At 40.6% G+C, this 72089-nt stretch overlaps 1 long non-coding RNA gene across 1 annotated transcript; it reads right to left on the bottom strand.

Annotated features, from left to right (window-relative positions):
* Positions 1-21091: 21091 nt before the first annotated feature.
* Positions 21092-36114, bottom strand: LOC108718163. The gene is made up of 5 exons (XR_001935975.2): positions 35743-36114; positions 31213-31326; positions 29556-29752; positions 26828-27007; positions 21092-24108 (listed from the first exon to the last, which is right to left on the bottom strand). It is a non-coding gene; the product is annotated as an uncharacterized LOC108718163 (long non-coding RNA).
* Positions 36115-72089: the final 35975 nt, after the last annotated feature.

The following is a 72089-nucleotide window of genomic DNA, read 5'->3' as shown; positions in this document are numbered from 1 at the left end:
AAAGCCGTCCCCAAATGTTGGTAATCACCAATAGGTGAACATGCAGTGCCCCTTCGTTACCAACCACCATTAATGTTTGCAAATGCAAAACCTATAGCATTAAAAACTGCTCCCTCTGAATCGAAGAAATAGCGTATTCGATCAAATTCGATTCAACGTTTTTCCCAAAAAAAACAAAACTTTGATTTCTCAAAGTCCCCCATAGGCTAAAACAGCAATTCGGCAGGTTTTAGATGGCGAATAGTCGATTTTTTAAAGAGACAGTACATGATAAATTTCGATATTCACATTTTTTCAAATTCAAATCAAATTTGGACTATTCCCTAGTCAAGTACACAAAAAATAGCTTGTAATTCAAATTTCTTTCATTCGAAAAATTCACTTCAAACTTTTATAAATCTGCCCCTTAGTAATGGGTTTGTGGATACTAGATGCTTGAACAATAACAGAGACATTCAAGCCTGTTAAGGATAGACTTGGAGCACTATTTTAATTTTTTATAAGATTACTGTCAGCAGAGTAAAACAAAATATTTGTTGGTGGCAATACACATAGCTGAACCCACTCACTGATCATTTTTTTTTGCTCTGCACACACTGAATAAGAGTTAATGCCCTGGTGCTAACAGTAGGAGCATATAGAATTTGAAAAAATGCTGTTGCACTCTAGGGGCTTATGCAATAAAAAAGCTTTATTGAATCGACGTTTCAACCCTCAATGGGGTCTTTATCAAGATCTTGATAAAGACCCCATTGAGGGTCGAAACGTTGATTCAATAAAGCTTTTTTATTGCATAAGCCCCTAGAGTGCAATCGAATTTTTTCAAATTTTATACATGTATATAAATATATAAATATATATATATATATATATATATATACATACATACATACATACACATACACACTGTATATATATTTATGGGGTTATGTAATAAATTACCTACAGCAACCAATCAGTAGGTAGCAGTTACTGGTTTAAAATAATTCTTATTGGTTGCTGTGAGTTAGTGATCCTAGGCACATTTTGTGCCTTTTATTTCATATAGTGATTTCTTCACTTTAGACCCTCTTCGCTTGAGGCCCCGGTTTTTCCAATTGTATGTGCAAAGCAACTGGTCAAGAACCCCCTTCACCCACAAAAATGCACGTTGCACACATGTTACAAAAGTAATTAAACAATTGTACACACAATGTTTAAATTCCTGGTTGAATCTTCCATGTTTCTTACTAGAGCACGTTTTAAAGGAGAAGGAAACCATTTTGCAAAAAAAAAAAAACCCTACCCCCCACCCCAGGTAGTCCCCCCTCCCTCCAGGCTAACTATCACCCTCCCCCGTGGAAATGCCCCATACTCCATACTTACCCCTCATCGCAGATTCTTCCAGCGGAGTTCCACGCATCCATCTTCCGCGTCCTCGGTAAGCTGATTGGGAGATCGGACATTTCCGTGTAATTCTGCGCATGCGCAGTTGTCGCAGACCGGCAAACTGCTCATGCGCAGAAAGGAAGATTTTTGTACTTACCGTTAAATCCTTTTCTCTCATCCTACATTGGGGGACACAGGCACCATGGGGATGAAGATCCTGCAGCTTGGAGAGTGGACACTAAGAGTTAAAGTTGACTCCTCCTCCTCCTCTGGGCTTCATCCCCTGCCTCCTCCTACTTTCTCCAGTTTCTGACCGAAGAAGGAGTACCAAAATATCACCCAAAATACAGAGAAGGAGTCTCCCACCCTTAAAAATTAACCTATTAACCCTTTTGAAAAAACTACTCCCAACGGGGAGAAAAAACTCCAGATGACCTACGGTCCATCTTTATCTAAACCAGGGAGGGAAGGCCTGTGTCCCCCAATGTAGGATGAGAGAAAAGGATTTAACGGTAAGTACAAAAATCTTCCTTTCTCTCACCTATATTGGGGGACACAGGCACCATGGGGATGTCCCAAAGCAACCCCTGAGGGCGGGACCTTACCCCTACAGTGCTCACATAAGAACTGTTTGTAACACCTTCCTCCCAAAGCTGGCTTCAGCTGAAGCTTGGGTGTGCAGCCTGTAGAAGCGCGTGAAGGTGTGTGGAGAAGACCAAGTGGCGGCCCGGCAGACTTGTTCAGCCGATGCTTGGTGTCGAACAGCCCAGGAAGTGCTGACTGAACGTGTAGAGTGTGCCTTGATCTTGAATGGGGTTGGTTTACCCCTTACTGCATAAGCTCTGATGATTGTGGAGCGAATCCATTTCGCTATAGTCGACTTGGCGACCCTCATTCCTCTCTTTCGACCTTCTGTAAGGATGAAGAGAGAGTCTGTCTTTCTAATTTTCTTTGTGGCCTCAATATATGCCTTGAGGGCTCGAACAACATCCAACTTGTTTAGGCGTCTCTCATGAACATTCTTTGGTTCGGGGCAGAGCGAAGGAACAACTATGTCCTGATTCAAATGAAATTCCGAAACGACCTTAGGCAAAAATTCTGGTGTTGGTCTCAGGACCACTTTGTCACAATGGAATATCATGAACGGAGACCTGCACGATAGTGCCGCTAGTTCGGATACTCTTCGAGCCGATGTAATAGCCAAAAGGAAAACTACCTTTTCCGTAAGGGTGAGTAATGGAATTGCATCTAGTGGTTCAAAAGGCTCCTCTTGAAGAACTGATAGTACTAAATTTAGGTCCCAAGGAGGAACAGGGTACTTATAGGGGGGAACTAGTCTAGTAGCCCCTTGTAAAAATGTTCTGATGTGGTCTCCAGATGCTATCTTTCGTTGAAAAAGGATAGAAAGTGCTGAGATTTGAACCTTCAGGGAACTTAAGGCTAATCCTTTGGAGAGACCCTCCTGGAGGAAGGATAGAATGTCCCTGTCCTTCGCCTTCCTTGGATCTGTCTTTCTCAACTCACACCAAGTAATGAAAGTTTTCCACACTCTGTGATATATTCTAGCCGAAACTGGTTTTCGAGCTCGCAACATTGTGGGTATAGCCTCTCTAGGAGCTCCAGAAGCCTCCAGCACTAAGGCTTCAAGAGCCACGCCGTTAAAGCCCATTGATGTGAATTCGGGTGGGCAATCGGCCCTTGTGTAAGTAGATCTTCTCTCAGAGGAAGATGTAGTGGCATGTCTCCTGCCATGACTACTATCTCCGCAAACCACGGCCTTCGGGGCCAATAGGGGGCCACCAGAATCGTATGAACCTTCTCCCTCCTGATTTTCTTCAGTATTCTTGGTATGAGAGCTAAAGGAGGGAATACATAGGCTAGCGAGAAAGTCCACTGGATCACTAGGGCGTCGACCGCCCAAGCCTGTGGGTCTATGCTTCTGGCTACGAATTTTGGTACCTTGTGGTTGTACCGAGACGCCATCAGGTCGACTTCTGGTAGGCCCCACCTGTTCACGATTAGTTGGAAACTTTCTGGGTGCAGACTCCACTCGCCCTGATCTATCGTTTCTCTGCTTAGGTAATCCGCCTTCCAATTGTCTATCCCTGGTAGATAGACTGCCGATATTGCCGGAACATGATGCTCTGCCCATGTCAGAATACTTTTTGCCTCTGCTAAGGCCGCCAGACTTCTTGTGCCTCCCTGATGATTTATGTAGGCCACTGCTGTCACATTGTCTGACTGTACTCTTACTGCTCTTCCTCGCAGAAGGTCTGTCCAGTGTTGGAGGGAATATCGTATTGCTCGGAGCTCCAGTAGATTGATGGGAAGAAGCTTCTCCGATTGGTTCCAGAGTCCTTGCACTGTTTCTTGGCCTAGGACTCCTCCCCATCCCCGTAAGCTGGCATCTGTTGTTAGTATCGTCCAACAGTGGAAGGGGAAGGGTTTTCCCTGTGTCAGCCGGTGAGGTTGCAGCCACCAGTCCAGGGAAAGGTTGACCTGTTCCGGAATCGTAACCTGTCTGTCTAAGTGTTGTCGATTCTTCCTCTGGTGCCGTAGTATGAGCTGCTGTAACAGTCTGGTGTGGAATTGAGCATAAGGTACTACGGGGAACGAAGCCACCATTGTGCCCAACACCTGCATTGCTGTGCGGAGTGGGATTTTGTCGGAAGTTTTGAGGTACCCGATCCTTCTCTGAAGGGTGCTGATCTTTTCCATTGGCAGAAAGGCCCTTTCTACTCTGGAGTCGAGAACTACACCTAGGTATTCCATTCTCTGTGTTGGGAGAAGTGTGGATTTCTTGTAATTGATTATCCAACCCAGCTGAGACAGTACCTGTATGACCTGAGTTGTGTGATTGGTCGCCACTGTCAGGGAGGGGGCCTTCACTAGAAGATCGTCCAAATAGGGGATCACCTTGATTCCCTTGAGTCTGAATCCTGAGAGTGCTGCTGCCATGATCTTCGTGAAGACCCGTGGAGCCGAAGATAGACCAAAGGGGAGCGCCACAAACTGCCAGTGCTTCCCTGCTGCGTAGAATCTCAGAAATCTGTGATGGGCTGGGTGGATGGGGATATGGAGGTATGCGTCCTTTATGTCTATTACAGACATGAATTCGTCCTTTTCCATGGACAAGAGGACGGATTGTATTGATTCCATCTTGAAATGGTATGCCTTGACAAACTTGTTGAGAGTCTTTAGGTCTAGCACCGGTCTGAAAGATCCATCCTTCTTGGGTACGATGAATAGGTTTGAATAAAAACCCTTTCCCCTGTCCGACTGTGGGACCGGTTGAATGACTCCCGAGTCTGCAAGATCGAGTATGACCCTCAGAAAGGCTTCTCTTTTGTGACTTCCTAGAGGAACCCGGGATATGAAAAATCTGGTTGGAGGATGTAGATTTAAGTCTATAAGATATCCTTCTGATACTATTTGGAGGACCCATTGGTCCCTGACTAGACTTCTCCACACCTCCCGGAAGGTCCTTAGGCGTCCGCCTATAAGAAGCCCTCCAGGGGTGGGCACATCTTCAGGCAGAGGTAGACTTGTCCTGGGAAGGCTTGGTAGCTCCCTTGGTAGAGGACCAGGTGGACTCCCGCTTGTTGTGGTATCTCTGGCGAAAATTCGCGTTTGACTTCTCAGGCTGAGGCTTCGCTCTTTGTCCCTGCCGAAAGGGCCGAAAAAAAGGTCGCCTCCTAAAAGTGGGTCTCTTAGGTTTACTCTGTGGAAGGATAGTGCTTTTTCCTCCTGTAGCCTGAGAAATTATCTTGTCAAGCTCAGTACCAAATAGTTGTTTCCCCTGAAAAGGTAGACTCACTAAGGACTTCTTTGAAGTAAAGTCTGCCGACCAGGTCTTGAGCCACAAAAACCGGCGAGCCGCAATGGATTGTGCTGAGGTCTTGGCTACTAGTTTGGCCGCATCTAGTGCTGCGTCACCCAAGTAGGCAGTGGCATCCGCGATCTGTGAAAGCAGAAGATCAGTAGTTGGATCCTCAGAGCCTAATAGCTGTGCTACCTGCTCCACCCAGACCTCCATCGCCTTTGCCACCCATGCTATGGCGAACATAGGCCTGAGGGCTGTTCCGGCCGTAGTGAAGATTGACTTACAAAAACCTTCTAGTCTCTTGTCAATCGGATCCTTAAAGGATGCTGCATCCGCAACAGGGATGGTGGTGGTCTTAGAAAGCCTGGATACTGGAGGATCGACTGAAGGAGGGGAGGACCACAAATCCATACATTCCTGAGGAAAAGGATAAGACTGGGTAAAGCGTTTTGATATTTGAACCCTATGATCTGGAGCTTTCCACTGAGATTTGACTATCTCATCTAACTGCTCATATGCTGGAAAGACATAGGAGGTCTTGCGTTGTCTCTTGAAAATATTCTTACCAGCCTCTACTGTAGTAGAAGCCGTGTCATCGATATTAAGGGTCTTTAGAACAGCTTGTATTAACCCTTCCACCTCCACCTGGGTTCTGGGGGTCTCCGGGTCTGGCTCAACATCTTGTTCAGAGTCATAGTCTGTTAGAACCTGTCCTTCCTCATCGGAGGAGGTAAGTAGGCCACCCTTAGTTCCCGAGGGAGAGTCAGGTGGCCGCTTTGAAGCAGTTGGTCGCCTATCGTGGGCCTGAGGAGGGTTAGATAGGTGTTGCAGGACTTTGTCCAGTGTCTCTGGAATGCGGGCCAAGTTGCTAAGGCCGGCCAAGGACATAGTGAGAGCACGCATCAGGTCTGTTTCGGAGCCCTGAGGTGTTGTATTGTCTGAGTGTGTGAGTGGAGGAGGGTCAGAGAGAGCTGTGAGAGGCAATGGTGGGTCTACATGCTGCGCACACCGCCTCAGTTGAAGCAGATAAAAATTTTTCCTTGCATGCTGCACAAGCTAAATAGGAAACCCTGGGTGTCCTGCGTGCAGGTGCTGATTGTTTAGCTATAACAGCCTCCTCTGTGGTGATAGACATGTCTGTCCTAAGTAAGTGGAGGCAGGGGAAAAAACTGTGGGCCCGCAGTAAGCAGAAGACGTCTGCAACAAAGGATAACATTTAATTATTTATTTACCTTGTCTGCCCACTATTTATATATATATATATATATATATATATATGCCGGGTGCTTCCCCAACTAACCTGCGTCGCGAGCAGCACACCGCTGAGGGGAATCTCTTGCGCAGACAAGATGGCGGCGAAAGGGAGTGGGCGTGAGCCGAGAACGTCGGAAGCGCCGGCGCCTGAGAATAAGGCGCTCCAAGATGGCGCCGACGTGAGTAGGACGTATGCGTCCCAAGATGGCGCTGGATTGTTGAACGCCGCAACTACAAACACACGCGCCTACAGGACGGAGTCCCAAGATGGCGCCGACGTCAAACAGGACGCCGGCGTCCCAAGATGGCGCCGAAGGAGTACCAACATGGCGCCCTGACTGCCGCAACCTAATATGGCGCCGGTAAGCACCGAGATAGCGATACTAACGGCGCCCTATGTTCCCTGCTGACCGATAAGCGTCTACATACTAACTGGGGAACCCGTGAGAGGATATATATATATATATACCCTCTAGCACTACCTGTGGGTGAAAGAGACTTTTTTTTTTTTTTTTTTTTTTTAAAAAACAACAAGGGTGGGAAGCAGGTAGCTCTCCTACCTGTACAGCCAGGAATGTGTGCTCAAACCAACGACCTCCCCTGTCGAAAAGACTGGCGCAGACCTCCGTGGAGCGGTAACCACAGCCTCAGGGGGAAAAATGGAGCTTTGCCTGCAGCCTCCGTAGAGCGGTAAGGCAGTTTGGCACAATTGAAGACGTCTGGCTGAGGGGCACTGGATACAAGTAAGCGCTGTCCCCCTGTGGCATGACCCGCACCGAAGTAAGATCATTTGCTCCAGCCACCGTGATGTCCATGTTCTCCTCTGAGGACACTAAAAGAAACTGGAGAAAGTAGGAGGAGGCAGGGGATGAAGCCCAGAGGAGGAGGAGGAGTCAACTTTAACTCTTAGTGTCCACTCTCCAAGCTGCAGGATCTTCATCCCCATGGTGCCTGTGTCCCCCAATATAGGTGAGAGAAATACTGATCTACCAGTCAGCTTATAGAGGACGCATAAGATGGATGCGTGGAACTCTGCTGGAAGAATCTGCGATGAGGGATAATTATGGAGCATTTCGCCGGGGGGTAGTTAGCCTGGGGGGAGGGGGTCAACGTGGGGTGGAGGTACGGGTTTTTTTGCAAAAGGGTTTCCTTCTCCTTTAAGGTCACCCAGTGGAACAGCAAATTAGTTATTGCTCAAACTAATCTTAGCTAGTTAGTACCCCAACCATAGGCTCAAGCCACACCTTTGTAGAACCTAGCACCTAGTTGTGTTACATCCATCCATTCATCTGGATCTATCTGGCAGTGTATGTGTCCAGTCTAACAATGTAGTCAAAGAAATCATAGACAAAACCTTCCCATTCCCAGATGTAGACAGAGTTATCCTAAACTAACATTACATGCTATGTTATTTCTGCAATCAATTGTTTACAGTATTTGTATTTAAGCATGAACCTTTTAATCTATTTATTATGTTAAATAATTTAGAACAGTTCAGAATAAACTGAATTTGTATAGAATACCTATTACTCCATCTTTACTAGTGACTCTAAAGCAGTAGTAAATCTAATTGTATCTGTCCTCCCATTCTGCTGTGCCTTTTCATGTGCAATAGTAACATTATTAAATTGCCCCTGCTATTGATCTCTGCTGTATTATTGCATGTGGACTTAAAGGATTTGCTGGCGTGTCTTACATTTAATTACATTTCTCATACTTTCTCATTTCCGCCTGGAACATTTGGACCATCCCCTTTGATACATGGCATGGTATGAATATTTAAACAGCAAATGTGACATTTGTAAAAACCTCCAAAATGAACAGCGTGGATGTAGTCGATTATTAAAAAACAAAAAGCTACATTTGCAATTAAGAACTGGAAAGTCACAGTTTTGCATTGCATTGTGGATTGCTAAGGGGTTATTTATGAAAATCTGTTTTAAGTAAAAATAAGTCCAACCAAACTAGAATCCACGATTTGACTTTATTTATCATTGAAAAAACTCAAAATCGAATGCAGGAAAAAAAACTAAAATTAATTTTTTTTGGAAAGATTTTTTCGTGAGATCGGGACCTTTGCCATTGACTTTTACAGGAACCCGACAGCTTGGAGATGGAGTATTTTTGGATTCTGACATTTAGCAGCCTCAAGGTATCAAGAAAAAAGAATTTAAAAAAAAAATACAGGATTTTTTCCCACTAAAAATTTAATTTTATAGTAAAAAAAAACCTCTAATGTTTTGAGTTTTTGGCATTCTGACTTTAATAAATAATCCCCTTAGTGTTAGAGGGACAAGAGGAAGGAGGTCACTGCTCCATAAAGCTTACAATCTAAGTGGGTGGGTAACTTAGAGACGCAAATAGGAGGAAAATATATACTGAATTTTACAGTGGTTGTGACTGCATCATAAATGCCAGGACTGAATAAAATGTTGTTTGCGGGCTCCATGAAGTACTATTTAAGTTTATTGTTGAAGAGACTGAGGGGAAATTCTCTCAGGAGGAATTCAGGGATGGCATTATAAATTTAAGGAGCAGAAAGTGTTAGTGGGTGGTGCGATTAGGTGGTGGGTCTGAGACGAACACTGGAGTCAGCCATGACTGTATGGAGACATAAGAGAAAAGATGTAGTAAGCTGCAGAGGAATGAATATTTTTGAAACCCATGAGGAGTTTATAAGTTATTTCTTGCTTAATGGGAAGTCACAATAAGTGAGTTCAGCAAAGGAGAAACATATTCTCTTAGATGAGGAGAGAAGGGTTCTAATATAATAATCTAATATAATTTAAGACAGAGGGGGAGAGATCGGAGTTTGGAGGCCACTTATTAGCAGGTTGCAGTAAAAGAGGTGGGACAGGATGAAGGTATGGATGGAAGTATCCCAAACGCCTCCAAAATAGTTTGTATTTTGTTTACATATGTAGCCTTATTCTACTACTGTGGGAAGTCCTTTCCCTTTTTGTTACTATAGTAGTCCTTCGTCTCTACTTTATGAGAGCAAGCAAACCAATAGATTGGTGTGCCCTCACCAGGGGTCATGACAGACTATGCTGTAATACCACTCCCTGGGAAATGTCCTGAACTGCAATCACAACTCTTAGAAGTGGCTGAAAGGTTTATTTATAGGGAAGATAGACTTTAGAATAGCTGTAGTGCTGGTAGCCAAGATTGACTTCACACAGGCATAGAGAGTTTTTGATCTCTGACCTGTTGGGGGACCCTTGCTGAGGTGGCAGTTTCTTCAGAGTCCTGATAAGAACTCCCTTTGCATTTCCATGCCCTGAAAAGAGCACGCTTTGGTCTTCAAAGCCCTGATAAGGGCTCCCTTCCCCCCCATCCTTAGAGAGCACGCTTTTCTGGCACTAGGATTCCCTATTTAAGCTGGCTATAGACTCAAAGATCTGCTTGTTTGTTGTCATCGCCAAACGAGCAGATCTTTCCCCGATATGCCACTAAACGGCATGGCTATATCGGGGGTAACTGGAACGCTCGGCCATTTGGGCGAATGATCGAATTACGATACGCCAAGGGGTTCCGACGGGTCGGTCGGGTAAAAATCAAACCTTCCCGATCAATATCGTGGCTAGATATCGATCGGGAAGACCCGTCGGAAGCCCCCATACACGGGCAGATACGCTGTCAAATTGGTCTAAATGACAGATATTGGCAGCTTTATCTGCCCGTATATGGCCACCTTTACTTTTCACTTGTATTGAGCTCAGGCCTCTTACTCACTCCAATCTCTCTGCTTTCACTTAAAGAAAATCTATTATTCCATTTTTTTTAAAACTACAATTAACTAATGGATTATTTGATAATGTCTCCCTCTCTGTCCCTATGGAATCAGGAGAGCTAGTTAAAAATTGTGATAATAAGCTGTGTATAAATGGGCTGCTACCTCCCCCAACTTCAGCCTGTTTCTACAGATTAGGAGGAGTTCATTGTACATGGGGTTGGACTGTGATTGATAATGTAACTGACTGCCCTCTTCTCCCATAACTGCTCTGAAGAAACAAGGAGGTGGGATCAAGTGTGAAAGTTTAAATTATACAAATACAGCTATGGATTTCTTTTTCATTGAATAAATAGGGAGAAAGCATGTCCAACACAAGGTGAACTCATGTTAAACACAGGTGTATATTGGCCCTTTAATATGTTAGGCAGTATAATAATAATAATAATAATAATAATAATAATAATAATAAGCATTGCTCAAACACATGTCAATAAGGTGATCCAAATGAGGAAGTGTAATCTTGTCCAAGCACATAACACATTCGCCCAATCTGTGATGTCTGTTTAGCAGATGAGGTGTCAGGTATTACACGCATATAATCAGAACAGATCATTAGCTTTATCAGTGCACCAGCAGCAGTTATTTTGGTTTCAGTTACTCAAACTTTGTTGTTGGGTGTAAATCCCCTCTGACTGACCACCAAGCTACATCAAATTAGGGTGTACTGTGCTGTAAATCAGCCAGGGTGTACTTTGCTATAAATTCTTAAAACTATAACAATGACATTGCCAGTCTCTATAGAAATATATGACATAAAACAGCTGCCATTTTAAGTACTAAATAACATAACTTTAATATGCTCACACAGAACCCCAACAACACACAGACAAACTAGGTTACATCAGCCAATGTGTCTTCTACTGCCAAATGAAAATTTCTGGCTTAGTAGGTTATACCCATATAATGGTGCTGATGCCATAAGTACAGAGAAATGAAATTAGTTCTGAATTACTTGATTCAGGTATTGAACCGTGGTCACATAAATAGAATAGTTTGTGCTGTGCACAGTGGCATTTTCTTTATTTCCACACTTTATGATAACTAAAGACTATCAATGAATAGTGCTACAAATGCTACGCCATGGGACAGATATATTAAGGGTTGAATTGAAAATTTAAATTTTCTAATTTTTTTTATAGTCAAAACTCTCAAATTCGACTAGTGAATTATCCAAACTCGATTTGAGTTTTTTTAAAAATTCAAATTAGATTTTAGAAATTTATCATACTCTGGCCCTTAAAAAATTTGAATTCGACTATTCGCCAGCTAAAGCCTGGCTATTAGTTGTATAAGTGAATGAGAGAGGTCCAGTGAGCAATTTGGAGATGTTTGCAGCCTTCCTGACATTCCAAGTTTTTTTCAGAGAAAAATCTCGTATTGTGTTTGATCGAATTTGATTAGCTTAGGGACTTATCTCACGAGAGTTTAGGGACTCTGTAAAATTAGTCCGGGTTTAAGATATTCTATTTTTATAATAAGTAATCGAATTTTTGAATTTCGAGTTAAAAAAAAAAACTCACATGAATTCGAAATTTGATTATTTGGCATCTGTGCCAGCTCAAGGCCATCCTAACCCTTCAGCAGGAAAGGTCTGTACCCTTGAAAATGCCCCCAGTAGTTCCCATCTTCTGTTCCACTGATTCAATGTACAGGCTTTGGGCTGCTGTCATATACGAGAGCTTAGGGACTGACACACAATATACTGTATACATACAATATAAAGTTCACTCATTGAGATTCACATTACATGGCAGTATAGAAACCAGTGCAATTAGAATTGAATAGTAATAATCTTTTCCAGATATAACCTCCCTTCTCGTGTTTTGATAATTTCGAACAACTCCAACAATTTGCAGCCTGGATCACACTAAGCATGTGAAGTGCCAGTGACACTCAAAACATTGCCTAACAAGATCATAAGATAGGGAGCGACTGGAACAGTAGAATTAGACACCTACAGGCCCCTGGGCAAAATGTCCAACTGGGCCCCCTACCTCCCCCCCAAACTAAAAACCATTTCATACAGTAATGCTGCCCCCACCACCAGGACTATGAGCTAGAGTCCTGCGTGGAACCAATTTCTAAGACCTGGACCCAACTCTGCGACCCGAACCGCAACCCGCATATTTAGCCACTTTGATCCGCTAACCGTCCCGGACCCGCAACTGCCGACCACCATCAAACAGGAAGTGACGGTGCTGCAAACCAGAAGTGACGTCATCAAAAGTGGGTGGGGACAGAAACAAGTTTCGTAAAACTTTAAAAGGAGTAAAAAATAGACAATATTACATAAGATAAGACATTTAGAAAACACCCGCGGGTATACCTGCACTGGAAAATCCTCCCCTCATTCCGTAGGGTGTCCGATTTTTTTTTTTACAGGTACCCGACCCGCTGCAGGACTCTACCATGAGCTACTTTGCACAAACTTAAGGACATTTATCATTAGGGCTAAACTAGACAGGAGATTTTGATCAGATTTTTTGGTCACCTTTTATCTGAATGTGTCACGCAACAGCTTGAGATTTTGACGGATCCTATAAAATCTGATCCCCAAAGCTATAATGCTAAGTCGGATCAGATAAATAGTCGGATGGTGTGTTTTGTTGATGCATCTACATCCGACACATATTTCAATGAGAAAAGAAGTTGTCAAACACCATTAGATTTTATCTCTTTGGATGAAGACACAGCATTCAGAGTTCGTATCCAACAGGTGTATCACATTGGATGGCAAATCTTCCATGTAGTTTACGCATCAGATTTTGTTGATCAGTCCCACTATATTTTGACCCCTGCAACTACATCCGACTTGTAGCATGCAAACTGTCGATCTGAAGCCATCCTATAAAATCTCCTGTGTAGTTTATCCCATGCTGTTAAAGGAGAAGGAAACCTCCTGGGCGCAAAAACCCTCCCCTGTGCTGCTTCCCCTCCCTCCTCCCCCTGGCCTACCTGTCCCGCTGGGCAAATGCCCCTAACTTGTTACTTACCCTTCTGCGCAGGTCCAGTCAACGGAGTTCACAGACGCCATCTTCTTCCACGCGATCATCTTCCTGCTTTGACCGGCGTTTTGGTGCATGCGCAGTAGGAGCATTTCGCCGGTACGGATCTACTGCGCATGCGCCAAAAGTCAGGAAGTTTTCGTGACTTTTGGCGCATGCGCAGTAGATCCGTACCGGCGAAATGCTCCTACTGCGCATGCACCGGTCAAAGCAGGAAGAAGATCGCTTGGAAGAAGATGCTGTCTGTGAACTCCGTAGACTGGACCTGCGCAGAAGGGTAAGTAACAAGTTAGGGGCATTTGCCCAACGAGACAGGTAGGCCAGGGGGGAGGGGAAGCAACACAGGGGGGGGGGGGGGGGTTTGCGCCCAGGGGGTTTCCTTCTCCTTTAAAGGTTTACTGAACCACTGGGCTGGTAGTGTAGGTTTAGTATTCCCAATACAATATTTCTAGCCATCAGTTATCCTTCATACAAACGCCATAGTTACAAGACAAAGGGCTGCTTGCTTTGCCGACAAACTCATTTCCTACAAATGATCTCTTATATATTATTTCCTCCTAGAAGGACAGAGCGACAATGACATGCTTTGCACTTATAAATAAAAAACATCACAATTAACTGTACAGCTAATACACACTGAATGGGGTGAAACATTGTTCCAGGAATCCAAGCAACATTTCACTTGATGACAAATTGTAAGTGACTGGGGCATGAGCAGTAGTGGAGAAGAGTAGAAATAGCATGAAACCACCAACTTTAAATGTTGTACAATATGTCAGATAGAGCGGGCGATTTATCCCTACCATTCAATGATTTATAATGCCAGTTCTACATAAAAATGCTTTTGAATATTTTATTGGACTATGTGAAGATTTTGTCATAGGTCAGCAGGAAAATGTAACCCGGCGACATATTTTCATTTCTGAAGAACTACCGTTACGGACTCAATTTGATAATTACATTTCGTCCTTTGGTTCCTGGTGTCCGTTATAAAAGTATAATGGATTATAGGCTATGTCTTACATATGAAAACATTTTTTTTTTTTACATATTATTTGATGTAAAAATGCCATGATGTAGTTTAATAATTTACCATATTCATTGAATAATTTATCTTTAGCTAACAGAGCCATCTGCTGTCAACTTCTGCTTATTCGAAATTCCATGAACAGGTATAATCAAAAATTTATTATGCTTTTAGAAAGTCCGAACATACTTTCAGTATTATGGCATTGAAGTGGCATTAACATGGGGATCGCCCAACCTCAAAAACACTGTTTAATTAATAATAACTGTTTGGTCTATTATGTATCCTGAAAAAGTGTCAATGAAAGCAGCATGTCAAATTAAAAACTATCCGCAGGTCTATAAACACAGCCTATTAGTTAGGGGATTTGGGAATTCCAGTCAGCTAATAAAAACACAAAATCCCATGAGGACTAATAGGACAGAGAAACTGTAGAAAATAGGTAATTACCATATAAAAGTAGGTTTATTCTGAAGCCCAAAAGAATTCATACACTTGAATAAGTATATATGAAAAGCCTTCCTATCTATATTATGTCTTGAATAGGTGTATTCATCAATAGGAACCCAACAACTGGAAGTTCCAAGCTGAACTATACAGTGGTAACCACCAAGTGCCATGTTTATTTTCACGCAGATATTTCCAATATCTACATTTCTTCACACCGCTTGTGTTTTTAGCAGGGTCTCATCTGTATCCCAGAGACAACACTCAGGACTTAACTATGTTTTATATCACATTGGAAATAAAAGCCAGAATTACAGGTGTCAGCATTACCACCATAGAAAGTTGGACCAAAGCTATTATAGATTTGAGTTAGTGCGTTATAACAAAAGACTATCGTGTACCCTACTGATGTTTGTATAAAGATTTTTGTCTATTTTACTCTTTGTGTTTGTGACAATATGTAAATGCCTGTCGGAAAATTTTGTTGTTTTTCACCTCAAGCTGCATGGTCTGGGAGTAAAAAAAAAAAAACACCTGGACCCCATGTTAAAAATTGTCTTCTCATTGAAGAATTGAAGCACCATAGCTAGAAACATGTATGGGGAGGCAAATCTCTTAAGTCTCTGCTTTTTTTCAGAAACACTTAGGGTCAGATTTATCAAGGGTCGAATTTCGAGGGGTTAAAACCCTCGAATTCGACCATCGAATGAAAATCCTTCGAATTCGAATATCGAATTTGAAGGATTTAGCGCTAAAATAATCATTCGTCAATCGAATAAAAATCGTTTGATCGAATGATTAAATCGTTCAAATCGAACGGTTCGAATGATTTTCAGCGATCGATCAAAGGATTTTTATTCTATGCCAAAAACTTAGAAAATGCTTGTAGAAGGTCCCCATAGGCTTATAATGCAATTCGGTAGGTTTAACTTGGCGAAGTATTGAATTCTAAGGATTTTTAAAAAGAGACAGTACTTCGACTATCGAATGGTCGAACGTTTTTTAGTTAGAATCGAAGTCGAAGTTCGTAGTATTCAATTCGATGGTCGAAGTACCCAAAAAATTACTTCGAAATTCAAACTTTTTTAACTTCGAAAATTCACTCAAGCTTAGTAAATCTGCCCCTCAATTAGACAAATTAGGAAAGTGGAACACCAGCCAAAAATATTCAGTGTATCTATGAGTTTCACCTATCCATTAGTAATGGATACGTTTTTATATGATTTGCTGAAGCCAAGGGAGACTCTGCAGTGTAAATCTTTTTCATTGCTATATTCTTTGCCTTTGCCCCTTATAGCTTTCCTTTTTAATGCTGTCTGGCTTGATGTAATCCCTTATGAATGGCTGCTCATATCTAAATAATTCATAGAAGGCCATATTTACTAGTGGTACATAGTTAATTTGGGTGAAAACAACAGTTCATCTAGTTGAAAAGTTTAATACAATACTCTCACACACATATATAATAGTATGCTTATTCAAGATAGCACCTTATCCACTTTTAAAGACATTAAAGGAAAACTATAGCCCCTGAACAATGTAGGTCTCAATAACAATATATTACATAAAACTGCTCATATGTAAAACCCTGCTTCATGTAAATAAACAATTTTCATAATAACATACCTGTATAGCTCCTAAAAAATGCTGGGTAAGCAAAGATATAAAAAGCATAGCAGATGTACGGTCAAATAACTCCCCAAAACTATTTTCTGAAATAAAATCACAATTTAATATACCCAATACTCAATGGTTAGCTTACCAGCAAATTAGAAATGCCCTGCTCAGACAAAACAAAGCAAAACCTATTAGAGTAGCTACTTCTAAACTCATAGCAACCCTCCAGAAACCAAACCAAAAAGGTCTCTCTCTCTCCGGATATACAAAAAATACAGGACTCACTGGTCAGGAATAACCCAGTTAAGAGAAGGGAGGCATAGGAAAGGGACCTACACTACTTAACTGAGTCATTGGGTTGAGGCCCTAAGAGCCTCAAAACAACTATAATGACAGATTGCTACAACTGTATATGTTGCATAGAGCTTACTATACCAGAGTAAGGCTAAACAAAATGCACCCCAATGTCTCGCCCATATGCTTAAGATGCGTATCACAACATGCCACCCTCTTACATACAATGTGGCAATGCTCTCAACTGCAGAAATATTGGGAAGAAATCCTAGCACATCTGTCCAAGATAGTAGGTACAAAACTGCCTTTAGACCCTGGTCTATGTCTTTTGGTCATAAGCATCGGGGAATGCCCCCCGAAAGAGCATAGGCAGTTAATATCCAGAGCATTGTTCCAGGCTAGGCGACAAATCACACTTAACTCGAAAAGCAGCTCCCCACCCTCCGTTAAGCTCGGGCACCAGGCAGTTACCTCAGTGGGAAACAAGGAAAAGATCATCCTTAAAGGAGAAGGAAACCCCCTGGGCGCAAAACCCCTCCCCTGTGTTTCCCCCCCCCTCCCGCCTGGCCTACCTGTCCCCCTGGGAAAATGCCCCTAACTTGTTACTCACCCCTCTGCACAGGTCCTGTCCACGGAGTTCACAATCGCCATCTTCTCCCACGCGCGTCTTCTGGCGCATGCGCAGTAGGAACAGTTACCGGTACGGCTCTACTGCGCATGCGCCAAATGTCACAAAGTGAAATCGGAAAACTTTGTGACATTTGGCGCATGCGCAGTAGAGCCGTACCAGTAAATGTTCCTACTGCGCATGCGCCAGAAGACGACGGTCAAAGCAGGAAGAAGACGCGCGTGGGAGAAGATGGCGACTGTGAACTCCGTGGACAGGACCTGCGCAGAGGGGTGAGTAACAAGTTAGGGGCATTTGCCCAGGGGGACAGGTCGGCCAGGGGGGAGGAGGGGGGGGCAACACAGGGGAGGGGTTTTGCGCCCAGAGGGTTTCCTTCTCCTTTAACAGAGAAGGACATTTCCCAGAAAGGTGGGGAAGCTGGCAGTTGTGGTGCTGATAGTGGAATAGACTTTAAGCCCCAAATAATGTAATATTGTGATAGGCAATTGCAAACGATGGCTGATTACTTTGCTTATGTACTTATAAAAATGTATTTTATTTTCTGCAATTCTTTTGTATTTGGAAATGCTGACTGTATGTACATGTGATCCCTGATAAACTTGGATTGAGCAAAAAAATAAATATATACTTTTTTAGTAGTATGTGCCATTGGGTAATCATAAATAGAAAATTGACATTTTAAAAAATAAGGGCCGCCCCCTGGGACCGTACGATTCACTGTGCACACAAACAAAGCAAACAAACCATACATGTTAGGTCACATGAGCCAATAAACAGATAGAGTTGTGCCTTTTGCTTCTACACTTCTTCCTGTTACAGTAAGAGCTGCAGTATTTCTGGTCATGTGATCTCTGAGGCAGCACACAGACCATCACAAAATGGTGGCTCAAGGCATGAGATGTAAAAGGGCAATATTTACTTAAATATATATTCCAGTTTGGTAAGATTCTTTAATATGCCACTTAATATTATATAAATTGGTTGATTAAATGTTAATTTTGGGGGTAAAGTTTTCCTTTAAGGAAATCAGCCATCACAACATCCCTGCATTCCACAACCTTGCTGCCCTCACTGAGAAGAGTCATTTGTGATGTAAAAGTTTGGTTCCTCATGTATAGGGATAGCTTTTCTCCTAAGTGAAAAAATGATCTAAGGCAATCTATCTATAATACAGCCACAAATATCCTGTACATTATATAATTATAAACTTACTTAGTGATGTCATCAGCTATAATTGTTGCTCAGTGATGAGACGAAACTTGTGTATCCTCCTTCGTGTCTTCATGTTGGGTCTTGAAATAATAAAAGAAGAACTATGTGAAAATGTAAAAGAGAAATAAACTTTATCTCTAACTGTAATCAGTTAAAACTGCTGTACTGTTATGGAAATTATCAAGTTAAAGGGGTTGTTCACCTTTAAATTAACTTTCAGTATAATGTAGAGATGCATATTCTAAAACAATTTGCAGTGGGTTTTCATTTTTTATTATTTAAGGTTTTTGAGTTATTGAGCTTTTTATTCAGCAGCTCTCCAGTTTGCAGTTTCAGTAATCTGGTTGCTAGGGTTCAAATTCCCCTAGCAACCATGCACTGATTTGAAGAAGAGACTGAATATGAATGGAGAGGGCCTGGATAGAAAGATGAGTAATTAAAAAGTAGCAATAACAATACATTTGTAACCAGAGTATTTGCTTTTTAGATGGGTCAGCGGCACCCATTTGAAAGCAGCAAAGAGCCATAAGAAAAAGGCAAATAACTATAAAAAATAAATAATGAAGACCAATTGAAAAGTTGCTTCAAATTGGCCATTCTATGTCATACTAAAAAATACCTTAAAGGTGAACAACCCCTTCAATCTTCACAACCCTCCCTCTTACCAATCTACCTCTCTCCATGCATGTTTTGTGTTGGCCAACAGTTATTTCTAAAACAGCATATAGACTACGATAGCGCAAAACCAGTGATGCATTATGGCACTTACACCCCGAATCCACTATTTTGGATTCGGCCGAACCCCCGAATCCTTTGCGAAAGATTCGGCCGAATACCGAACCAAATCCTAATTTGCATATGCAAATTAGGGATGGGAAGGGAAAAACTTGCTTTTCTTGCTTTTTTGTGAAAAAAAGTCACACAATTTCCCTCCCCGTCCCAAATTTGCATATGCAAATTACAGCTCAGATTCGGTTTGGCCAGGCAGAAGGATTCCTGCTGAAAAAGACCGCATCCTGGCCAAATCAAATCCTGGATTTGATGCATCCCTAGTTGTGACAGCATGTTATCTGCATCACTGAGGTCCTGTTGATACACGCCCCATATAAAATAAATAGGGTATGTTAAATTCTACATACCCATGCATAAAATCACATATCAATACCTATGTGTAAGAGCCATTAGCACTAACTGTCTATCAAAATCTGCATGCAGAGAGAGAGACAAATTGCTTAATTACATTATTACACTGTTGCCTGACAAATGTTATTTTTTGACAGCGCCACTTTAAATATTTGCCCATTTTATTCTATGTTTCAGAAGTATTCAGGAGACTACTGGCATTGGCTTGGTCGAAATGCATTAAATTGTTATGATTATTTCCTTAAGAGATATGTTTTAGGCAATTTCATTTTATAAAACATTATTTTATATAATAAACGTCTTTTTTGTGACACTCTAATAAGATGTATTTTTTAAATAAAGCAAGGGAGAATCATGTAATGAAATACACCTAAAAATGTAATGCAACATATGTTGCTGTAATTTCTCCAATAAAATACATATTTTGCAGCAACATGCCCAGTAGTTCTGAATATTTCATTATTTTAAACTTAATCAGCAAACCAGTCCATCTTATTGCTCCAATAAAAAATATATCCTAACCTTATACTCATGGGCCAACAATTTAGCATTTAAGATAATTTAAAACCATATTTCACAATTTCACCAGATAATGGCCATGGGAGATTGTGTACTTAGTCGCATCCCACTAACATATCTATTGAAAAGTTCTGACACAAATCTGAATATTTGCAATGTTCTTAATCCACCGGGGACATTTTCTCCAACAGTAGGCGCTCCTGCTTGGTAAGGACACTCTCAGCTAGGGAAAGCTGGTTACAGCTAGTGGTTAAGGAGCACCCATCAATCAACTTAAAATAGTAAAATACAGGTATGGGATCCGTTATCCAAAAAGCTCTGAATAACGGAAAGGCCGTCTCCCATGGACTCCATTTCATCCGAATAATCCAAATTTTTATTTTATAATAAAAGAGTACCTTGTACTTGATCCAAACTAAGATATAATTGATCCTTATTGGAAGCAAAACCAGCTTATTCGGTTTATTTTAATATTTACATGATTTTCTAGTAGACCTTTAGAACCCGTAAGCAACATTCAGAAGTAAAAGGAGTTGGGGAGCAACACTAGTATGAAAAATGTTCCTGGGGTGCCAAATAAGGGCTGTGATTAGCCATTTGGTACCCCCTATGTGGATTGTCAACCTACAGGAGACTCTGTTTGGTTTTTATACAACTAAAAATTGCCTCCAAGCCTGGAATTTAAAAATAACCACCTACTTTGAGGCCACTGGGAGCAACATTCAAGGGGTTGGAGAGCAACATGTTGCTCGCAAGCTACCGGTTGGGGATCACTGACTTAAGGTATGAAGATCCAAATTATGGAAAAATCTGTTATCCGGAAAACTCCAGGTCCCAAGCACCTTGATCTGCACAGTTGAAGTCTCTGCAGCACATAGCCCACACCCCCCCCTCCCTCTCACAAACTTGTAACAGTTTCTCTTCACTACCTGAATTCTGTTCAAATTCCCCAGCACAGGAAGATTGATAGAAGACAAAGCCAATAGGAGTTAAGTTAGCTGCCAGTACAATGTGTGATGTCATATAAGGAAGTGGAAGTGAACACTGTAGTTTTTGGGGGTCAGTGACTCCCTCCCACCACAGGCTCCACATAGAACTGAATGATTAGTACAGGGAAACTTCTGAGGTTAATAATATCTCTTCAACTGTACTTTCCTGTTAACTATTTATATGGCAACGTTTGTTCTATTAATGTGAGCGGTTATATTTGTCAATGTGTTGAACAACCCCTTTAATGTTTACATGATTTTCTAGTAACTTATGGTATGAAGATCCAAATTACAGAAAGATCCCAGAACCCCAGGTCCCGAGCTTTCTGTGTAATAGGCCCCGTACCTGTATAGATATATATCTTTTCCCCTCAGTTTAACCATTTAGTTAGCTGCTTATATATTTGAAAAGGTTATAACAATAAGTGCTTCTTAAGCAGTGCTATTTTCCAAATATACTCCCTCTCTCTTTTTTTCTGTTTGCAGTCTGTATCCACTGTCAAATTTCATGATTGTCCAGATGCCGCTGATCTCTGTCAGTGCACTCACATCAATAGGTGCAGTGGTGCCCAATTCGGAAGGGACGGCAGGTAGGACAGAGCGGCGCCGAGCAATCTATATGGAAGTGAGATAAGCACATTTTAGCACAAGAATCTTTAATGAACATGATTTTAGGAGCCACTCACTACAGAAAAGCATGCGTTGCCCACCTTATATACAGTATAAGTCATATGTTAAAAAGCTCAAAACTTAGATATATCCGAAACTCTAAATTACAGTCCTCAAATTGATTAGGGGTCTCAATCAGAACAACCCCCCCCCCCTCTCCCACTAATCATTCCTCCTGCCATATATACATATATGCTTATAATGGATAGCAGCTAAATGCCCATTGGCACGGAGTTGCCTTTATTAGTTACTACATTAATGGTTTAAGTAAAACTTGTGTGAATATATTGGAATATGGAACCTATTCCAGTACTAAGTCATTCTATCTCCCCAAAGAAATGTAAAGGTGGGGCTTTGTCTAAATATGACTTATGTGGTACTGACTCAAAATGAATATCATTGATGTGAACTGGCTTATCTCGGTTTGATAACACAAATCTTTGATTCAATTTATTGGTGGTGTTAACTTCACCAATGTTTTTTAGCCATGGAGAATACACTATATGTGCCATTAGCCTTAATGGCTCTGCTTTTACCGTTCATATGCTTTGCTCAGCTTAGTACCCTGTCAGAATGACGAAGGGAGGGTGTATCCCCCCTGGTTTGGTGTGTTAAATAAATGGGGTAAGCTCCCCAACTGCATCTAATAGCTTGTGTGCAGCTCTGTTCAAACTCTACTCCACTATAAGCTAAATCTTTACCATAAATTCTGCCTTATGAAGAACCCGTGGTACCATGGCCTGAAGAATGCTGTTTAGATTTACCCCTAATCTATGCACCAGGATAGAGTCCTGCGAGGAACCGATTTGTTGAACCTGAACCGCATACTTACCTGCATACATGCCCACAAGTACCTTATCCGCAACCCGATCCCGACGATCAAGAAACAGGAAGTGCTGTCAATGTAAACTGGAAGTGGCATCATTAGAAGGTGTGATCAGAAAAAAAAGGAGTAAAACAGGAAGTGCTGTCATTGTAAACCGGAAGTGACATCATTAGAAGTAGGTGTTATCAGAAAAAGAGTAAAGCTCGCTATTGAGAAGACTGCGACCTGACCCACAAACCCGGAGAACCACGACCCGCGTATATACCCACTCCCGAAACTTCAACCTGCAACCCGCAGGGTACTGCAGGTTTTTGCGGGTAACCTGCGGGTACCCGATCCACTGCAGGACTCTACATCAGGACCCAGCATTTGGAACGTCAACCATTGACTAACTAATGATCCAGTTTTACTATTCCAGACTTCAAGTTTATAGCCTGCAAAACTCCAGACATATCAACAAAAAATCAGTTCTACCATCTAAATTGCAATTCAAAAAAAGTACTCTTATGTTCTGAAACTCTCAATGTGGAACTGTGTGAATCGCACAAATGTAATCATCATTGTAAGTGTTTCATGTTAGCTAGAGATTGAAAATCAGCTAATGACCCCCCAACAACACTTATTTAAGGACAAGAATAATCTTCTAGAGAATTTGGAATCTTGTTCAAGTTACCTAAACAGTTTTTATTTCTTCTTAAGATTCTTTTTGGGATTATTGCATGATTGCTCCAGTATGATACATGTTTATTTAAAAAATTGATTGTTGTTTCATCACAACCATCTCTCTATTTCATGCGTTATTTCCCATAAGTCACCTGCGTAATCATCATGTTTATTTCTTCAGAATACACGATTTCAAGAAAAACCTTCTTATATAGCACTTTGTAATAATTACCCATATTTTAATTCGTTCTATCTTTATATAATAAACAGTACTGTATGCTTTATGTGGAAATCAGCAAGAAACCAAAACATTTATGTGAAGTTGAATAAAACCACTGACAAACCAAATACACAGGATAAAGTTTGCTAACACTTCATGAAGTTGCCTTAGACCTTGAGGTCAAGACAGGATCATACAAGGATCAACTGGAAACAGACATTACATTTTCATTTTATTAGAATTACTACATTACCACATTCTCTATTGAAAATGAATCCTTGTCGCAAATTAAAACCAAATCATTTTTTAATAAGCCATATACCAGAAGGTTAACTAGAACCCACTGTGAACTTGGAAGCTGTCATTTTGATAATGAAATGTCAGTTCTGATTGTCAAAATACATATTAGCATGCCAGATGTCTTTATCATGAAACAATCTCAATCTTTAAATAGCAATAGTATTCTGCTTGTAAACTTGTGGAGTACTGCCTCTAATCTTAATTATAGGGGTCATTTACTTACCGCAAGTGCAGTGTGCAAAGTTGCAATCGCCATGTTTTCTGGACAAATCTTCACCTTAGAGGTTAGTGTTTTCAACAGGCTGCAGCTAGAACAAAGACAGCAAAAAATGTGATTGGTTGACATTAGATGGTAACATTTTTCCCAGTGTTGGTAAATAATCCTTAGTAACTTTTACTAACTGTGCCCTGCAGCTGTTCTCCTTGTTGTTGGCGGGATACTATTGTGTCAGACCTGACACCCATTTGATGTCATCTCTGATGTCAGTATAGAGAGTGGGTCAGGAATATGTAGGAAAGTTCCTTCTCAACCTCAGGACACCCCTGGATGACATGGGGGTGGCTTAAGGTGGGTCATGGGACCTGTGTCTCACTAAACTTCAGAAAGCTGGCCTTGTTTTTATACATTGTAGATCTACTTTAGTCTATATCTATATAAGCAATAAGGTTTACATGATACATATTAAAATAAATAGTGTGAACACATAACTCATCTTGTTCACAATCTGAAAACCATTAACCCAGATTTAATAAAAATTCTCTGCATTAATTGTTCTTAATTTGCCTCTCTGCCTTAGTTATAGGCCCTGACCTTGCAGGCTGTTGTAAGATGCCACAGACCAGAGGACTCCAACTTTTTTTACCACTGAGCCACATTCATTTGTAAAAATAGTTTGGAAGCAACACAAGCACGAAAAAATTTCCTGGAGGGTGGCAAATATGTAGGGATGCACCGAATCCACTACTTTGGATTCGGCTGAACCCCCGAATCCTTCGCGAAAAATTTGTCCGAATACCGGACCGGAAGGGGAAAACATTTTTTGCTTCCCTGTCCAGTTAGGCCAGGCAGAAGGATTCGGCCGAATCCTGGATTTGGTGCATCCCTACAAATAAGGGCTCCAAACTTTTTTACCCAAGTCACATTCAATTGTAAAAATAGTTCGGGAGCAAGACAAGAATGAAAAAGTTCCTGGGGCGTGCCAAATAAGGTCTCTGATATTTGGTAACAGGGACAGTCTAAAGAGGCTTGCCCCCAAAACTTGCCCCCAAGCCTTGCATTCAAATACGCACCTGCTTTGAGGCCACCTAGGACCAGGTGTCTTTGACAAAGATTTTTTTTCAGCAACCCAGGCAGAACTGTAACACCTACAGTATACGCAATGATACAAAGCAGTTCTGTCTTTGTGCTAGGGATTTGTACTACAGCTGGAGAAGCCCTAGTTACACAAGAACAGATTATTGGCTTTAAGTATAATATTTCATACAATATTATATCATTTGGCCAGCTCTAGCGTTCTGCTAAATATATTGCTTCTCACATCCGTAAGCAAGGAGCACAGTCCATGGAACTGGTAAATCACAACTGGAAATGACACATAGCAAGTCAATAACAGTTCAAACATTGTTGGTTTCGGCAATACATTTATTCAAGAAACAAAACTTGATTTTTTAGGCAGGAAAAGTCTGTGGGTGTTTGTTTTCTGGTAAAGAAATAATGAATGCAGCTACAGTGACTGTTTCTACAGCTCATTACAAAATAATGATTTACTCAAGAGCTGTCGTTTTAAATTAAAAAGAGGCTGCGCAGGCCAACAGGAAATAATAATGATTGGATTTGCAATGGATTGAAATAAAATTTACATTTGTTTCATGAAAATAAAATCCATAAAATGACTTTCCCCTAAAGTGCTTCAGTTAATTCCTAACATTGAAATTGTTTTCATGCATGAATTCTGTATCAACTTTGTTTTTCTTTTAATTATGTAAGGTTTGCACATAAGCTGCAGTTTAAGAAGGTCAAATCATTAAAGCAGAATTCATAAGAAACAGATGGGGAGCTGCACTTGTAAATGATAGTTAATACTTCAGATGCACTTATTTCATCAGTGTTATGTGCTAATACCCGTATGTTTAAATATATTGTGGACAAATACCCTCTGCATGAGCTACACCATTTGATAGAGCTGAAATGACTTGTTACATCATGGTTATGGCAACACATTTCAGCAAATATTTGACAAAGTAGGGAACCACGACTCCACTGGATCCTTTGGAATTAGCTGCCTTTTACTATTTTCCATCAGAAAACTGTAAGTAAATGTTTGAGATTGGTAGATTCTTTTCATAGTAACATAGTAAGTTAGGTTGAAAAAAAGAGCTATCTTCCATAACCCTGTATTCCCTCACTTGCTTAAAAGCCATCCAAACCCTTCTTAGAGCTATTTAATGTATTAGTCTGTACCACTGATTCAGGGAGAGAATTCCACAATGTTTAGATAGAACCTCATTACTTCTAATCGGAATGGGTGTCAGCTGGAAAGACCTACTGGTAAAAAAAAAAAAGCAGTAGAGATTATTATGAAATCCTCTTATATCTTCATAAAGAGTATCATATTGTCCCTCAAGAGCCTCTTCTCCAGAGTGACCAATGATCTGACCAGTCTTTTCCATCTTACATACCTTTTACCAGCTTAGTTGCTCTTCTCTGTACCCTTTCTAATACAAAAACGTCCCGCTTGAGCACTGGAGACCAAAACTGTACGGCATATTCTAGATGGGGCCTTACCAGCACTCTGTACAGTGGAAGAATGACCCCCTCCTCCCGCAAATCTATGCCCCTTTTAATACAGCTCAAGACCTTATTTGCAGCTGCACTCTTTTTCATACATAAATTACCTATTTGTACTCCTTGTTCATTGTGTATCTAACTATATAACCTGCCTTTTAGGGTAGGTAAAGGAAGACATAGGAATTACCGTTTAGTACAGTGGTCTTGATATAAAAAAATTGGCCTGCTAAACACTTTACCTGCTCCTGAGAGATAGCGGAAAATTCAGGGGTAGTCTGAAACATCAATAAGGTGAAACGTGTCAGGCATGATACACTTCCTTTGAGCCTGCACTGGAGACACAAGGAGAAGAGAACACTGGGTTCTTCAGAGGTGCCGATAAGAAGAAATGTGTTGGATGCCACATACTTTCTACCAGCCTGCAATGAAGATAAGGAGAAAGAATGCTGGCTTTGTCAAATGCACTGATTATGTGAAATTTGTCAGGTGTTTGCATGTCCTACCAGCCCTCACTGGAGGCATGCGGGAAAGAGAACGCTGGTCACAGTCCCTCTTTATTCAGATCCAGGACTTAGCTGTCTTTACTTCTTTCTTAACTTTCTACATTTAAAGGAGAAGGAAAGCTACCAAGGCAGTGTATTGCCGATAGATTATCCACAACAGTGCATGCCATTTTTATTCTTTAGAATGGTTTTCCATACCTGGGTAAAAAGCTCTAGACACTATCTCTGTTTGTTTAGGAAAGCAGCTGCCATATTAGCTTGCTGTGACATCACTTCCTGCCTAAGTCTCTCCCTGCTCACTCATAGCTCTAAACTCAGATTAAAGCAGGGAGGGGGAGAGGAGCAAACTGAGCATGCTCAAGCCCAGGCCCTGGAGGTTTAAACTGAAGGAAGGAAGTCTGATACAGAAGCCCATGTGTACACAATAATAGGAAATAAATGTGGTGTTTCTTTTGACAGAAGACTCAGAGCAGCATTACTTTGAAGGTTTTTTGGTGTATTCATATAGACCTTTCTGATAAAGCTTACTTAGTTGTAACCTTTCTTTCTCCTTTAAAGTGGAGAATCACTGGAAGATAAACAACTTTGGCAGGGATTAGTTTGAGCATATTTGCAACGAAAATCTTTTTTTTAATATTGCATAAAGATTAGCTAAAATCATTCCTGAGAACACACACCTATATAACGAACTTATCATAACTGAAATTAACTGAATCAGGTTAAATCACATGCTGTAGAAACTGCTTATTAGTTACGCTACAAATCCCTTTAGACAAACTTGAATATATTGATCATTACTGTTATAGGGATGCTCAACCTCTAGGCTTATACAGTAAGCTCAGTATATAAAATACAGCATTTCGAACACTATTCCATTTCAGTTCTTCTTTGAACTTCAGATACAGCAAATGCCGTTTTAATTAAGCCGCAGTGATGACTATGTTGACAGCACTCATAGGCACATAAGTAGCAAACTTAATACAAAGCTATTAGATTTTGGATCTAAAAATGGAAAGCCATCCAACCATCATCGTTTAGTAGATACATGAAATTTGAATTATAACTGAGATTCCTAATGGAATTACCTCTTAAAGGAGAAATAAAAACGAATAGGGCTAAAAATGCCATGTTTTATATAGTGAAATTATTGCACCAGCCTAAAGTTTCAGTTTCTTAATAGCAGCAATAATCCAGAACGTCAAACTTGTCACAGGGGGTCACAATCTCGGAACATGTCTGTGACACTCACATGCTCAGTGGGCTCTGAGCAGCTGTTGAGAAGCTAAGCTTAGGGGTTATGGCAAATTATCAACCAGAAAATGAGGTTGGTCTGTAATATAAGGTGATGCTACAGGCCTGATTATAAAATTCTGATGCTAATTGCACTGGTTTCTGTGCTGCCATGTAGTAATTATCTGTATTAATTACTAATCAGCCTTATATTGTGACATTTCTATTCTTTGTGTACTGTATATTGTGAGTGGGTCCATAAGCTCAGTAAGTGACAGCAGCACAGAGCATGTGCAGTGAATCAGCAGAAAGAAGATGGGGAGCTACTGGGGCATCTTTGGAGACAAAGATCTTCTCTGCTAAAGGGCTGTGGTTGCCCACAACATAATGTACAACATTTCTAGCCTACTTCTTCAGTTTAACTTTCCTTGTCCTTTAAAAGAAATGATTGAGGGTAGGACTACACAGGCGTTTTCGGTGTGATCTGACACGTTGCGCAAAAATGCAGGCGTCAAGTCGGATGCGATGGAAATAAGGTAAGATATACAAATGTCGGATGAAGTCGCGTCTGCATCCGACAATCGTGTCACGTCAGATCAACGCTGCGACACTATCCGACAATGCTATTGCTTACCATATTTCCATAGCATCCGACTTGACGCCTGCGTTTTTGCACAGCGCGTCGGATTGCGCTGAAAACGCCTGTGTACTCCTACCCTGATAGTAAATAATTATTGTTTATTTTAATCACATCTGTGTTCTTTGAAGGCAACGCATGTGTACATCCCTACGGCTAAATGGTTCTGTAGCCTTGTCAACACTGGGCTGGCTATGCCGATCTAATTTGTACAGTTAGTCATTTTACTCTGTTTACATGGTGTAGGAATAAGCGTTTTCAAGGTTTTGATTTTGCTTAGAGCTGTTCTTCCTAACCACAATAAAACTGCCATGCCGCTGTTCATATTTCGGTGGCTTAATTGGACATCTCTGCTTATTTAACAGTACGACAGCCACAGACTGAAGCACACTAAGCAGCACAGGCCCATTTAATGGGGATAAAAGGAAACGGTGCCTTTATGAACAGCATTGCTTCCCTGAAACAAATGGCACAATGAATTTAACTTCACATGAAAAATAAACCCTCTTGAACTGAAGATGACCTAAAGCCAGTCTAAATTCACGTACGGAGCCAATGCAGTATAAATTCCTTGTCAAGTGTAATCTTGCTACTTACATTTGCTGTTAAGGATGTCAGCACTTCTATTCCACTTATCTCAATGTTTCTTCAGGAAAAAAACAACAATGTCATTTTCAGGGAGAGCTAATGATCCCCTACGGATAACATTAGGAATGGACTGGAGTCTCTATGTCCCCCCAGTGTCTGCCTGAATTTTCTTTGGGTGTTCTCTCCCCACAAGTTCCACTGGGCTGCTGAAATGAAGGAGAAACAAACTTTGTAAAATGCAGTGTAGTATATGTAACCCCATTTTGGCTAGGCTAGACCTTGTAAGGCTAGGAAACAAACAGTTACTTTTGACCCTCTCTCCACAGGATGCACCTTTGATACATGAAAGGGTGAAGGAATGGTGTCGTGCAACTACACCTCACTCTGTCCCCTGCAGCCAGACTTGGCAGGAATCTCACTTCACCTCTGCGACACACCCCGTAGTGGCCTGAATCTCCTCAGGAAAATTCCTCTCTCTCGATTCCCTCTCTACAGTGATCCCTACACTACAGGCAATACGGCCTGGAAGAGATACCTCCAAACTGCCATTCCTATGTTGGAGCTCAGAACGGCTCTTTTTAGCTCAGCTCTTACTGAATTACACTCCTAGAGTGTACTGTCACGGGAGCTAGACCTGCTACTACCTAATGCCTCATTCACGCGGTGTAGTACCCAGACTAAAAGGAGAAACAAACCCGTACTAGAAAAAACCCTACCCTGCGTAGACCAACCTCCCTCCTCCCCCACAGCCTAACTGCCCCCCCCCCCAGGCAAATGCCCCTAATTTTTTACTTACCCCTCCGTGCAGATCTGGCCTCAGAAGTTCATGGGCGCCATCTTCTTTTTTTGGTCTTTTTCGGAATCTGAGCAGAAATGCGCAGTTGGAGTACATTTCTGGTCGCGAAATTTACTCCAACTGAGAAGACCAAAAAAAGAAGATGGCGCCCAAGAACTTCCGAGGCCAGATCTGCACGGAGGGGTAAGTAAAAAATTAGGGGCAGTTAGGTTGTGGGGGAGGAGGGTGGTTGTTCTACGCTGGGTAGGGAGCTAGTACGAGTTTGTTTGTCCTTTAACTGGGCCCAGGCTCAAAGTAGATATCCACCCTGTTCCTAAGGTGCAAGGCAAAGTGGAAATGCCACTCCTTTCTCCAGCACTATACCAACGTGAGGCAGGAAGTGGTCATCCTACCTTTTAGCCAATAGCATCCATATGCAAACAAACTTAATTACATACATTCCCTACTTGATCTGCTCTTGAGCTGTCCTGCAAAATCACATAGGTGAGGGGATGGGCCATTCAAAAGGCAGCAGCAGGTATAAATCAGGTATGTTAGTGCTATAAAATGCAGGCTGATAGTAATACCCTCCCTTCCTGTTATGCACGTTATAGTGTGCTTCAAGGCCAGGATTTGTGTGCACTCATACAATCTTTTGTACGTATTCATATGTAATTTGGATGAAAGTGGAACGCCGCCCGAACACAAAACCACAATACTAATAATCCAAACAATAAGGGTTGATGTGGCGGTAAAGGGTTGATGTATAAGTACATATACAAGAAATAAGAAACAAAAGCCCCAAGAGATTTGTATTCCTCCTTTGCGTTTTTTCCTTTAGCAAGACAACACAGGTCCCGATAAAAGTAATTATTATTATTATTGGATCACCTTTTCTTCTTTTCTGCCTCATGCCTGATAACACTGCAGGTCTTTCTGGCAGCTGCAGCCTCATTCTTGTTACTTTGAATCTTTTAGTCCAGAGACACTGGGTCACATGATGCTCTGTGCAAGAAAGGGGAAAACGTTAGAAGATGGATCAGAGAGAAGCAACTGAATCTGCCCTTGTTTTTGTGTGTTTGTGTATGTACAGGGGTGAACATGGGGTTGCTGTCACCTGAGGCAGCAGCCGAAATGCCACCACCCGCCTCCACGCTTAAAAGATTCACGTTTTTTTGCCACACATGGTAAATGACAAAGTTCTCACCTTGTCTCATGGGAGGAGACCTATGTATGTGTGAGAGACTGAGTGCGAGTCTGTGTGAGCATTATTGTACAGTTAGTGGGAGGCGTCTGAGCTCCAGTGTCTTAAAGGGGTGGTTCACCTTTAAGGCAACTTTTAGTATGTCCCGATTCTAAGCAACTTTGTATTTGGTCTTCATTTATTTATTTTAGTTATTAGCCTTTTTCTTTGGATTCTTCTCAGCTTTTAAATGGGGGTCACTGACCCAATCTAAAAACAAATGCTCTGTAAAGCTACACATTTATTATTATTGCTACTTTTTATTACTCCTCTTTCTATTCAGGCCTCTCCTGTTCATATTCAAATCAGACCATGGTTGCTAGGCTAATTTGAACCCTAGCAACCGGATTGCTGAAACTGCAAACTGGAGAGCTGCTAAATAACTCAAAAAACACAAATAATAAAACATGAAAACCAATTGCAAATGGTCTCAGAATATCACGCTCTACATCATACTAACGACCCCTTTAAAGTGATACTGACACATTCCTATAAAAATCATAGAAACGTGTCAGTATAAAGTATGTGCTGCACCCGGAATATTTTCCCTCAAAGCCCCCCTCAAAGCTGCCCCCAGCCCCGCGCACCTGCACTGACCCGACCCTCCAAAAATGTTTAAAGACCTTCGGTGCAGTTTCAGTGACGCTGGGCTGGGGGCGGCGCAAACCTTCAATAGGCCGATTACGAATTAGAACAGGACTTCAGCCTATGGAAGAATTGCTCCAGCCCAGCCCAGCACAGCGTCACTGAAGCAGCACAGAAGATCCATTAGAAGTGTGAGCGGTGGGCTAAGCAGAGGTGCGCAGGGCTGGGGGGCGGCTTTGAGGCAAAATATTCCGGGTGCATTTACTTTATACTGACACGTTTCTATGATTTTTATAGGAACGTGTCGGTATCGCTTTAATGTCTTCAAGATAGAGCCAGAAGCAATTCAGTGAAAAAAATCTCTCACTGTTTATCACATGAAACCTCTACTGAATTTATGGAAAAAACTAAAACTGCTTTAAGGGGGATATTTACTAAAATGAGATTTAATATAAAAAAATTTTTTATGAAAACAAAGTCAGCCTAATTCCCATCCACGAATTTATCAAGAAATCAGCTCGAAAAAGTCACTGCAGGAAAAAGTCGCAGCAAAATCGTGCGACAATTCGAATCGTACTAATTGTCGGTCAAATCAAAAGATCTTTTCGAGCTGTCGACAAAGAAATACTTTTTTTATCCAGCGCAGATCACAATGTCAAGAAACAACTTCAGGGACATCTGCCATTGACTTCTACATGACCTCAACAGGCTTTAGATGGAGTATTTTTGGATTTGGATTTTTAGCAGCTTTGGGGTATAATAAATCTCTAAATATTTGAGTTTTTTTCCAATTTTCACCCTCCAGCCTATCTGATCCCTGTGTGGTTCTTTCAGGACTTAAAGGGGAAACAAACCCTTTATAACAAAAAAAAACCCTCCCCCCCAGCATAGCTGTCCCCCCCCGGGCAAATGCCCCTAACTCTTTACTTACCCCTCCGTGCAGATTCTGTCCAGCGGAATTCACGGGCGCCATCTACAGGTACTTCTGTAATCTTCGTAATAAGACTGGCTCTGCGGCAATTTTCGTGAGTTTCATCGCATGCGCAGTTCTCGCGAACCAAAAAATTGCTCCAACTGTGTATGCGCCGTTTCGCCGGTCTCAATCCGAAGATTACCAAAGAGAACCTATGAACTCCGCTGGACAGAATCTGCACAGGTAAATAAAAAGTTAGGGGCATTTGCCCCGGGGGGGGGGGGCAGCTAGGCTGGGGGGGAGGAGGGATGGGGGTTTATGTAGGGTAGGGGGGTAGGGTTTTTAACGGGTTGTTTCTCCTTTAAAGGGGTGTTTCACCTTTAAGTTTTTAACTTTTAAAATGTTAACTTTTAATATGTTACAGAATGGCCAATTCTAGGCAACTTTTCAGTTGGTCTTTATTATTTATTATTTAGTTTTTGAGTTATTTTCCTTCTTCTTCTGACTCTTTCCAGCTCTCAAATTGGGGTCACTGACCCCATCTAAAAAACAAATACTCTGTAAGGCTACAAATTTATTGTAAATGCTACTTTTTATTCATATGCCAGTTTCTTATTCAAATCAGTGCATGGTTGCTAGGGAACTATGACCCTAGCAACCAGATTGCTGAAACTGCCAACTGGAGAGCTGCTGAATAAAAAGCTAAATAACGCAAAAAACACAAATGAAAAATGGGAACCAATTGCAAATTGAAAAGAATATAACTTTCTATATCATACCAAGTTAATTTAAAGGCGAACAACTCTTGTAAGAGAAAACCAGTAGTAAAGAAGCTGGGCAGTAGTGATGTGCGGGCCAACCTGATACCCGTGGGACCCGGGGGTCGGGCTGGTTTGGGTCGACGTCGCAGTGCTCCTCGCGGGTGGCGGGCAGGTGCGGGTTGAGCTCTTCTCCTGCTCTCCGTGCCTGCCACCTTCAAATGCCAGCATCTGACTTCTGGGTTCCGGTTTTATAGTGCCGCGTCTGCTCGCCCGCCCCTTTTGTGATGTCATTGTGACGTCATCTGCGGGTCGGGTCGGCGCGGGTCTATAAAAGAATCCCCGGAAGCAGGTGCGGGCAGGTGCGGGTATTAGCAGGGCGGGTTAGGGTCAGTTGCGCGTCAGGGAAACCCTGACCCGCACATCACTACTGGGCAGGGTAAAAAAGCATGCCAGCACTACTGCTCTGTCCTCCACACCAGATTCTGCAGCTCCCTGACAGCAATGGGGTCCTGGCGACAGAAAGTATTTTTCATGGTGCTGAGCAATTAAACCAGCCAAGACAATACATTTTTTTCTATTATGTCCTTCAGTGGCGATCCTAGAGGGGGGCAGGCCCTGGTGCATGACGCGCAGCCAGGCCCCGCCCCCCTCTGTACGGCCGCATATGCCGGCATTCTCAGCGGCGAACAGACTGCCGGGGGGCCCTGAGGGGGTGCGGGCCCTGGCCCGCTTGCACCCCCTGTTCCCCCGGTAGTTCCGCCACTGATGTCCTTTACCTTTGCTTAGGAACAGAGATTGATTTTCTTAATTTAAACATAAGTTTGTGAGTCATTAACATAAATTGTTGTTAGTGAAAGCTAAACCCCGCACAATTGTATTTTAGTAGAAGTAATTATTTTTAAAAAGCTAATGTGTTTAAAATTAAAATATAGGGCTACTTAGCATTGTGTGAACATTTATGAATCATCGTATCTGTGTTTTTTTAAAATCCTGGCCACTAATGTGTGGTTTGTTTAATACCTATTAGGATTGGGGGGGGCACAGATGATTATGATGTACGGGGCCCCATGATTTGTGATGTGAGCCCTGCCTACACGTGTACAACATCTCCTGGAGCCACAGAGTCGCACATTGGATTTTTGCCCGCAAATTGTACAGAATGATCAGAAATCAGGGGAATGCTTAAGAACACTGCATGTTGGCGTTCTAATAATACATGTTAATAAAGAGTGATGGGGGACAGGGGGATGAAGCCAAAAATCTGGTAACTCTCAAAAAATTTGGGGGGGGGCAGCTCTGCACAGGTAGCTTTGCCCGCACCCACACCTTACTTTAAGGGTTGCCACCCTTTCTAGAAATAAGTACTATCCTTCCTATATCTTTCCCTTTTTTGCTAACATTGGCTTTAAACATCAATTTTTACCTGTTGGTCAAGTGTCCAACCTACTTGTTCCACAATAATGCGTCACACACACACATGCACATTAGGCTTCTCTCCCCCCGCACTAAGGCAGAACCATTTTATAACAAAGTCACAAACACACAGAATTTACCGTTTGAGGGGGGAACTCTGTGGGGGGGGTGTATTACATTGTAAATGTATTTTTCTTTCTATCAGAGATCATGTATGATTTTGAGTCCCCAGATTCACTATATTACAATATAAGTTGACTATAATCAAGAAACTCAATATAAATGTAACCCCATTCTTCTACTGAGGAAATCCAGCACATATTTCCATCATTTTGTTGCTGCAGGAGTCCTGTGTCTCCGCTATATGGGAGAGCAAGTACACAATAATTTAGCGTGCCTCTACCCAGGGGCAGGATAGACAGGCCTGTAATACCCCCATCCTGGGAATGTCTTTGATCCGCATTCACAAATACACACAGGAAAGAGGTTGGTAGAGGACACTGTACCTTTAAATATCTTGCATATATACAGTGTGCCAGCCAGGAGCAACTTCACTTAATAAAGCAGATTGTCTGATCTCTGACCTGCTGGGGAATCCCCAATTATGTGGCAGTTTCTTCAGTCCTTCCACACCCTAAACAGAGTGCACTTTTCTACCACTGGGTTTCCCTACTGACATTTTACACACAGTAATATCTGGGCTCTTGCAGCACATTTCTCTCATTGTGCTACTTGTGTACTTCTCTCCCAGCACTTCCTCTGCAGGCCTTCCTTCCTGTCAGCTCACGGGGGTGGGGCCATCTCTCCCTCGTTACACAACAACAACACAGAGCAATAAAACAGCTATTCACAGCCTCTACATCTAGAAAGCTCTGAGTTACAGAAAGGCCATCTACCAATGAGTGCATTTTAAGCAAATAATCCCAAATGTTAAACAAATATTCCTTTTTCTCTGTAATAACATAACAGTACTTGATGGTAACTAAGCTGTATGAATCCATATTGGTGGCAAAACAACCCCATTTGGTGTAGTTCATGTTTAAATGTTCTTCACTAGACTTATGGCATGGTGATCCTAATCACAGAAGATCCCATATCCTAAGCAGGGTCGGACAGGGCCGGAAGGCCACAGAGAAAACCCGGTGGGGCTCACAAAAGTCCGCACCCTGCTTTTATTCCTGCCGTGACTGCCCGGTCGCGGCAAAAACACAGTGCGTCGGAGGGGGCCCCTGTGACAGCAGCCCCGGGCCCCCCAGTCCGACCCTGATCCTGAGCATTCCCATACTTGTAATAAGTGTTTTAACTGTGTTTCTTTCCAGAGTTTCTTCTGGTGGTCCCTGTGCAAAGATCCAAATGGTGGGCCCACTATTGGATACACACCTAAATACTGTACTACACCCATTTTAGTATAACAGAACCCACGTGCCAGTATAATCAATATACAGAATGAATAATGAGCATATTAACCCTAGACGTGCCAAAATAATCCTTAAGTAAAATGGATAAGACGTGAGACGTGCCAGTATAATACTATAGAAAATGAATAATCAGCATATAGGGTTGCCAACTCGCCACTTTAAAACCAAAAACATATGGAATACACAGCCTGCATGGCTAATTATCAATTCATCTAGATGCATGATGCATGGCTGCACATAAATCAGTTCAGTCTGCAGCATGCATCTAAGTGAATTGCTAATTAGCCATGCAGGCTGTGTATTCCATATGTGTTCGGTTTTAGGGCTCTTACTGACGAGCGTTTTTACCTGCGTTCCGTTTTTCTGCGTTCAGCCGCAGGGGAGTGCAGGAATAGACGCATTACATTTTTCCCAATGGGGCTGTACTCACACAGGCGCGTGTAGGCGCCGAACACAGGAAAAATGCAGCATGTTGCGTCTCAACCTGCGTTCGGCGCCTACACGCGCCTGTGTGAGAACAGACCCATTGGAAAAAATTTAATGCGTCTATTCCTGCGCTCCCCTGCGGCTGAACGCAGAAAAACGGAACGCAGGGGAGCGCAGGTAAAAACGCTCGTCAGTAAGAGCCCTTAAAGAGGTGAGGTGGCAACCCTATCAGCATATCAGGCCCAGCAGGGCCAGTATAATCACTGTAAAAATGACCAATGAGCTTCAATCCCAGACATGCCAGTAACATCACTGAAAAAATGGCCAGAAAACACTCCATTGACTCCAGATATGCCAGTAAAATCACCGAAAAATGTCTAATTAGTACTAGATTAACTCTACAGATGCCAGTAAGATTACTAGAAATGGGCACTAAACACTCCAGTTAACTCCATACATGCCAGTAACATCCCTAAAAAATAGCCAATGAGCACTCCATTAACTCCTGGCATGCAAGTAAGATGGATAGATTGAATGCCATTTTGGATTTTCTACAAAGACCATGGCACTAGACAGAGCAAAGTGCAGGGAGGAAATGCAGACAGAGCAAAGAGCAGGGAACAAACATAAAGTCAACAATATGGCTGAGGGTGAGGAGGGCAATGGCATAGGGGGATATGTGTAAGAAGGCACATGCCCCATTGGCCAAATTATTAAAGTGGCCCTGAGAGTGTTAATAACCCAGTTTGCAGTTTTACTTGTGATTAGACTGCCACTGTCCCTAGACTGGCTGGACACAAACGTCCTTGTCACCTCCTTTAGTTACATACATAATTACAAACAGTCAAAGTTGTGGTTGGAAAAAGGCACATATATCAATTTTAACCTTTTGCCTAAGTGAACCCTTACTTTCCAGTTGATGGAAAAAAGGTAAAAAAAATTGATCTGTCTTCAGAATGCCTCTAAAGGGGCAAATCCTTTATGGCTCCTAAAAAGGGCAACGTGACCAGTCTATGGCACACCAGGAAAAGAGGTCTAAACCCTGGTCTGGATCTACTGGTGAATATCAGAAAGCTCCAAATCACAGGAAGGCCGTTACCAGTAGACTCCATTATAATTAAATAATTAAAATTTTTAAAAGCTATTTAATTTTTCTCTGTAATAACAAGACAGTAGCTTGTACTTGATCCCAACTAAGATATAATTAATCCTTTTTGGAAGCAAAGCCAGCCTGTTGGGATTATTTATTATTTAAATGATTTTTTAGTAAATTTAAGGTATGAGGTTCCAAACTACAGAAAGATCACTTATCCAGAAAACCTCAGGTCCCAAGTGTTCTGGATAACAGGTCCCATACCTGTAATGCATTATCCCCTTTAATCTATAGTCCAATTCTACAAATCGACCTGTGATCATATCCCTCCTTAAGTGCCTCTTCACCAGTGTGAAAAATCCAACATGGTCAGTATTTCTTCATAACCGAGATTTACCATACACTTGACATGCTTAGTAGCTCTTCTTTGCATTCTCAGTCTTACATTCAGTGGCGTAACTAGATTTTACTGGGCCCCCAACATAACCAGAGGTTGTTCTTTTTTACCAATATATGTTTAAATTGCTCATTATTTAGGGCCTCATGGGACACCTATACCTCCTGAGCCCCCTGCATTCGCAGGGTCTGCATCCTCTTTAGTTATGCCGTTGCTTATAACGTTTCAGTACTAGAGGCCAAAACTACACTGCATATTCTAGATACCAGTGCTTTGAATAGAAGGAGGATTACCATCTGATGAAATATCAGTACCACCATTTAATGCATGGGAAAATCTTTCTGGTGTAAGGTTTTATCCAGAGGTATTTCTCCATCAAAGAGTATATTATATTATGAGTATAAGTAGCCTGTATATATTTACAATAATGTTCAGAACGTTACAATTTTCTTTATTGAATCTCACCTGCCATATGGCCTCCAAATACCCCTGCATCTTGGAGGAATTCAATAGTTGTGCATAGTTTGATGTCATTAGCAGACATAAACACATGCTTGCAATGTTCTTTTCATAGTGATTAATATTCTCCAGCCTAAAGAAAGACTGTGCTTCACAAGCCAAGTTTTAATGATAGAACTTGCTTCCAAACGTGTTGCCAAAAAAAAAAGGCTGGTAAAAGTATATAAGCCCTCTAGCAACGATGGGATGTAGTGGGTGACCTTTATCTCAATTTAATATTATTTACAAGGTATTAAAGATATTGTGGGACATTTTTGATACTCTTAAAGACAAATGGGAGAATCAGAGGAAAAACATTAAAGTTCGTAGACTCGCTGCATCAAGGGGCATATTTATCAAGGGTCGTATTTCAAAGTAATCAGAGTTTTTTTGAACTCCAATAACTTCGAAATTTGAATAAAAAAAGACCAAACGGAATTTTCATAAAAAAATCTAAGTTTTTTTCTGTGGGTGGATAGGCTGTATTCGATCGTTCCAATCGAACCAAGATCGTATTCGATCGAATTTGATTCGAAGTATTTTCCAAAAAAACTTTGATTTTTCAAAGTCCATCAATTGACTCCAAATAGGTTCTAGGAGGTTCCCCATAGGCTAAATCAGCAATTCGGCAGGTTTTAGATGGCAAATGGTTGAAGTCGAAGTTTTAAAGAGATAAATTAATTTTTTCAGATTCAAATCGAATTTGGACTATTCCCTAGTCGAATTACACAAAAAGCTCAAAATATAAATTTTTTTACTTCGAATTTTCAATTCAACCGTTGATAAATCTGCCCCTAAGTGTAAACAATTTTCAGTGGAATTTGTCATGTTTCCTTTCAATTTTGGATTTATTATCAATAGCTCTAACATTAATAATATCGTAATTACATTTGGGGTTAATACATCTTTGCCTCATGGTCAGATACGGGGTTCTATGTTCCTTTCACACTTCTCAACATTTTCAGCAGGAGAACATGCTTATTAACCTAATACACATTATAGTGATTCAGATAGCGAATAGGATATAAAAAGAAGCACTCATTAAATCTCTTCCTCCATTTGCCGAAACTCAAGAATAATAGAACAGATGCAAATCTTGAAGCATTGTGAATTCAGGCCATACAGGTCAATCTCTCTTCTAATATGAAACAGCTAATAATAATAATACCAGATCTGTGAAACATGGTAAACATACAGAAATAGAAGCTGTCTTGAAAGGTCATCAGCAGTGACCCTGAGATCTATACGTCAAATAGAAAGGCACAATGGTCTTACAATAGGGCTACACAACAAGTGTATATAGAAATGAAGCAAAGAGTAATGTATAATGTCACTGCACTGTTTCATATACACAGCACAGTTCCATGCTTGATGATTTACAGCTCGGGTGTTGGGTCAAGAAGCAAGACTTTTGGAGAACTAGATGCATTTTTTATAGTATCTAGTCATACTACCACAAATATATAACATCAGTAGAGGACAATGATTATTGTCAATGCATAATGCAAGAGGAAGAAAGAGGTAGCGTGAGAATGAAATGAAAGACCATAGGTCAAGACCTCTAGTTTAAGGATCTGCATCTGTAAACAAAAATCTACAAATTGGTGGTCCCAATGGTGTAGTAAGCTAGGCTGAAATATGAATGCCCATGTTGTATAACAAGCCAGCTAAAAACTGAAGGTTCTACCATATGGTGTGAGGTGAGTATGAATGCCATAGGTGTATGTTTCTATGGTAAAAATTAGTTGATGTGTCTTTGTGGCAATAAGGATTGGAATGTAATAATAATTGCAGTATAAGTGATATAATCGTATTCACTGCAATATACAAAACTGAATTATACAACTGAATTGGGACACTAAAATTCCACAAAAGAACTTAAAGCCACAAAGGAATAGCTGATGCATGTTAGCTAGCACATATCTTTCATCAGCATTCTGGGGTCTGCATATGCTTCAGGGGGGCCTTTATGCGCATACTTAGAACAACAGAAGCCAATTCTATTTTTAAAGGGGTTTTTCACCTTTGGGTTAATGTTTAGTATGATGTAGAGAGTGATATTCTGGGACAAGTTGCAGTTGGTTTTCATTTTTTATTATTTGTTATTTTTAAGTTATTTAGCTTTTTATTCAGCAGCTCTCCAGTTTGCAGTTTCAGTAATCCGGTTGCTAGGGTCCAAATGTCCCTAGCAACCATGCATTAATTTAAATAAAGGACTGGAATATGAATAGGAGAGGGCCTGGATAGAAAGATGAGTAATAAAAGATAGCAATAACAATAAATTTGTAGGTTTACAGAGCAATGTTTTGAGATGGAGTCAGTGACCCCAATTTGAAGAAGAAAAAAGGCAAATAATTGAAACATTATTTTAAAAAAAAAAAGGAAAACCAATTGAAAGTTGCTTAGAATTAGCCATTCTATAACATACTTAAAGTTAACTTAAAGGTGAAACACCAATTTAAGAAGAGATTAAATTATAGGGCTCATTAACAATCACATCTGAATAAGCAGTTGCACTAACTTGCACAAAACTGTTTATGTGTGTTGACGAGATTATGTTCAAACACTCTGCTCGCCAGTGTCGGACTGGCCCGACGAGACACCGGGAAAAAACCCGGTGGGCCCCCGCAGGGCCAGACCCCCCTCTCCCAATCCCAATCAATTTTAAAATAAAAAGTTCCTGACCGTGGCGCGGGGCGCGCATGCACAGTGGTGCGCGGAGCATAGGGTAGTAACGTCAACGCGTGTGTGCCCGGCGGCGCTGCAATAGGGGAGGTGAGTGAGTAGGGGAGGTGGTGAGGAGGCAGGGGGGCCAGAGGGGGCCCTGCACGGCAGTCCCAGTCCGACCCTGCTGCTCGCACTTCAGTATAGCTACTGTAAGTGCCTTTTTGTCAATCCGATCAGTTCTGATGAATTACTTGCAAGTGTACCTATTGGCATAGGGGAGGCAATCCCCACAAAAGTTATTCACAACATGCATTCAATTTGCAAACACATACTGTACAATTACCCCAAGTTACACTGAAATTCTGGGGAAAAATGCTGCATTTTTGTTAAAAGAAAAACCACAACAATTTGTGTCTGAAAATTGCACTCCACACACTGAACTGCATTAAATGAATAAAATGAAAACAAATATGAATCAATGTGAAGTGGTATTGTAATTTATATATAGCACCATAACAAAGAGAGAGAGAGAGATACACATTGGTGCCCACACAGAGTTACCACTTATAGATATAAAATATGGAGGAGCACACCCTAAACTTGTTTAGCAACTTGCCCGGGTGCTGGTAAATATGGTAAATAAAGTAACGCTAAATCTAAATTTGTTGAAAATTATATCTTTATAAATGGTGCTTAGTGATGTCATTGGTAATAATAGTAGCTTAGTGATGTAATTTCTGTTGCATGACTCACTAAAACATGTATTATGATATAATAAAGTACCCCTTACTGCGAAATATGAGGATACTAGAAGTCACCTTTGGCCTTGTGTTTTTATATGGTCATGGAACTCCTCTGTAACTTATAATATCCTTATATTTTAAAAGAGGGGGGTACTTTATTCACTATATTATTATATAAGTTTATTATATAATATATTCGTGATTTTTGCATTCAGAGTTTAGTAAATAACCCCCTAAATCTTGCGCAAGCTGCCATTATCGCTTATACTGACAAGCCACATGCTTCCTTATCACCTTTGATCTTTGATAGTCTGCCTATTTTGTCATAATCCCCATGGGACTGTCCATCTGGCTGACATGATATTCCTGGTAGAATAACTAGATAAATATGTGTTAGGGCCAGCGCCACTGGATAAAGTCTCTGGGAGCACAAACACATATCTGAAAGTGAGGTTTTGCAGACCTAGTTGTGCTACTAGTTGTGCTACTACACTGTTCAGGTCAAAGGTATGAGCAGTGATGTAATCAGATAGAAGACTATATGGGTAATTTATGATCAAGTGCAATGGGAAATGCAATTTTGGTTGCCATTCATCATGGTTTTTAACAATGCACCATTGTTCGCTGTGCTTTTCTGTGCTCCTCAGTCCTTGATATCTAGCTTTGGGTGGTCTCACAGCCCGACATACTGTCGAAATCAGGGGGACTTGGCTGGACATTTCATGAAACTCTTCATAGTAGGGTTTTTTCCATAGTTTGTGTAGAGAGAGATACTAAAACAAATGTGCAAACACATAAGAACGCATTGGAGCAAACGTTATCTGGAAATTTGGCTAAGATGTCTAACCATGACATCCTATGTTGAGTTGTGGTGCATTGTGTAATGTCAAAAGAAAGTTTATGCATGTTTATTCTGGGACATTTGTGGGAATGGGGACATTGGATCATGGAGCATCTAGAGTGAAAACAGAGTTCACCCCTTCTCTGTTTAGGGGCAGAGAGCTGTGATATTTCCCTTTGACAAGGCATTGCTAATTTTAACTTGTAAAGAGTATTGCCCCCCATGTATATTGGAATTTCTAGGCTGTGTAATGTGAAATATATGTACAATAAATTCTCTAAACACAGTCTTGGATTTGTAAATGGAAGATTACTGTTTGGGACATATTTATCAAAGGGTGTAAATAGAGCTTATTATTGTTCACCTTAGGGGGAATTTTATAGAGACATTTTCATCAATGGGCCATTTGTCACTTTCATCCCATGATAATATGCCCTATAAAGTCCTACAGAGAGCTATGAAATGTCCCCCTTGGGAATATTTATCAAAGAGTGAAAAAAGAGTTTACTAACATGTATTATAAAGTGATGATAAGAAATTCCAGTGGGCCTCATCACACCTGGCCTGCTTCCCAACACAGATCTGCACTGCCCTGGGGTGCTGGGCAGTGGCAGCAGCCAGAGGTATGCTGTATTTAAAGGGATACTGTCTTGGGAAAACATGTTTTTTTTTCAAAATGCATCAGTTAATAGTGCTGCTCCATCAGACTTCTGTGCTGTTTTTCACACATATTTTTTATATTTAATTTTGGAATCTGACATGGGGCCAGACATATTGTCAGTTTCCCAGGTGTCCCAGTCATGTGATTTGTGCTCTGATAAACTTCAGTCACTCTTTACCGCTGCACTGCAAGTTAGATTGATATCACACCCTCCCTTCTCCCCCCAGCAGCCGATCAGCAGAACAACGGGAGGGTAACCAGATAATAGCTCCCTGGTAGATAAAAGAACAGCACTCAATAGTAAAAATCCAAGTCTCAGTGTGATTCCTTCAGTTACAGTTAAGTAGGAGAAACAATAGCCTGGCTGAAAGCAGTTCCATCTTGATGTGCTGGCTCTTTCTGAAAGCACATGACCAGGCAAAATGACCTAAGATGGCTGCCTACACACCAATATTACATCTAAAAAATACACTTGGTGGGTTAGGAATGACATTTTATATTGTAGAGTGAATTATTAGCAGTGTAAACAATGTAATTTAGAAATAATAACTACACCATAACAATAATTATTCAATCCCTTTAAGGGGAAGAGTAGGAATGGGGGTCCTCAGCAGTGGAAGTGGGGGCCCTTGCGATAAGGCTTCCCAGTCAGACACAGAAGCACAGTACAGGTATGGGACCTGTTATCAAGAATGCTCAGGGATAACGGATCTTTCTGTAATTTGGATCTTCATACCTTAGGTCTACTAGAAAATAATTTAAAGGACCAGTAACATCAAAAAATGAAATTGTTTTTAAGTAATAAAAATATAATGCAGTGTTGCCCTGCACTAGTAAAACTGATGTGTTTGCTTCAGAAACATTACTATTGTTTATATAAATAAGCTGCTGTGTAGCCATGGGGGCAGTTATTCAAAGGAGAAAAGGCTCAAGTTACACAGCAGATAACAGATAAGCTCTGTAGAACATAATGTTATCTGTTATCCATTACATATCCTGTGCCATATAGCCGTTTTTCAATTTCCGCCATTGCTATTTAGCAGCTTGTTTATATGAACTATAGTGTTTCTAAAGCAAACACATCAGTTTTAACAGTGCAGGGCAACACTACATGATATTTTAATTACTTTAAAACACTTTCAGTTTTTGGTGTTACTGTTCCTTTAAACATTAAATAAACCCAATAGGCTGGTTTTGCTTCCAATAAGGATTAATTATATCTTAGTTTGGATCAAGTACAAGGTACCATTTTATTTCTACAGGGAAAAAGGAAATCATTTTTAAAAAAGGTAATTGTATAAAACAGAGTCTATGGGAGACGGCCATCCCTTAACTCAGAGGGATGTGCAAACGGGACCCTGGGAAAAAAACCTGGTTGGCCCATGTCCCTTCTTGGCATCACTGGCCCAGATCCGTTCCTACCTGCCTGCCACTCTGCGGTCCATGATCTCTCCCAGCCACGATTGATGCAAGAAAAACTGGTACATGTTTGTCAGGGGTTGGTAGGGAGGTGGTTAGAGGAGGGTTGTGGGCAGCTGTCAAGGGAGTCCTGAAGTTGATGGGGGGGAGGTCGGGCCTCTGATGTGGCAGCCCCAGGGGGTCCAGACCCAACCAGTCCGACACTGCCCATACCTGTATTTATAGGGGTGATATTTGCTTTGGATCATCTGGAACCGAGGAAGGAATTCAAGGTACCTGTGTCTTCTGTCTGTCTCAGCAGCTTCTCTGTAAAGAATGATAGACACATCTGTTTCATTGGCAGCGAGCAGAAGGCAGTTTATAAGTGATTCCGGGCACTTCTGAAGTGATGCTATCCTTGGCCTTCAGTTATTTCCAGCATGGAGTGCCTCTCTTTCCCGGAATAGCAGCATAAGGAGATTCTCCAACAGTTAATCGAGTACTGCATTCCCTGCAGAGAACACAATTTAATAGCTGCCTCTTTAACATATTTATCATTTGACAGTTTTTGTCACCGCGGGGCACAAAGCGTGATAATAATATGAATTTAACAAAGTCATAATCTTATTTTGGACTTAGAAGAACATAAAGAGGGAGCTGATTTCTATGCAAATTGTAGAATTTGATATTATGATAACCAAAGCTGGCCATATGGGATTTTCCATATTTGGGATCGTTTGTTTTTATTGTACATATCTGGCTTAAACAACAAACACAGTGCATTATCTAATAGATCTAATTAGCCATTACATGAATCTGCCATTTTTATCGAGGCAGTTGAACAGCTCACAGTAATATTACATGCATCATGCGCACATTAAACAGAAAGGGAAAGCAGTGCACTTTTCACTCTCTGTTACACACTTTCTAATTCTTACTGACAAGCATAATGGGCAGATAATAAGCACTGCACACTCTGGAGCCCCATACATCTACAGGTCACTGCTTCCTTGGAGTAAGTGACCCAAAACAAACACTATCTGCACTGTTTACATGTGAAAAATCATTTTATTGGCCAGATTGCCACTTCACTGAGTGCCAAATATAATATTAAATGGTGAATACACGGCATATTGATCGGAGTAAAACACAATGGGGCAGGTTTACTAAAGAGCAAAGTGACTAACGCTGGCAAAGATTTACCTGTGTTGCCGTTTTCAGGGACTTTGCAGATTTATTAACGGGCGCAGGCGTAACTTCGCTAGCGAAAGAAACAGACGCTAGTGATGATTCGAACTCTATCACCAGGCGAATTTTCGCTCTGGTGAATGAATGTTACTCCGCAAATTCACTAAGATACAGATTTTACTGAACGTTACCTCTTTCGCCAGACTTGCCTTCGCCAGCTCAGACCAGGCGAAGTGCATTGGAGTGCATAGATCTTCCTCTATCTTCTGTTACTTACATTATATTTTTTAGTGGAAAAACGCTGGCGTCTACTTTTTTGCAGTGATAGGCTGCAAAAGTCCTTACATTTTTTTTTGGGTAACCGGGTTCACCCAAAAATTTTCTAACATATGGAACATTTAGGGGCCGATTCATTAACTTCGAGTGAAGGATTCGAAGTAAAAAAACTTCGAATTTCGAAGTGTTTTTTGGGCTACTTCGACCATCGAATGGGCTAGTTCGACCTTCGACCACGACTACGACTTCGAATCGAAGGATTCGAACTAAAAATCGTTCGACTATTCGACCATTCGATAGTCGAAGTACTGTCTCTTTAAAAAAAACTTCGACCCCCTAGTTCGGCAGATAAAAGCTACCGAAGTCAATGTTAGCCTATGGGGAAGGTCCCCATAGGCTTGCCTAAGTTTTTTTGATCGAAGGATATTCCTTCGATCGTTGGATTCAAATCCTTCGAATCGTTCGATTCGAAGGATTTAATCGTTCGATCGAAGGAATAATCCTTCGATCGTACGATCGCAGAATTTGCGCTAAATCCTTCGACTTCGATATTCGAAGTCGAAGGATTTCAATTCCTAGTCGAATATCGAGGGTTAATTAACCCTCGATATTCGACCCTTGATGAATCGGCCCCTAACTATACGGTGGGCTCATGTGTAGGGCATTATAACAACTCTATTGTCTTTATTAATCTTCCCTGGACATTTGTAATGTAATGTATTTGCTGAAACATATAAGTCCATATGCAAATTAGCCTCAGCGAAGACCTCTAACGAAGTTGTGCTAGGCAGAATCGAACGCTAGCGCATATTCGCTTTGCTCGCTTTGCCGAAGTAATGCTAATATCAAAGGGTGAACTGTTACTTTCACCCACTGATCATTAGGTCTTTAAAAATCCCATGGAAATGAAAAGAGAACAGAGGAATTTCTCTCTGGCAGACTCTATTGAGCTCTTTTGGTAAATATTCCCCAGGAAGTGAGTAATGGGACAAAAAAAATGTTTTCTTATTATTATTATTGTGGTGATTCGTTGGGATTCTACTTCTATTCTAGACAGCTATACAGCCCAAAGTTTGGAATTTGTATTGCCCTGTGCCGTACCACCCCTGCATGCTGCTGCTAGTTTGGGAGGCAGAAATCTAGGAAGCTCTGAGCATAATCATGTTCTATAGACTTTTTTAAACTATAATAAAAGGAACTTATCAGGTAACCAGCAAATGTTTTCTGCTGATTGGCAGCTATACCTTTAGCAGGCTTGGCACCTTGTATTACAGGTATGAGCCTGTTTTCCAGAATTCGTGGGATGTGGGGTTTTCCGGATAAGGGGTCTCTCTGAAATTTAGATCACCATACCGTAAGTCTACTAAAAAAAAATTATTTAAACATCAAATAAACCCAACAGTTTTGATTTGCCTTTGATAACCATTATTATTTCTTAGTTGGATTACCGGTAAGTACAAAATTTAATTATTTGATTAAAATGGAGTCTATGGGAGATGGCCTTACAGTAATTCTAGAAAACAGGTTTCCGGATAATAGATGCAATACCTGTACATCCAATTGAAATGATATCTAAGTTAGGATTATTACAGAGAAAAAGGAAATTATTTAAAAAAAAAATGTAATACTGATAAAAAGGAGTCTATGGGAGATGGCCCATAATTTGGAGATTTATGGATAATGGGGTTCCTGATAACTGTTCCAATACCTTTATATTACCTCTATACTTGATATTTACTCTTCAGGTCTGTAGAATATGCCAATAACAGCTAAACAATGGTCATTTAAATATATGAAAAAAGTGATCATATCCACAGAGCAGTGTTTTTAATTTTTAAACATTATAATTTATTTATATAGAGCCAACATATTACATAGCACTTTAGAGCAATTTAAAGGGATTGCTCATCATTCACATCGGTACTTCCCTAGGGAGCTTCCAATCTAGGCTCCTTATCCACATACTAGTGAGTTTCATCAGGAGCCAATGAGCTGCTCTTTTTATGGGAGAAAACAGAAACCCAAAATAAATCCATGCATGCACCGGGAGAATATACTTACGAACTCCCTACCCATAAGCACTAGCCACCATCAAAATGAGGGTCTCGATGCTGTCAATTCAATAAAAGAGGATTTTGAAATTATAGTGTAACGCTATTTTTAAATTCAGTGCTATACTCTTGACAGAGGACACATTTGCCTTCAGATGGACCATAATTGGTGGAGGAAAGGGGCTGTATATACCTTTCAGGTAGAACATAGACAATTGCAAAATAGCATAATCCAAAAGAACTGAAATGGGGTCGAATACTAAACATTAGAATTTCACTGAAACCTTTTTCAGATGCACTGTGAATGTCAAAGCAAGGGAAAGATTGGTCCTTTTCCACTGTGGTGTTGGGGTACTGAGCTGCCCTTGCTTACTCGTCCTGCATGTTTACACTCCTGGAGTGTAATCCTCATTCATGAATCCTGGTAACTTGGCCTAATACAAAAGATGAGGCCAACCCTCAACACTCCCATCTGCCTCTCAGGTAGAGCACCAAGAGCCCCACACATGGTGAAACCAACCCGTTTTATTAACCAGGGAACACAGCATCCCAAAATACAGTCAACCCTTAATTTTACATCTCCTCATTTTACACTGTTTTTGGTGGTCCGACCAATGGGCCAGATTGAATTTCAGTAAGAAAAGGGTTTATCACATAAAAAAGTTATGAACGTTGATTCATTTTGAAATGCAATTCAATTCAGAAAAACTTATCTCAAGGTTTATCACATGAAAACTCTATTGAAGTTTATGGGAAAAAACTGGAACTGAATTTGGAGAAATTTTTTATTCTGGATTTGAATCTCATCCATGACTTTTCACGTGATAAACCATGAGATAACTTTTTTCTCACTGAATTAAATCTTGCCCAAAATATAATGCATTACCCTGAATTTACATGTTTCTGGATTTTACACCTTTTTTCTGGTCCCCTAAAAAGCTTAAAAAAGGGAGTTCTGCTGTGTCGTTCCAACCAATGGGTGAATATGTCCCTTCTCCAGGACACAGGTCACCTCTGCTGTGGGGGAAATGTTAGCCATTTCATATCCCTATTATGTGTCCAATTAGGGATGCACTGAATCCTGGATTCGGTTCGGGATTCGGCCAAGATTTGGCCTTTTTCAGCAGGATTCGGATTCAGCTGAATCCATGTGCCTGGGTGAACCAAATCTGAATCCTAATTTGCATATGTCAATTAGGGACAGTGGGGAAATCAAGTGATTTTTCGTCACAAAAGAAGAGTCTTTTTCCACTTTTTCCTTTCCTGACCCTAATTTGCATATGTAAATTAGGATTCAGATTCAGTTCAGGATCGGGAAAGTCAGCCGAAACCCAAATAGTGGATTTGGTTCATCCCTAGTCCAAATACCCAGGTTGAATGTGCCCCCCAACCTGTGAGTATAAAGCTTTTTTCACAATGTCATAAATATTCACTTCAGATAGATATATGTCTAGCAGCAAATGCATTATGTGTGAATTTGCTGAGAACTGAATTGCTGAGTATCCCCACCCTTTTTAGTGCCCTCCATTGCGTGTTTCTACTGACTGAAGAAATATGACATGAGAATATCATAGGATTTTTTTTCATCTTATAAATCTGGAGCACACTAGAAGCTGCTGCATTAATGCTCATGCCGTGACCAGCGCCAAAGCTGCACACTTTGCTAGATTTAAAAAGCTTTCCAGTCCATTATTTGTTTAAGGCGTCTGCATAAATCTCCCGTGTTTCTCTGTATCCACTGTCACTCTGGTTACAGTAAGTAAATAAATGATACATATAAGTAGAACGGTAGAAGATGCACGCCACAGCAGATGAAAAAACCCTCCACAGCATTCATATGCATGCAAATAAATGTCAAACAGAAGATGTCACTATTGTGCTTTAATGTAAGTGTTGGGAAATACATTGGTGAAAGCCTAATTAATGTTTTCCAAATTTCCTTTAAAAAAAGTCCATCCCTATATGTCACAGTCTGCAGGAACAGCTGGCAGTCTGTGAATTACAGCAGTAATGACAATTTTCTGTCCCATATAATTCTCAGTAGTGCGTTGCTAAGATGTATGGGGGCAAATTAATCAAGGAAGTGGCATCATATTGGCGTTTATTCCCTGTATTTCAACACATGCTCAGCTCATTGAAGTGCATTCAATACAAAATGTTCAGAGAGCCTATAAAAGAATAGGATTCATGTATATAGTTATAGTTATATAGTTAAATTGGGTTGAAAAAAGACAAAGTCCATCAAGTTCAACCCCTCCAAATGAAAACCCAGCATCCATACACACACCCCTCCCTACTTTTAATTAAATTCTATATACCCATATCTATACTAACTATAGAGCTTAGTATCACAATAGCCTTTGATATTATGTCTGTCCAAAAAATCATCCAAGCCATTCTTAAAGGCATTAACTGAATCAGCCATCACAACATCACCCGGCAGTGCATTCCACAACCTCACTGTCCTGACTGTGAAGAACCCCCTACGTTGCTTCAAATGAAAGTTCTTTTCTTCTAGTCTAAAGGGGTGGCCTCTGGTACGGTGATCCACTTTATGGGTAAAAAAGGTCCCCTGCTATTTGTCTATAATGTCCTCTAATGTACTTGTAAAGTGTAATCATGTCCCCTTGCAAGCGCCTTTTTTCCAGAGAAAACAACCCCAACCTTGACAGTCTACCCTCATAATTTAAGTCTTCCGTCCCTCTAACCAATTTAGTTGCACGTCTCTGCACTCTCTCCAGCTCATTTATATCCCTCTTAAGGACTGGAGTCCAAAACTGCACTGCATACTCCAGATGAGGCCTTACCAGGGACCTATAAAGAGGCAGAATTATGTTTTCATCCCTTGAGTTAATGCCCTTTTTTATGCAAGACAGAACTTTATTTGCTTTAGTAGCCACAGAATGACCCTGCCCAGAATTAGACAACTTGTTATCTACAAAGACCCCTAGATCCTTCTCATTTAAGGAAACTCCCAACACACTGCCATTTAGTGTATAACTTGCACAGCGACGGATTTCATTTCTGGGCGCCCCTAGGCCGCGTGGTCCGACCAGGCGGCCGCGCGGTCCTAGAGCCCGCCTTCCCAGCGCGCCGGCGAAAAAACGCCGGCGCAGCTGGTGTAGTTGAACGGCGGCTGAGCGGCATGCCGCCCCTATTTTTTTGCCGCCCTAGGCCCGGGCCTATGCGGCCTTGCCGCAAATCCGGGCCTGAACTTGCATTTATATTATTTTTGCCAAAGTGCATAACCTGCATTTATCAACATTGAACCTCATTTTCCAGTTTGCTGCCCAGTTTTCCAATTTAGACAAATCACTCTGCATAGTGGCAACATCCTGCATGGAACCTATAGTTCTGCACAATTTAGTATCATCTGCAAAAATAGAAACAGTACTTTCAATGCCCACCTCCAGGTCATTAATAAACAAGTTGAAAAGCAAGGGACCTAGAAAGACTATATCTATATATCTATCTGCCTATCTGTATGTCTGTCTGTCTGTCTGTCTATCTATCTGTATATCTATATATCTGTCTAGAAACCCCACAACAAATGTCATGGGTACTCAAGTACTTAGTTATTAAACACTTCCCTAGCCCTCATCCTAAATCCAGTATCTATATTTTCCTCTGTTTTATGTGCTTTTCTGTTCTTTATCTCTTATGAGATATTTCTTTTTACTTGATATTCAGTTTAGCGGATTTTTCTCTTGCTGAGATCTCCAACCTATTTTTCGATCCTATTTTTTACCTACCGTAGCTTGTTTTCAGGAAACATTAACATTTGCATAACTATTTTATGGCTTGCCAGTCCCCAAGGGCCAATGTACAGTGGTAGTTTATTTGTGTCCGTAACCTACTTCTTTGTTTACGTGTTTCAGAGTCTCCTCACATATCATGGGACATGCACACAACTGCCTACGCTTCCCAAGTTCTATTGTAGCATTTAAAGTCAGTAAGTGCCATTCTGCTAATAAGGAAGCTATTAATTCATAATGATACTGGTGTGCATTTTAATCAAATCCTATTCACTTTGCTTGATCTTCAGGAGACTGCACAGCATGTACATGTACTGGCTTCCCTAGAAAAACCTGCAGCCTGTAACATTAATATTTTTATCAAAAAATTAAAACTACACCCTCCACATAATACTCATGTTCTTCTGCATGTTACTTATTTACCTTGCGTCTAGCAAAAAAAACCCCAATAAAACTCCTCTCGGCAAGGAGTGCGGCTCCCCTGAAAGGAACTACCATGCTTGGCGTACCGGTCAAAGGCATTGCTTTTGGACTGTTTCCACTTTAGTTTTAATGAGGTTTTGGACCTGATACAATATTTTGAAAATGCATGGATGCAGCACCAAGATAAATATATAAATGCGCTGAAACTATTGTTTTTAACCACAATCAATAAACACAGACCTGTACAAGTAGAGACCATCTCCACTATAAAATGATTACATGATGGTTTTGGATCACTTGTATGGGAAATCCATACATACCGTATAGGGGGTTATTTACTAAAATCTGAATTTTTCTGGTCAGGTTTTTTGGGGCAAAAATTTATTTTTTCGTGAAAAAAAAAAAATGATGCTGCAAAAAGTTTGAATTCAAAATCCACCATCTCAGACCTGTAGAGGTCATGTAGAAGTCAATAGGAGATATCCCTATTCTAATTTGAAGAGCCCTATAATCAGATATATTTGGGGTTTTCATGCAAAAACCTGAATACATTGATCGATTTGGGAAAAAAGTTAAAGTTTTTTCCCTTTGGGAAAAGCTCTGCACGCAACCATAATGCAACAGAAGCAATTTAAAGTGGACCCATCACCCAAAAAAATATTCAAAATCCTATTTTATCACATTAGTCAAGCAAAATGAACTTTAATTACATATATACATTATTTGAATCTTGTTTCCTTCAGACTGGGAATTCATAATTACAGCAAGCAGGCAGGAGCCATTTTGTGGACACTGTTATCTAGACAAGTCTTGTATCATCTCAAAATCTTGTTTGTGCACCAGAATGGGGGACCTGATGTACATCCCCATGCCCTGGCTGCACAATTAAACGGTGAAGAGAACGGGGGAATATGGGGTAGAGCAGTGACATCTAGGAAGTGCTGAATGGAAAGTGAAAGTAATTGTCTGCCCCGCCTCTATGCCTAAGACATAGAGGAGGGGCAAACAATATTTGATTGACAGCTGAGCAGACAATATTTGATTGACAGCTGAGATTTTTTTTTTTTTTAAACTTCTCTTTATTTTTCACGGTAAATCTCCATACAAAATAAAGGCATATATCGTACATTACAATCGTATTGTCACATCACAAAATAACATAAGATACAGCAGTTTCACATGTACAGTCAATACCTGAGAATACAGTACAACTATTAACTAGGTCATTTAGATCATTTAGAGCAACCAGGTCACCAGGTATGTCCGCCAATTACATATTGTGATCAAATCAACTCAGTTACACAACCCTCCAGAGTCATGAGGTAGCCCGTGGGGCCGGGTGTCGGAAAGACTGCCAGACAGACCATATTTTATCGAACTTCAAGTAATTGTGTTCGTTCTTGGCTGATATGACAGTTGAGATTTTAAAATAGAAATTAGATTTCATGTTTAATTTGAAAAGGATTTTTATTATACAGCTTTTTGTGTCTGGGAGACAGGTCTACTTTAATGTTTTATCTAGGAAAACATAGGTGTACGTGATCAATTTAACAGTAAAAAAAAGTTGGGTAAAAAAAGGTAGGCATACCATGTGTGTGCAGTTTGTTAAAAATAAGACCCTCCTACTGTTATAATAAGCCTCACCCACAACACTTCCAGCAAAGCCATTTTGCTATTTTGATTTTGGTATTTCTTTCTAATGAACTGTTTGATGCCCAGTATGCATTGATTTGCCTGTGTATGTGGCCTGTAGGGACCCCAAAATGAAAACTGTGCATTTGACTTTTGATGCCAATTCAGTTTCTGAATACACAGCACCCAGCTGTGCATTGTGTGTCATAACACAGCCCAATCCCAGCTAGAGTTGCCACCTTTTTGTGTAAAAAAAATACCGGCCTTCCTATATATTTCGATTTTTTCCCTATTAATAACATTGGGTCAAGCATAATTTTTACCGGTCAGGCCGGTAAAATACTGGCCAGGTGGCATCCCTAATCCCAGAATATTCTATATTACCCCACATTATTCATATATGTCATTCTCATTCCTCAGTCTGCTGCCAATCTCTACTTTCATTTTCCTTTTGTTTCCCCTACTCTCCTGTTCTTAATAACCCACTCTTCATCTATATAACACTTCTCCATTGCTTCTCTACTTCTCTCTTTCTTTTCATCTTCTATATGCTCTTTTAACTTGTAAGTAGCAGCAAAAGAAAGCATGTATTACAGTAAAAAAGTTAAAGAATTCAAAACTTTTGCATACACCCCCCCCCCTGAGAGGATGGCATTTCGGTGCAGGGGCGTTACCAGTGTCAGACTGGCCCACCAGGATACCAGGAAAACTCCCTGTGGGCCAAGGTGTCAGTGGGCCCTCATGCCGCTAAACTTTTGGCCTATTTAATGGCCTTTCCCTATTCTATGAGAACAAAGAGGCTAAATAGATGGAATAATAGATTATAGTATGTAAAGAAAACAAACTAGCAGAATAGAGGTTGATTGAGGCGATAAAGAATATTAGTACTGAAAGTGGGCCCCTGGTCTAAGGTTTTATGGTGGGCCCCTGATCTAAGGTTTTTGGTGGGCCTCTGGTGTCCCAGTCTGACACTGGGCGTAACTAAAGAGGAAGTAGACCCTGCGGCTGCAGTGGGGCCCTGTAGTTATAGGGGGCCTCATGAAGCCCTAATTAATGAACAATTTCAACACATACTGGTAAAACAGGACAAAATCTGGATATGCTGGGGGCCCTAAGATTAATTTGCTGTGGGGCCCAGTGATATCTAGTTACCTACTGTATTGGTGCATCCCTCCTCGGTTCCAGCACTGCCCCTCTAAACTAGATTGTTCTGCAAGGCTTTGTGCAATCGACAAATACTTTACATTGTTACAGGTATGGAATCCATCATCCGGAAACCCGTAATCCAGAAAGCTCTGAATTACGGGAAGGCTGTAGTGATGTGCGGGCCTTCCGATACCTGCAGGTTGAGAGGGTTCGAGTAGACCTCGCACTCTTCTTCGCAGGTGGCAGGCGGGTGTGGGTTGAGCACTTCTCCTGCTCTCCCCGCCCGCCACTGTCAAATGCCAGCTTCTGACTTCCGGGTTCTTGTTTTGTAAACGATGCGCCTGCTCGCCCCGCCCCTTTTGTGACGTCATCAGCGGGCGGCGCAGGTCTATAAAAGTAACCCGGAAGTTGGGCTCGGGCGGGCGCAGGTGGAGGGAGGGCGGGTGGTGGGCGGTTGCGGTCAGACATCACTAGAATGGGGGACATCACTAGAAGGCTCTCCCATTGATTTATATAAATAATCCAATTTTTTTAAAAGTATTTTCCTTTTTCTCTCTGTAATAATAAAACAATACCTTGTACTTGATCCCAACTAAGATATAAGTAATCCTTATTGGAAGCAGAACCAGCCTATTGGGTTTATTTAATGTTTAATGAAGGTATGAAGATCCAAATTATGGAAAGATCCTCAGGTCCCGAGCATTCGGGATAACAGATTCCATACATGTATTATCAAAATGACCCAATATAGAACCGTGTGGCACACAATTTAGAACCCTAGTCCAATTATAGAATATGCCATTAACAGCTACTCTGTGTATCTTTTTCAGTAGCAGAATTAGTGCAACCGGAGCCTGAAGCAAAGGGGACTCAGTGGTGTATCATTTATTCACCCTACAACCCTCCCATTATCTTTCACATTGTCAAACTAAAGGTTTTTATTTTAATATATCAACACTAAATGAATCACAAAAACAGATGTGATTAATGCAAGCAGATTAAAGTTACTGCACATGTATAACCCGCACGGTAATAATGAAATAATAATAGAGGTTTTCAGAGAACTGAGTAGCAATCAAGGTAGATTTAAAATACCAAATATGAAAGGGTGTAATTACTTGTGCTAAAATATAGTACAGCCTTCAGTCAACTATGCCGCAAGGAGACAGGAGTTATATACTGTGCATGGCATTAAAGGAAGGAACATGATTTTTATTTTTTTTACTAATGAACTAAATATACTTATTATAGACTTGAGTTCCCACTATGTGCATGCAACACAGTGATCACAATTAAATGAAAGAGACTATCACAGGGACATGATTATAATATTATAGTAATAATTTTCTGTTGTTGATTTAAATTTCCACAATGTATATCATTTATACTGCCTCATTTGAATCCACTTGTAAATTGACAAAATGTTTAGTATATCATGCGAAGCACGCATTGTGTCTTTTAGTTGACATTGTTTTGTTGAACGTTTCATACTCCGCACCACAGTTACCTTCCCTTACATACAGGTATGGGACCTGTTATCCAGAATGCTCAGGACCTGGGCTTTTCCGGATGTGGGATAATTCCATAATTTGGATCTTCATACCTAAAGCCTACTAAAAAGTTATTTAAACATGTAATAAACCCAATAGGATTGATTTGCCTTTGATGACCATTATTATTGTTTTGTTGGTATCAAGTGCAAAAGTATTTTTTTATTTTTTATACAGCAGTGATCCCAACTAGTAGCTCGCGAGTTACATGTTGCTCTCCGACCCCATGGATGTTGCTCTCAGGGTCCTCAAAGCAGGTGCTTATTTTTGAATTCCAGGCTTGAAAGCAAGTTTTAACTGCATAAAAACTAAGTACAGTGCCAAGTAGTCTCTTGTATACTGCCAGTCCACATAGGGGCTACCAAATATCCAATCACAGCCCTTATTTGGCACCCCAAGGGACTTTTTCATGCTTGTTTTGCTCCCCAACTCTTTTTACATTTGAATGTGACTCATCGGTAAAAAAAGTTGGGGACCCCTGTTATTAGGGATGCACCGAATCCAGTATTCGGTTCGGGATTCGGCTTTCTTCAGCAGGATTCGGCCTAATCCTTCTGGCCGGCCGAACTGAATCCAAATCCTAATTTACATATGCAAATTAGGGACGGGGAGGGAAATCGTGTGACTTTTTGTCACAAAACACGGAAGTAAAAAATTTTCACATGCAAATTAGAATTCAGATTTGGTTAGAATCTTTTGCGAAGGATTCGGGGTTTCGACTGAATCCAAAATAGTGGATTCGGTGCATCTCTACCTGTATTTGATTAAAATGGAGTCTATGGGAGATGGCTTTACACTAAATTCTGGATAACAGGTTTCTGGATAATGGATCCCATACTTTTACATCCTATTGACTTAGTGTATATCAAAATAGTTTTATATGTTGCCCTTGTGAAACGAATTTTTGCTAAAGCCACTGTAGTTTGGGTGCATTTTTATATCCATATATTAAAGGGGTTGTTCACCTATGAGATAACTTTTAGTATGATGTAGAGAGGGATATTCTGAGACAATTCACTGTTTTCATTTTTTATTATTGAAGGTTTTTGTGTTATTTAGCTTTTTATTCAGCCACTCTCCAGTTTGTAATTTAAGCAATCTGGTTGCTAGGGTCCAAATTCCCCTAGCAACCATGCACTGATTTAAATAAGAGATTGGAATATGAATAGGAGAGGCCTGAATAGAAGGCCCAGTAATAAAAAGTAACAATAAAAATACATTTGTAGCCTTACTGAGCATTTGTTTTTTTGAAGGGAGTCAGTGACGCCCATTTGACTGCTGCAAAGAAAAAAAGCAAATAACTATAAAACTATAAAAAATAAATAATGAAAGCGAATTGAAAAGTTGCTTAGAATTGGCCGTTCTATAACATACTAAAAGTTACCTTAAAGGTGAAACACCCCTTTAAGAGAAGCAAAGTATTTTAGCTTTATATATTTCTGAGGCAGCACTTTTCTAATCGGAATATTAATCCTATAGGGCACTTTAGGCCAGCATTATTAGCACATGAAAATAGAGTCTTAAATCGGCACTACTCCACTAAACCTCTACATACTGCTCCATGCAATTTATTTATAAGGCAGGGCTGGGATTCACTTGGCTCAAGTTCAAATAAGCTTCCCTTTAGCACTGCAATGATTTGTTCATGCCAAGTATTATGTATACAATCATGTATACATTACATTAATTAATGTAATAATGAATAATAAAATAATATCAATAATGCTTAAACACAATATGTAGTATTCAAAAAAGCACCCTGTTTAAAAATGTCTCTCCCTAATTACAAGATCCATTTTGGAAACTGAGTTTACATTATAAGAGTTAAAAAAGTAGCTTTTTAAACTGACATTAAAGGGAAACATATCCCGCTTTTTGGCATAAACTCATTCAGTTAGGAAGGGACCAGTTTCCCTCCTCATTCAATCCCCTCTAACAGCTTGCTCCATGTTGAAGTGATGCATTCTGGGATTTAAAGCCCCTCTGTGCATTGCCAAACATGGAAAGCGAGGCTTTTCAATCTAAGAAACCATCACTTCAATGTGGGACAAGGTGGGGAGGGAAATGGTCCCAGGCAAATCATCATGGTTTCATCTTTATTTAAAGGGCATGTAAAGTCTAAAATAGAATATGGCTAGAAATGCTGTATTTTGTATACTAAATATAAACATGAACTTACTGCACCACAGGCCTATTCAAACAAGTAATTTATTCTTTCAAAGTTGGCTAAAGGGGGTCACCATCTTGTAACTTTGTTAAACATCTTTGCAAGACCAAGACTGTGCACATACTCAGTGTGGTCTGGGCTGCTTAGGGATCGTCATATACAAAGCTGCTTGAGTTCTGCATGGCTGGGAAGTAAGGTGGGGGCTCCCCCTGCTGTACATAAGTATAATTGTTTCCCTGCTCAGCAGTTAGGGAACACCTGACAATTCCTATCCACAGCAGTAAATGAAGGGAGAATTTCACTGCATACAGTCAGGTTTCTTATAAAAACGGTACAGATTTTTTAATTATAGTATAATAGAGATAGGTTTCTTTTTCATTAAAGAAAGTAAAAATGGGATTTTATTTTTTTGCCTTTACATGCCCTTTAATAACATGGGCATCCATGGTTCGTGAAACAAATAATATCCTTGTTATTTGGGGATCTCATGCAATCGCTTGGTTGATACTTCATAGGTGGTACACATTCAATCACTTCATAGATACCTCATACATTTTCATCCACCTGATGATGTCATACAGTCATAGTTTTAGCAACACACAGAGGTAGTACTCAATTATAGGTGAATTAGTCCCCAGTGCTAGTAGATGCTCACAGTGGTGCCTTACTCCAGGGATCTCTAGTTCCTGGGCCTGACTTCTTGAATCCCTATATTGGCAGGTGACAAAGAGGGGAACTAATCCTCCTGAACTCCTAGTTGCTACTCACCTAACTATCCTGATCCTGCATCTCACACCTAGAACAAGTTAATTCATTACACCAACGTCACCTACTGAGGCCTACCTTCATCTCAGGCACTCCAGCACCAACAAGCCTCTCCAGTAAGTGGGATGCAAAGAAAACGAGCACATGGTGACTTCCCTTTTTTAAAATTACGGAAACACATAGGATCCCTTATCTGGAAACCCGATATCCAGAAAGCTCCGAATTATGGAATGGCTGTCTCCCATAGACTACATTTTATCCAAATAATCCAAATTTTTAAAAATGATTTCCTTTTTCTCTGTAATAATAAAACAGTAGCTTGTACTTGATCCCAACTAAGATACAATTAATCCTTATTGGAAGCAAAACCAGCCTATTGGGTTTATTTAATGTTTAAATTAATTTCTAATAGACTTAAGGCATGAAGACCCAAATTACGGAAAGATCCATTATCCGGAAACCCCCAGGTCCCGAGCATTCTGGATAACAGGTCCCATACCTGTACCAGGGAAACCTGAAAAGGGAAACAGTTCCTCGATCTATGAAACAGGCCTAGTGGATTAACCTTTATGGGAACTGCCTGAAATAAAATTGAGCAAAACCTTTACTCTCCTATAACAGTAGAAAACAAGCATTTAACAACATTATGTTTTTTCTTGCTGAGATATAATGTCTGTCAAATTATTATATTAAAAAAGGAAATCATTTTTAAAAATCTGAATTATTTGCTTAAAATAGAGTCTATGGGAGATGGCCTTCAGTAATTAGGATCTTTCTGGATAACAGATCCCCCACCTGGATATATAATCAGAGTGTATTTGCCCTTTAAAAACAAACGTTTGTACATTTACATTTATCGAGTAGGAAAGCTCTTTTCAATAACAAACAAACCTTTTGCCCTCTCTGTGCCTCTATGATATGAAATAGACAACAGTAAGACACTTTCAGTGGACATGTGGTTTGCGGGTGAAAGCCAGAAAGAAAGGATTAGAGCAGATAACTCACAGTCCAGATTTAGTTCATGGCTGTGATCCTAATTCCATAATCAATAACATTTAGAAAGATATATTTCAGCACAGCTGATCCCTCCACCGCAAACCCACATTGTATTACGTTTACGTTCATTTATCAAAATAAGATTTCTGCATTCTTGTAGAAATATGATCATTGATGCCCGACAAAAGATTATAAACATATTTGTTCCCCAGGAATTTGCTTTTATTATGAGATGAAGAAGCAAGTGTGCTTATATGTCCTTAATAATGATAGTTATAGTGTTATTCAGGTATTAGTTTAATCAGGTCTGACAATATCCCAGGCTGCATATCCCTTCAGGTCCGACGTGGATTAATGTCCTCCAGCCGGCACAGAATAGCAACACTGTGTGTTAAATTGAATAAAAATTTCTTGAAAGGGGAATTAAAACCTACTAGTAAATAAGCTCTGTTGGCTCAACCACCAGAGACCCGCAGCTTAAGATTTTATCAAACCAATGACACCAGTAGGCAAACATTTCTAATATTGCCTTTTGTTGCTCCTCTAAGACTGATAGAGTGGATGGAATTGATGGAAGGGGCTAATTTCATTTTACTTACTTGCGCAGGGCACGGTAACAATCCGACATGTTTTCTACATTTTTAAGAAATTGCCACAAATTGCATGCATTAATCCCATAAATACATTGCTGCCTGCATTTATCAGTGTTGTATTTGAGAAGAGAGGTACATATGCACCTCTTTGTGCCCACAAGCACAAGCCCTTAAATCAGGCATCAGGGGGCAGATTTATCAAGGGTCGAATTTCAAATTTGAAAAACTTCGGAATTCGAATTCAAAAAGACCAACCGAAATGAAATTGAAGTTTTCTTTTTGGCTGAATAGGTCAGTTTTCGATCAAATCGAATTTGGACTATTCCCTAGTCGAAGTACATAAAAATAAACTCGAAATTCTAATTTTTTTCATTCTTTGATAAATCTGCCCCTAGGTGTACAATGCAGACAGACCCTGGAAGCAAGTTCTTTTCAAGCAATTATAATAACTCACAGTGAGTACCAAATATTAGGGTTTGAGAACCCTCCAAAGCCTTTACTTTAAGATGTTTACAGTAGACATTCTGAGAGACATTCCTTATGCCCATGGGCGTCCACAAAACAATTTTCAGGGTGGGGCAAGTAGGTAAATTTATCACAAGCAAAATGTCTACAAATATTTTAGACACAAATCTAAGGCTGAAATTGTTAAAGAGGTGGTTCACCTTTAAGGTAGCATTGATTATGTTATAGAATGGCCAATTCTAAGCAACTTTTCAATTGGTCTTCATTATTTATTTTTTATAGTTATTTGCCTTTTACTTCTGACCGTCAGGTCCAAACACACAAATGCAGAATCAGAAACACTAAGTAAAACACACACGTGTACATGGCAGACACACACATACACAAGAATTACATTAGAAGATTAGGACAAATCTGGAGCTTTCACTGACAATAAACTTTAGTGCTATTACCTTATTCCAAGCCTGCTGCTGCTGCTGCACAAACATCTCATCTTCCATTGCGTCGAAGTCCCGGTACAGCTGCGCAGGGATTGGTTAGGCTGCAGAGTGAATCTTTCAAGTCTATCCAATCATGTACAGCTGCACAGTGATTGGTTATACTGCTGGGTCAATCCCTCTAACTTATGCAATCATTGTTCAGCGGCACCGGGACTTAGACACACTGTATCTACAGGCAGTGGCTTGAAACAGCTTCAGTTCAGATCAGAAACTGCCCTTATTTGTGGACGCCCATGTTTATGCCCAAATTAATGACCTTTAGAAAAAGTTCAGTGGCATTTGGCAATGCGATTATGCTCGTCCCTCACCCTCTAACTTAGCATATATGTGGTTTGTTTAAAGCTCTTTTTTTGACTTTCCAGACATTTCATATTATTTTATTTTTTCACGTAACAGAGATCAACTTAAACAAATTCACAGAACTCCACATGGCTAAACATGATCCCATGAACAATATTCTCTCTCTGAGTTTCAGGCTGTTATTTTCCCAGTCACTGCTTGTACTTATAGTCCTGGTGTGGAACAAAGTATATACTCAGCATTCTTTGCACACACTTATCTATAAGCAATATAAAAGTGAAATTGTCGAATAACATCCTACTCTTTAGAGCACTACGTTCAGTCAAGTTAGCTTTTACTAAACCACTGTTTAAAGCCTTTTGACTTATATACAAATCATATGTACCATTCTTGTTCTTCCCATCTATCCTTATTTGACTATATTCCCTTTCTGTCCTATCTGGGGAGAACTGTGAAGCTGTCTTTTAAAGCAATATTGTCCTAGAATTATATATATATATATATATATATATATATATATATATATATATATATATATATATTAGGGATTCCGCCCCGGATTTGGTTCCGCCAGACAGAAGGATTCAGCCGAATCCAAATCCTGCTGAAAAAGGCCAAATCCTGGCCGAATCCCAAACCGAAACCTGGATTCAATGCATCCCCAATATATAAATATATATATATATAGATATATATATATATAGATATATATATATATATATATATATATATATATATATATAGTTTCTGTTGCACAAGCTTTGTGTATCTTTGTATTCTTCTGCGTAAGGAAACCCATGCAAACATGGATAAAACATATAACTCTATAATACTGGTGTTCTTGTAGGAATCTAAACCTGTATTGTAACTACCAGGAAGGCTGGGGATGCACCCAAAGTGACCCCCTGTGGGGCCCCTGAGGTGGCACAATCTACAGTCATATGAAAACGTTTAGGAACCCCTCTTAATTCTTTGGACTTTTATCATTGGCTGAGCTTTCAAAGTAGCAACTTTCTTTTAATATATAACATGCCTTATGGAAACAGTAGTATTTCAGCTGTGACATTGGATTATCAGAAAATATGCAATATGCATCATAACAAATTTAGACAGGTGCATAAATTTGGGCACCCCAACAGAGATATTACATCAATACTTAGTTGAGCTTCTTTTGCAAATGTAACAGCCTCTAGACGCCTCCTATAGCCTTTGATGAGTGTCTGGATTCTGGATGGCGGTATTTTTGACCATTCGTCCATACAAAATCTCTCCAGTTCAGTTAAATTTGATGGCTGCCGAGCATGGACAGCCTGCTTCAAATCATCCCATAGATTTCCGGTGATATTCAAGCCGGGGGACTGTGACGGCCATTCCAGACAGGGGCGGATTAATGCCTAGGCTAACCTAGGCTATAGCCTAGGGCCCCACATTGCTGAGGGGCCCATGGGGCTTTTTCAATTTGTTTTTATTTTGTTTAAAAAAAAGTTTTTTAACTGTAGGGTGCCGTTCCACCCCCTCCAGCACAGGTGGTACCTGTGCTGGAGGCATAAATGCCTTTGTAGATTTCAAAGTGTGTTTAGGGTCATTTTCATGTTGGAATATCAAACCCCTAGGAAACTTCAACTTTTTGACTTATGCTTGAACATTACCTGAAGAATTTTTTGACATTGGGTCCCTGAACTAGCCACACAGCCTCCACCAAATTTGACAGTAGGTAGCAGATGTTTTTCTTGGAATGCGATGTTCTTCTTCTGCCATGCAAAGCGCTTTTTTGTTATCACCAAATAACATTTTTGTCTCATCAGTCCAAAGCACAAAGTCCAAAATGACTGTGGCTTGTCTAAATGAACTTTTACATACAACAAGGGACTCTGTTTGTTGTGTGAGTGCAGAAAGGGCTTCTTTCTCATCACCGTGCCATACAGATGTTCTTTGTGCAAATTGCGCTAAAGTGTAGAACAATGATACAGATACACTATCTGCAGCAAGATGTTCTTGCAGGTCTTTGGAGGTGATCTTTGAGTTGTCTGTAACCATTCTCACAATCCTCTGCATATGCCGCTCCTGTATTTTTCTTGGCCTGCCAGACCTGGGTTTTACAGCAACAGTGCCTGTGGCCTTCACTTTCCTGATTACATTCCTTACAGTTGAAACTGACAGTTTAAACCTCTAAGATAGCTTTTTGTAGCCTTCTGCTAAACACATTTTTGGCTGACTTACACCAACGGGGTTAATCACCAGCTAGTATACTAGAGCATGTGTTACACTGGACTCTAACACTTAAGGAAGAGCCTTCACAAAGGAATGAAGGTGCACAGGCTTCTGTGCTTTAGCTTTAACCAATAAAGAAATGGGCACCAGGAGGTTCTTGTAATCAAACAGAACAAACTTTTATTTGTCAGAGACAAATGATCTACAGGGTACTTACATCAACACAGAGGCATTTGCAGAATACATAGGCACAGAGCTCACACAGAGCTTCAGAGGTAGATGCAGGTGCATTTCCTGCGGATGTAGTCAAGGCAGTACAGCATACCTCCAGGCAGAAATACCTCACATGTGGTCTGGATCTCACCCAGTGGAGGGGTCAGGGAAGAGAACCTAAAGCCTGACACTCTGTCCACTGTGTCCCTTCACTGTAGGCAAATCTTACTCTCCTAGAGAGTCTATAAAGATTATATTCCTGCCACTCACTAGCCTCATTCACGGGGTCCTTGCTCCCCAACTTCCACACTAGAGGTTCAGGTCCCTCTAGGGCAAACTGGCTTTACTGGGTCTTGGTGTACCCAGGCTCCCTGGAAACATCAGAATGGGTCAGACACCTGGAGCCGAAGAGGAAGATCCACCCCTTCTCACTCACTATTCCAAAGTGTGACAGGAAGTGGTCACAGCGCCTCCTGGCCAATAACTGGGATATGTAAATTACAACTAGCTACAAGGGCATCTGCCCAGCAACTAGGGAGATCAGGAAGTGTAGGGATTTAAAGCCATAGGGGCACATTAACTCTGTGGGTCCCCACAACATGATACTGAAAAATCTTTGTTTTCAGATCTTTTGAAAGTTGCTTTGAGGATCCCATGCTGTCACTCTTCAGAGGAGAGTCAAACAGAAGCACAACTTGCAATTGGCCACCTTAAATACCTTTTCTCATGAATGGACACACCTGCCTATGAAGTTCAAGGCTTAACAAGCTAATCCAACCTATTTGGTTGTGGCCAGTAATCAGTATTGAGCAGTTACATGCATTCAAATTAGCAAAATTACAAGGGTACCCAAATCTTTACAGAGCCAGTTTTTCACAATTGATTTAATTCCATACAACTGAATATTGCTTCACTAAAAATCTTTGTTTAGAAAACACCACAGTATTCAGATGTACCTGAGAAATGAAACAAGTACCACTGTTATCTTTTTTGTTGAAAGTGGAGTAAATTATTATGCAGGCTGAGAGGGGTTCCCAAACTTTTTCCTATGACTGTAAACAGTCTTTTATATAAGGTGGCTAATGGGTGCAGGTGTGGATCCCAGAACAAATTTTGCCCTTGGGTCCATGGGCGTTTGCTTCAGGACTGGAACTTGGGGTATACAGAATAGGCACATGCAGGGTAAGCAGCAGGCCAAATAGGATTGCTCCAGGTCTGACTTACTGTAATGATGCCATGTTTAAAGTAAAACTTGCTTTTTGTCATTCAGTTGTGCAGCTGTTGTATGCATCCATTCAATTATGGGGCTGCAAAGGAACATACTGTATCTCCACTTCATAGAAGGGCTACATATGCTAGGGGCTGATCAGGACTAGAGATAACACACCCTCACTTTAGATAATTAGCATTGCCATGTGTTCAAGATAACAATTCAGCCACAATGGTCCATTCGGTCATTAAAAAGGTGGAATTTCTAAGTGATAAAGTATTCTTTCTCCATCTGTGTAATGACTGCTATAATTTCTGACAACTTTAGACCCAGGTCTAATTATCAAGTAAAAAAATGAAGACATCTCCTTTGCTACTCTGGGCACTTTTACTAGCCTCTTCTTAAAAGGTAAAACCCCTATTAAACTGCGTCTTTAATCAAGCCTTAAATGTACCTCCATTCAATGCTTCCTCACTATCAGAGGTCGACAATACAGTGTGTTCTACATGTGCTCAGTCGGGTAATAAAATATTTAAACTGACTGCTTTTTAGGTTTCACAGAAATGACTTAAGTTAAGCATAAAGCCCACCGGAGTTGTTTGGGTGGGAAGTACATTGGCACAACTTGGGTTTCATGGGCTGATGAAGAGAGTCACAAAAAGGATTCCTGATTCCCCAGCCTCTCCAGTCAAATAGCGTGGTGTCCGGAAAAGAGGTCAGCACCTCTCCAATATACATAGAGACGAAAAATTCACAAGACACTCAACAGCAAGTGAAGCGGGGCGGACCCCTGCGTGTTTATTCAAGTCTTGTGATGTAACGTTTCGGGGGCGGGCCCCTTTGTCAGACTGGCCGGAAAGACAGTTGCACGGCAGCGGCAATATGGACACTGACAGTGGGGGTGGCAATATCATTCAAACTTCTCTGATGCACAAACACAACTGTGCGCCTTTTTACTAATTGGACACATCTGCACCAGGTGCATCTTCCACTGACCACAATAATACTGTAGCTATGGGGGAAACACTACATTGTGGCTAAAAACATGGCAATTTGCATCTGAAATTGGACTTGCACAATGTAATAACAGTTAATTACCCTTATAATATTTTGGATTTTTTTCCTAACCCAAGGCAACAACAGCCCTTTAGCAGTGAAGATCCCCAACTTCTTCTCTATTGTTTCACTGCATATGCTCCAATGGCGGAACTACCGGGGGAGCAGGGGGATGCGAGTGGGCCAGGGCCCGCACCCCCTCAGGGCCCCCCAGCAACCCACGCGCCACTGAATTGCGGCCTGCCCCCCCCTCTAGTTACGTTACTGATATGCTCTAATAGATTTGCCACCTTTCCCATCCAGAAAGCTGCATGGAGGTGACATCACAGGGGCATGAATATGATGTCATGGGATGGGGTGATGTCATCAATGGGATGAGACTGTGTATATGACTGAGATTGGTTGATTGCCGCATCAATCTAGGGGAGTCCTGCCTGGTTTTCATAATTTGTAAAACCGGGCAGGCAGTTTTGATCAGGGCAGCCCTTCTGAAAACAGACAGGTGACAACCCTATGCTCTGGACTGCTGGAACTTACCTGGCAGGTGCTGCTGCCTGAGACGAGTTTCTCAACTCGCCTCATTGGTGCAGCATCCCTGCCTTTATATTAAAGGGGTTGGGTATCTTTAAATTAGCTTTTAGTATGAAATTCAGGGGCAATTTTCATGTGGTTTCCATTTTTTATTACTTGTGGTTTTCAAGTTACTGTATTTAGATTTTTATTCAGCAGATCTCCAGTTAGCAGTTTCAGCAGTCTGGTTGCTAGGGTCCAAATTATCCTAGCAACAATTCATTCATTTGAATAAGAGACTGACATTTAAATATGAGAAGGTTTGAATAGAAAGATGAGTAATAAAAAGTAGCAATAAATTTGGAGCCTTACAGAGCATTTGTTTTTAGATGGGGTCAGTGACCCCATTTGAAAGCTGGGAATAGTCAGCAGAAGAAGGCAAATAGTTCAAAAACTATAAAAAATTTTATTACATCTGAATGGCACACAAGAAGTTGGGGGAAGATGGGGGCATATGTGCCTCACTCCTCCAGCCCTCCAGAAGAAGGCAGATTGTGGCAGTTTTTTCGCACTGCAAAAAATACAATTTCTCTTGTGTCTGTTTTATATATATTTATATATACTGTGCACCTATCCAGTTCTACCAATGCCTATACCTAGGTTAAATGAAATAAGAGAAGGCGTGAACACTTTTAGGCTTTCAATTCTTTTTTCTGAAGGTCAAATGGAATAAGAGTTGTCAGAAACACTTCTATAGCTTCCCCCATTTCTCTATTCTTTGTCCTTATATATTAGGCACCTTTCTTTTGTTACCAATCACTTTTCCTGTAGGAATAATGAAGCAGAGCAGGCAGTAACCCTTCTAGCATGTTTGTTCCCCTTTGATCCTATATATTAGGCACTCATGTAATCATAATAGTGTTGTGATTTCTGCAAGGGAAATGAAAGCTGATCAGGCAATAACATTGTCTCTGTCTCTAAATTTTAGGCACCGATCACATGCCACCAATAAATTAAACCAGAACTGACAAAATCTCCCTGTCCCTGTGTATTAGGCACCTATTATAATACCTAAATGAAATCAGAACACACAGTAAATCTTCTACCTCTCCGCTAATATTTACAGAGACCATTCAATGATTTCCTGCACTTTGTATTATGATTTCTGACCAACCACTGGCACACTTTTAAGATGAGTCTTTAAATAAGTGCTAATCCCTCGTACAGGAGTTCTATAAATATACAGAAAGCAGGTGAATGCTCGTAATAAAGGATCAACAGAAGGAGTCAAGTTTGGGTTAAGAAAGACTTTGGTTTGATTCCTGGTAATAACTCCCATGCCAGCTTCTTGGTAACTAATAATAAATTATGAGATATACTGAAAAGGACTCCTTGTGCCTGAACCACTCCGTATTATGTAAACATACTTGGGCTATATAAAGGAAAGCACATGAAATGTGCAGCATTAATTCAGTTTTGTTTTCATTAAGTTCCCCTTGGACAGCAGCAAATCTATAAGAGCATAAATGCAAATATACAGCCGCAAAACATATTGTACAAGGCTGGAGCTTTGCAGCATCTGTCTACTTACTGCAATAAGAATTTATTATGAATGTGAATCTGAAGACTGCACAGAATGTCAAGCGTCCGGAATATTCTAACTGGGAGTTAAAATAGCTCATCTGGCCACGAGCTGTTTAAAGGGTATTATATTCTGGCTCCCGATACAGTTTTTCCTGTTTACAAATGAAGTAATGAGTGAGCAGAAGTTAATGGAATACTCATTATGCCTCCAGTCATTAGAGGGGAGCTCTTAGTAATACTGTAAGTATTCCACACCTGACACTATATTTCTGTATGCAGAATTTATGAGTCATATCTATTGAATTGCAGCAACACCTGACACAAACCCATATGTAAAATACATGTGTAAGGCTATAGTAAAATGGGGCTACCTGGGGCTCCCAAAACCATGAGCTTTACTGATAATTGGCCAGGATGAGACTCTATTTTCTCTGGTGTGAGCCCTCTCGTTTGAAGGAGGCCAGGGTCTAGTGCGACTATATTGCTCGGGTTTGAGATACAAATAATGATGGGCACCAGTGGTTCTTAATTTAACCATGAATATTTATTGAACAAGAGCCACAAAGTAGTGTAATGACATATCACAGAATTGGTCAGGAGTACTGGTTAGCATACACTCCAGCAAGGTAATCAAGGAGAATAAAGCATCTTACATGAAGGTCACCCCCAGCTTTGGAACTTAAGTCTTAAATTGAACCCAGAGATGCTTTCCAAGTCCCTAAGTCTATGCACTTATTCAATACCTTTGGGCTATAGTGTGCTGGGAGCCTGTTCCTCCTTTTTGGAGTTTTGGCCTGCTCAGATAAATAATCCTAATCTATCTGTCATTCATAGAATGACCACCATATCCTACCACTAATTAGGTCTGACCTACCTAGGTTCAATAAGACCCTCCCTGCCAGCTGAGGTAAGGGCTACAACAAAATGAATCCAGTGCACATGTGTGCTCGATTTATATACTTTAACATATTGCCACGGTAAACTAAGAACGTTAAAGGTCATACTGTACTCTAACCCAAGAAGGGAGCTTGTTTCTGTTATATGTCTAAAGACCCCCCTTAGTTGTCATAGAATGGCAAATAGCTGGCCAAACCTTAGGGGACTGTTTTACCAGTTCCCTACAAATGAAACAGAAATCACTGTTGTGCTAGGCTGTGTAATGACTCAATCAATACACTAAAATTGTATGTTTATCAGTAAGGAGACCTTAGAAATGAGGGGTATTTCTGTAATTTGGGTCTCCATACCATAAGACTGCTAAAAAGTCATTTAAATATACCCAATCCAATTGTTCTGCCTCTAATAAGGATTAATTATATCTTACTTGCGATCAAGTACCAGGTACTGTTTTATTATTACAGAGAAAAAGTAAATCATTTTTTAAAATTTGAATTATCTGCTTAAAATGGAGTCTATGGGAGATAAACGGATTTCTGGATAAAGGATTGTATGCCTGTAATACATAGGTCAGATGACTCCCTGTGTACACATGTGTTACACCCTAACTTGCAAATCTGAATGACAAATAATTTGGGGGGCAAGTTACTGTAGGGGTGGGAGGGGGTTGTCTATGTGCTTTTCCCTATGTGCCCCTCATGAATTTAAAACATGGATGTTTGCATCCCAGTTTTTCACTTTGCATTTTGTTTGGAAATAAAACCTTTATTCTTATGGGAGATTCTGGGATGTTATTGCTAGGAGTATGACGATTTCCATGGTTTTAGCAGAAAATAGCAATATTTATTCAAGCAATATGCAGTGTATTATTTATATCCATGTACATTGACCATTTAATCATATTCAGTCAATGGTTGGGCTCAACAATTGATGCCGGTGAATCCCATGCTAAGCTCTAAAGTCAGTAATGATTTCAGTTGATGTATATTTATAATCTGGCATTTGGACTAAAATATATGGTAAGTAACTAAATCAGCATTGATTTAATCACACAAAAGCTGGTTCTTTATTTCAGAGCTATCATATGGTTGCTGAAACAGTCATGCAATATAAAGGTTTATTTGACTGCTCGTGCAAGATAAGCAAGATATCAGTCTGGCGCCTCATTACTTAACTGTAGGATTTACTAGGGGATCCTGTAAACATATTGGTAACCCACCCCA

This window comes from Xenopus laevis, chromosome 1L (assembly GCF_017654675.1).
Source record: "Xenopus laevis strain J_2021 chromosome 1L, Xenopus_laevis_v10.1, whole genome shotgun sequence".
In the NCBI taxonomy this organism is placed as follows: Eukaryota; Metazoa; Chordata; class Amphibia; order Anura; family Pipidae; genus Xenopus; species Xenopus laevis.
This window is presented reverse-complemented; position numbering and strand designations above follow the sequence as displayed.